Source organism: Malus sylvestris, chromosome 11 (assembly GCF_916048215.2).
Source record: "Malus sylvestris chromosome 11, drMalSylv7.2, whole genome shotgun sequence".
Classification (NCBI taxonomy): Eukaryota; Viridiplantae; Streptophyta; class Magnoliopsida; order Rosales; family Rosaceae; genus Malus; species Malus sylvestris.
In genome coordinates this window covers 20,299,192-20,371,280 of record NC_062270.1, presented here as the reverse complement: position 1 = coordinate 20,371,280, position 72,089 = coordinate 20,299,192, and the positions used below count along the sequence as shown (strand labels likewise).

Sequence of the window (72,089 nt, the reverse complement as noted above, 5' to 3'; positions counted from 1 at the left end):
CTGAATCTGATTCTTCCACCAACCTACTGGCTCTCGCCCCAAAAACCAAGTAGTGGTTTCGACCCATCTGTTAGCAGGAAGGTTCCCCTGACTTTGCAGCACCTGAAAAGTCTTCTCAATATGATCTAGCCATTTCTCTGCCCCTTCATGCCCCTCATTACCCATGAAGCAGTCTAACTTCAGATTGTACATGGTCTCCAGGGGTGTTCTTTGAGGAGGGGGAGGAGGACGAATTGCATTCTGAAAAGCATGGGCAATCGGTTCCCCTAATTGAGTTATATTAGGGAAGTTAGACTCAGAAATACGACGTGGTTCCCTACGAGGCGGCATAGTTCTGACAGAAGACACCAAAAGATCATCATTAACAATTATACAAGACTGCAACCTAAGCTCTGATACCAAACTGACACACCCCGATCCTAGAATCAAGGCATGCTGGTCTTCACGTGAGCGTGACGTAACCATAAGTGCGGTGCGGAAGCAAGGATAAGAGAGTTACGAAAGAATACAAACCAACTACTAGCAAGAATAACCAAATAGCATGCTAGAGTGAGTTAAAGTGTGAACACACACATAAACAGAGCTTAAGTACTAGGTGCAGTCAAGTAGGACCATAATGAAGTTACAACACCCACAGGTGAGTCCTACATTAGGGAAGTCTGTCAGAATGCCGTAGAAGCCCTCGTCAACCACCAATTGCTAACTAGAACCTGGAGGGGCGCAAAACAAAATTGAGTGGGTTAGTAAAACAAAGCTTTTCGAAAACCTTTCATTTAAAACATTTCTAACCCCTTGCTGTAAAACCTGTATACTTTCCCAGAAAATAGCATAATAGCATAATACTTTTCATAAATCGCAAATCATCAATTTTTCTCAAAAACCAGAAAGTATGCCATGTTATAATTTCAAAAACAGAATGAATGATGCATCAATGTAACAGGTGAAATAATGAATTAACCGGAGACCCTGCAGTTGGTCCTGTATGGTTAATTATATAGCTCAACATCCAATCCAACCGGAGTCACCTCGGTGACCTGTACGGCACTACACTGCATATAAGTCGGAACTACCTGAAGTAGCCCGTACGATATGAATGGTGTAATAATACGCTCTAGTGCTTCTCTCATCAATAATCTGTGCACATATCTAAGGTCACCTATCAGTCGGAACCCTTTCATGGTCTATACGACATGTCGGAACCCTCTCATGGTCTGTATGACATGCACCTACTTGGATCCAAGGTGAGTGTGCGGTGCGAGGTGAATAATATAAGCACTAACACCATGATTGCAGGTTATGAGCTATCAACATAATATACATCATCCATGATTCACATGAATAACATAAAACTCACCTGATACTTACCTGTGCGTCCACAACACCAATTCATATATATATATATATATATATATATATGCATCAATTATCAATTCATATAACTCATATCATTCATATCATTCAAATCATGCATGCATGGCATTTTGGAAACATACTTTCATTAAAACTCAATTTCTGGGAAAATTCATAGTATATAGGTATAAACAGAAAATACTGCCCACTCACTGATAAGTCGAAGGGTCGTAACCCCCGTGACGTCCCTGGATACGCTCGTCCTCGGGATAGGTATCACCTATATGCGAAATAACTATAAAAACGTTATTTTAAAGCATATAACCAACAATTCGAAATAACTTCTCATACGGTGCTCAATTTGGGTATATGAATATACCACAGTGACCTACTCGACGTCACGGACGTCGACAAAATTTTAGAATTAATTTTGGGGTTGTCACGCGCCCCCACGCGCCGTGGGTGGCACGGACCTACGCGCCCCCACGCGCGTCTTCTTCTTCCTCGCGTCGCCGGCACACTGTCGCCGGCGCCGGAAACCTGCAACTCGTCCGTTCTCACTCGTTTTTCATAATTTTTCATGAAATTTTCACCTACGAGCTCTAAATTAAGAGGGGAAGGAGTCTATAACTTTAAAAACTTCCAAAACCTTCAAAATCACGTCGGGAAATTTCACCCAAAACCGGCCCCTCAAACGCAATGATCCCGACGTCCAAAACTTCGAAACGAACGTCCTCGAGTTTCGTGAGAACCTTCTAAAGCTCACTATGAGCTTGGATTGTCCTAAAAATCAACCAACACAAAGTTCATGAACAGTGCCAAAATCGGTGCTTGTGATTTCGACGTGAAATCAAGAGATTTCTTACCTGAAATGGGTGTGGTTGAGTTCGTATGGTCCTCACGAGGACGATGGTACCTTCACAACCTTCGATCCGTGCTTGTAGGCTCGATGGTGAGTGTGTCTGTACGGTTAAGAGAGAGAGAGAGTGAGAGACTGAGAGAGTCGTGAGGGAGGAGAAAGAGAGAGCACGGAGAAGGAGAGAGTCTTGTACGTGTGTGTTGTGTGGTCCATCATAACTCATCACCATCCATTTTCTTTTAATCCCTAACCACACAAAATATACATACCAATTTTTAAAATCAACTTAAATATATTTTTTCCAAAAGTTTATGAAATGTGTGTATTTAATCCAAAATATATCACACACACACATACCTTAATACTCGTCAAGGTTATTTCCATCATTTCACGTCCCCGATATAGAAATCCCAGGACGGGCTGTGACAGACAAGCTTTACAACTTTCGTGAAGGGGTCAACTTCGAAATCCGACACTATAATCCATAAACCTTAAAATTTGTATTTAATCATCGATTGTCGTTTAGGCTTTATTCTTTATATTGAATTTCATTTTAAAATTTTCTTTTTTGAAAACATGATCTTCTGAGGGATGTAGGAAGATGAACGGTTCAGATCTTTGATATCACGTCCCGTTATTTACGGTTAATTGAAATATGAGTCGATGTTATATAGTTTGTAGAGACTTTATAAACACCAAGCAATATTTTCACTAACGGTAAAACTCTGAACATAATATCAACGATCCAAACCATTCATCTTCCTGTATCCTCTAATAGATCATGTTTTCAAAAAATAAAATCTGAAAAAAAACAAAATTTGGTGAGAAAAATTAAGCATAAATGTAAACAACAATCGACGGTTAAATTTTGATCTATGATTTATATGATTATAGTGGCACATTTCAAAGTTAAGCCCTTCACGAAAGTTGTAAAGCTTGTCATTACGAGCGTTTATATATTTTTTCTATATTTTTCACACTTCTACATTAATTAAAAAACTATTAAAGACTTTACTTAAACAATAGCCATATGATAAATGAGAAGAGAGTGCTAATGTAGAAAGCCTCACTGAAAATATCATCAATATAACTCTTGAAGACAATATATCAAGTCAAAGTTCCAACACCGTTTCCCATGGTGATTGATGAAAATTGAAGAGTTTGATTGTAAGAAAATGTGCAAGGTTCCAAACCTTGAAACATAACTCCCTTAATTTTGCAAATCTTTTGAACATTGGATATTTTGTAATGTTCTAATGTTTTTTTATATTTTATTATGCTCTTATTTTGGGTATGTAAATATGTAATACTTGAAAGACAAATGCGTTTTTATGTTTTGAATATGATAATATGGTATTATATACTTATTTAGTATTATGTTGTTCATTTGATTATTTATTGGTTTAAAATATATTTTCCTTAACGGGTAATGGGTCGGGACATATTACTTGTTAATATTATCGGGTCGATTTCGGGTCGGGTCATTTTACCCGTTTATTTTAACAGGTGTTACACAACACGACCCGTTAAGATATCGTGTATGACACGAAAATGACACGAACACGGGAAATGCGACACGAATGTCAGGTCTAAGGGCAAAGCCAAAGAACAAAAGGAAAGGCCACAACTAGGACTAACAAAGTTACAAACCAAAAAAGAGAACCAATAGTAAAGTGAAACAAGGCCAGCAAATGACACAAGCAACAACTTTAAGTCACCCTAACTCCCTCCATCAAAGACTCGACTTATGTGGGCAAGGTAAACCATCCTTGTTCAGAATATGTACAATCGAAGATGGGGGTCTGTCATTCCTTTCATCTGCATCCAAATCCAATTTAACAAGTCAGAAAAAGCTACGTTTGATAGATTGTTGATAGGGTTTTTACCTCCTGCAAAAGTAGGGGTAAAAACACTTAAAATTACTTGCAAGAGAATAAGGTAATTATAGTATAAACGGCTTAAGCATGATCGTTTCCATAGGGATTGAATGAATAATTTGTATTTACACTACTACAAAAGTACCCAGTGTCGGTTTAAAAACCAACAAGAAACGTATAATACTGTCGGAAATTAAGCAGAATCCGATACAAAATGGGTGCAGTGGCGGATATAATAAGCGACAAAATTACCTGCGTCAGGAAATGAATTTTCTGATAGAAAATACTCTAAAACCGACAGAAATTGTGTCGGATATAACCGATAGAGAATATATTAATAAAGAATAAATTAGAGCATTCTCTGTCGGATAAAACCGACAGAAAATACTAAAACCGACAGAACTTCTGTCGAATATAACCGACAGAACTTCTGTCGGATATAACCGACAGAGAAGTTATTAATAAGAATAAATAAAAGAATTATTGTCAGATAAAACTAACAGAAAATTTATTAATAAAAAAAAATTTAAACCACTTTCTGCATCACAAGAACCCCTTGAAGAACATTGGAGAGGGAGAGAAGATAGATTCGGAACAGCCCCTCTTCCAAAAGCCATGGATTTCTTCTGCAGTCTGGACAACCCTATTTCAAAAGCCATGTACTAGTAAGTGAAACTCCACGCTCGAACTTTTTTTTCCATATCAACACGGAGTTTTGTATTCAATTCATAGCTAGAGAGAGAAAGACAGAGCTGATAGTTCATGGCCAGAGCTCCGTCGTCAATCCTAATCTTCCTCCGCCACAACCACCGTGCCCGGCAAAACACAAATACCCAAATCAGATACCTCACAACCGAAACCAAAGATTCCGACTTTACAAAAATTGCTCAACAAATTTGTAAGATTATTAGAACAAAATCCAAAATTTGTAGGATTATTAGAACAAAACCCAGATGATTCATCTCAACAATTTGGAAGAAACATCAAAAAATTGCTCTCGTTCACTGCTACAGTTATGCTCTTGATTCATCTCGATGAGGAATTGACAAGGTCTCTACTTTGTTAAAATAAGTGTGTAACCTATTTATGTACTGAACAAGATTAACAATGCCTATGGTGAATCCATGAAAATCTAAAGTTTTCATGATGATAGTTAAACTCAAGGAAAAGTTAACCTTGTTCTGCAGCCTTACTCTACCAAGTCGAGGACCATCCCTGATTCCATAAATGTCAATGTTGATTTCATAAGGCTCCTCATCAACTAGTTTCATTGCTTCTGTGCAAGCATTAATCCCTGCACAAACAGACAGACAACGAATTATCAGTAATGTGAACATGTATATCAATATCTCATTTTGGCTTCTGTACTCCATTACAATTGTAAAGTCCAAGTACTTGAGGGAGAACATTTAAAACATAAACAGTAATACTCACACTCCACACTCAGAATCCACTTCCCCTCCAAGATACCCATCAAAACTTTGAGGGTTCTTCTGCATGCTCGATTTTCATCTGTCGATGCAATAATATGTGTAACACTAGAATCCCAATTCTTCAAAACCGTAAGTCCATATAATCTTTCAAATCCAGAGACAGACTCTTGTAGTTCAAACCAGCAAGGATTAGTGAAATAATTTAGAACATTTCGATTTTGAAAAGGGAAAAAAATGAAAAAAAAAAGAACAAAGAAAGCTCTCTAAGCAGCTCTTTTACCCTCTCTGCATTTGTGAGAGATGAACAACAAAGAATCAAATAAAGGTGAGACCTTGTCAAAATCGAAAATACAAAGGAAATGAGGAGAGGAGAAAATGGGGAAGGGAGAAGGCACCAACGCAAGGATGATAAGGAGGGGTTTTATTTTGGAATATTTTCATTACTGTCGATTAAAACCGACAGAAACATTTTCTTAATAAAAACCGACAGAAACATTTTTTTTAATAAAAACCAATAAACATTTTCATTACTGTCGGTTATAACCAACAAAAACAAAATGGCCGCAAAAATCCCCCCAAAATTCCCTCCCAAAATTTTAAATTCCCCCCCCCCCCCCCCAAATTTGATTACAATTTTCAAAAAATAAAATAATAATTGTTTGGTTTAATAAATAAATAAAATGTATTTAAATTAAATACGTTTTTAAAAATTAAATAAATAATTGTTTGGTTTAATAGATAATAACCCATGTAAAATATGCGATAAAGAAACAAAAAGATAATTGTACAATGAAAATGTCATCACACAAACTAAATATTGTCTAATCAATACTTGAAAAACATAAATAAAAATTTAGCACAAATTACTTTTCCCACTTCAAAATTTAGGCAAATTTAATGAAGATATGCATTCTACGAAACTAGTTTCTATGATCTAACCATCAAACGTTTTTGTAGATACTACAAGATCACATATGTAAAAAATCGAAAAAAAAAGCATTCAGAGATTAGGTAACGAAACAAAAAATTTCAACGGTTATAAACGAAAAATCATAATTTAACGATTATTTTAGCTCCAGTTTTGATATTTTTTTACAGCTACACTCCTCGACCCTATAAGAATGCAATGAATGAATTCGATCTTCAATTTAAAATATTTACACTACTGAATACCACAAAATCTTATTTTATACTTAATGGAAGTATAACATGAACTCTTAAGTGTTTATTTAATCTACCGTTTTGATGCAATACACATTCTACGAAAGTTTTTTCAATGATCTAACCGTCAAACTTGTTTGTACACACTCCGAGATCGCATACCTAAAAAATCATAAAAAACAAACATACATAGATTAGGTAACCGAACAAAAGTTTTCGACGGTTATAAACGAAAAATCACAATTTAACGGTTATTTTAGCTTTGATTTTGATGATTTTTTACAGCTACACTCCTCGACCCTATAAGAATGCAATGAATGAATTTGATCTTCAATTTAAAATATTTACACTAGTGGATACCACAAAATCTTATTTTATACTTAATGGAAGTATAATATTAACTCTAAGTGTTTGTTTATTCTACCATTTCGACGCGATATGCATTTTACGAAACTTTTTTCAACGATCCAACCTTCAAACTTATTCGTATACACATTCCGTGATTGTATACATAAAAAATGGTAAAAAACAAACATTCAGAGATTACGTAACGGAACAAAAGTTTTCGACGGTTATAAACGAAAAATCACAATTTAACGGTTATTTTTGCTCCGATTTTGATGATTTTTTTACAGCTACACTCCTCGACCCTATAAGAATGCAATGAATAAATTTGATCTTCAATTTAAAATATTTACACTAGTGGATACCACAAATCTTATTTTATACTTAATGGAAGTATAACATTATCTAACTGTCAAACTTGTTTGTACACACTCCGAGATTGTATACGTAAAAAATCACAAAAAAAACAAACATTCAGAGATTAGGTAACATAACAAAAGTTTTCGGCGGTTATAAACGAAAAATCACAATTTAACGGTTATTTTAGCTCCGATTTTGATGATTTTTTACAGCTACACTCCTCGACCCTATAAGAATGCATTGACTGAAATCGATCTTCAATTTAAAATATTTACACTAGTGGATACTACAAAATCTTATTTTATACTTCATGGAAGTATAATATTAACTCTAGGTGTTTGTTTAATCTACCGTTTTGACGCGATATGCATTCTACGAAACCTTTTTCAACAATCCAACCGTCAAACTTATTTGTACACACTCCGAGATTGCATACGTAAAAAATCATAAAAAAACAAACATTCAGAGATTACGTAACGGAACAAAAGTTTTCGACGATGTAAACACGGAAATTCCTGAAAACAAACGAGACAAGAACACGTGTACAAAATAATATTTTGTATTAATGATTTTGGGGTTACAATCTCTCTCAAATTTGATCCTCTGATTCGATCTCCGTAAGGTGTTGATCTGTGGATGGGCGATTGATCCCAGGGCCGTTGAGGCTTTGATATTGGATGAACGATTGAAAGTTTCTTCAAGGGCCGTTGAGGCTTGATCTTGACGGTTTATGAACGGATCTTCAAGGGGCTTTTGGGCTTGATCTTGAATGGGCCTGATCTTGATGGTTGATGAACAGTTGTGCGGATTTCTTCAATGGGCTTTTGGGCTTGATCTTGAAGAATAGTTGTGCGGATTTCTTCAAGGGCTTTTGGGCTTGATCTTGAAGGTTGATGGATGAATGGGTCTTCAAGGGCTTTTGGGCTTGATCTTGAAGAACAGTTGGATGTGTGGATTTTTTTATGTTGTTGATCCAAAGGGCCCTTGGGGCTTGATCTTAGGATGAATGGATGATGAACGATGAACACTTTCTTCAAGGTCCGTCGGGGCTTGATCTTGAATTGGTGAAAGTTCTTCAAGGGTCGTCGGGGCTTGATCTTGAAAAAGGATTTGATGAAGAACGAAGAGAGCTTTCTTGATCCTTCTGGATTTTCTTGGGAGCTTTAGAAGGTTGGATGCTTGAAAGCTTTAGAACTTTAAAGCTTCAAGGATTTAGGGAATTCTCTTCCAATTTGGGAGTAGAGAAATGTATATCTCAATTCCTCCTCTATTCCCCTATAATGAATGAAATGGCTTCTATTTATAGAATTTTCCAAGGCCTAATTTTGAATATAATATTTAGATAAAATAAATCGTTTCTGCCATGTGTTGACACGTGTCCTGTTTGATGACTTTTCCGATTTATTTTGATTTTTCGTTTAGTCACACGGTATGTGTAAAATTTATGTGACACGTGAGCGTTGAAATTGTAACTATTGGTCAACATTTATTTCACCAAAATTTCGATGTCTACAAATGCCCCCACTTCAAGGCGCGTCGTATACATGTGTTTGTCACGTGTAGGAGATGCGTTTTGAAGTCCCTTAATGTAGATGTCGATCCAAGGGCCATCGAGGCTTGATCTTGAATTGGGCTGGAGATTTCTTCAAGGGCCGTTGAGGCTTGTTCTTGAACTTTGTTTGAAATTTCTTCAAGGACCGTTCAAGGGCCAATGAGGCTTGATCTTAAATTGGGCTGGAGATTTCTTCAAGGGCCGTTGAGGCTTGATCTTGAATTGGGCTGGAAGTTTCTTCAAGGGCCGTTGAGGCTTGTTCTTGAACTTTGTTTGAAATTTCTTCAAGGACCGTCGAGGCTTGATCTTGAAGGTTGAAATTGGACCACAAGGAGCTTCACGTGGTAGATGATCTTTGGCTTTGGTAGTGGATGAATTGGCACGTATTTTGTTGCGCTTGTTGACTTTCCACAACTTTGATCTTGAACTGGGTTGGAGGATTTTCTGGATTCCTCCAATTGTTGACTTTCCACAGGCTTATTCTTGAACTGGGTTGGATGATTTTCTGGCTTCCTCCGATTGTTGACTTTCCACAACTTATTCTTGAACTAGGTTGGATGACTTTCTGGCTTCCTCCGATTGTTGACTTTTCATAGCTTATTCTTGAACTGGGTTGGAGGATTTTTTGGTTTCCTCCCATTGTTGATTTTCCACAGCTTATTCTTGAACTGGGTTGGAGAACTTTCTGGCTTCCTCCGATTGTTGACTTTCCACAGCTTATTCTTGAACTGGGTTGGAGGATTTTCTAGTTTCCTCTGAAGGTCTAAACTTACTCTTTTTTTATGTGGAGCTGGATTTTATTCAAGGGTGATGGACACTTGATTTTGAATCGTACTTGTGATTTCTTCAAAGGCCGTCAAGGCTTAATCTTGAATTGGGCTGGAAGCTTCTTCAAGGGCCGTTGAGGCTTGATCTTGAAGGTTGATTCGAACACATGGCAAGCAGGCATGAGGTGAAGGTGACGACCTGTTTCTTTGTTCAATCTTTATAATTCACACCTGAGCAGTTTGGTCAACTATATGATCTTCAAGAGTGGCGGGCGCTTTTTCCAGTTGGTGACTTGATCTTTAAGAATTTGATTCAAGGGTGGTGAATCCGCACGTACAGCTCATAACGCCTAGCGAGTCAACCCGAGAATTTGAGGGTCAAAATGAGTTCACCAAACCCAGAGTGATTGCAACCCTGATGATATGAGATACTTTTGATTTTGAAGAAGTAGCGGATGAATCGGCACGTGCTTTGTTGTGCTTGTCTCCACATGCTTCAATGTATCATTTTCCCTTGCCTTATTTGTTCTTCGGGCAGATGTGGTATCTTCTCTGGAAGCATAAGATGTTGAAACAATGGGTACTTCGAGAATAGTGCTAGGTAAGCAATCAGGGAAGGGTTCCAGGCAATCGGTTCCTGACTGGGAGTTTGACTTCAAGTTCTGACTGATGGCTCTCCTTCTTCTTGTCCTGCAGGTAAGAACAAGGACAAAGAAAAAGACAGGGAGAAAGCATGATATGAAATACTTTTGCTTTCGAAGAAGTGGTGGCGATTTGACAGCGTTGCACAATGAGGCTTTGCTCTTTGGCGATGGTGCCAGCTAAAGGCTATTGAAACTTCTCGAGCTCTTTGGTTAGGGCAACGATGCCGAGCTTGGCTTTGATTTAGACTTCTCCATCTGGGTTATGCGGTTCTGTAGGGAAGGGCGTCGTGCTATAGTGATCTATTCCGGCTCATCATTGATCCTTCTGCTTTAGTCTCTTGCAGTATTTGCCCCCGATGCAGAAGTGGAATGCAACCTTTGCATTTAAATGGTCTTTCAGAGCACTACTTCTCAACGGCGATGAGCACTCGAGAGCAATGCCAGGTAAGCAACCAGGCAAAGGTTCCAGGCAATCAGTTCCAGATCGGAAGTTTGATTTAAGTTTCCGACTGATTGCTTTCTTTCTCCTTGTCTTGCAGGTAAGAGCAAGGGTGAAGGAAAAGACAAGGAAAAAACATGATATGAGATACTCTTGCTTTCTACCCTGGTGATATGAGATACTTTTGCTTTGGTGTCATTTGTTTACAAGGGTATTCCCGGATAGGAAGAAAATTAAGTATCTCGAGAGGCTCTGCTGGGAGTGCACTCTCGGAAGTGAGGAAGGGTTGGGCATATTTTGCAGGTCTGCCTTGCTATGGAGGATGAAGGTCGACATATATAGGAACTTCCCAACAGCCAGTAGTGGCATTATTCCTTTACTCCTGTCGACAACCATTGGGTAATTGAAACAGTAAGATTCACGCGTTTTCGACTTTGTCAGAAATCTTTGACAAAGTTGCCCGTGCTTTCTGCAAAGTTGAGGTTGCGTGTGGAAGGTGCTGACAAATCCTGAAAAGTCGGTATTTTGAAATTCGGAGAGCGGTGCCTCTTCGATCTCTGAACCGGTGGCCTTGTTGCCTCTTCGATTTCTAAACAAACGACCCGACTTTTGAAATTCCAGGAAAGGTGCCTCTTTGGTTTCCGAACGGCCACGTTGCCTCTTCGATTTCTTAACAGGCCCTGTTGCCTCTTCTTTTTATAGAGGCATTAATCGTGTTCAAAAACACACTTAGAGAGTTGCTACCTGTTAGGAATTTCCCTCATTTTGTATTTCAAAGAATTCGACTTACACGACCTCTTCTTCTTTCATCATTCTTACAAATGGCTTGCCCATCTGATCGTCGTCTTGATTTGAATGTTGGGGAAAATGTTGATATGTCTTCTCCAGACAACATATGGCGCCCGTCCTTCTTATCTGCCACCGGTCCTCTTATAGTTAGGGACTCTGTGATGAAGAATGACATAACCGCTACGGTGGTAGCTAGAAATCTTCTCACCCCCAAGACAACAGGATCCTTTCCAAGCGATTTGATGAGCTGGTTGTTCAAGACTCTCTGGCTTTCAGTATTCAGTGTGCGGGCTCTGTATCGAATATGGGCCAACACCTTCTTGCTCTAACTTGCCAAGTCGAATCCTTGATGGCTGAGGTGGCGAGTCTTAAGCAAGAGATTAAAGGGCTTAGGCATGAAAATAAAGAGTTGCATATGCTCGCAAATAGTTACTCAACGAGCATGAAAAGAAACCTTGACCAGCTGCAGGAATTCGAAGGTCGAATTCAAAGTGACCATCGGACATTTGTGGCTTTACTCCAAAGGCATCTACTACCCTCGTCCTCCAGAGCTCTACCAAGTGTTGAGGCTACAAATAATCAACTTCTGGTGCCTCCCCCTTCTGGAGCTTCGCCGAGTACTGAGGCTCCACCTGATCAACCTTTGTGAAGGCTCCCTTCTGTTTTTTTTTTTTTTGTTTTTTTTTTTTGTTTTACACATGGTGTTGTCCCCTTGCTCTTCATGTGGTGCTTTCGGTGCTAAGATTCTCCCTCTGTGTTATCCGTCCGAGCTCGCTCAACGAATTGCAAAACAATATAAAAAAGTAGCCTTTACTTTCCAAAAGAAATAAGAGGCATTATCATGATGTCTCCCATTTTCTTTCTTTATGTTGTGCACCATTCCAAAGCTTTTCATTTTTTATTTTTTTTTATTTTTTTATTTTTATTTTTTCTTTCTTTTTCCCGCATGGTGTCGTCCACTTTGCTCCACTATCCCATTTTTTAGTATATTTTTTTTTGTATAAATTTTGATGATGGGCTGGGGAATTTACAGGGAAGGACGAAGACGGACGGAGAGCTGGAGTCAAGCTTGGTGGTAGTGCAACGTGTCGAGCTTCACGAACGGCTAGTCGTTTGACGACGGTCACTGAAGTTCTTCGCCGACTTTGATCATGGCGGCCAGAGTGACGAGCTTGTGGTAGTGCAAAGCGTCGAGCTTCGCGACCGGCTAGTCGTTTGACGGCGATTACTGAAGTTCTTCGCTGATTTTGTTCATGGTGGCCAGAGTGACGAGCTTGAGGTAGTGCAAAGCGTTGAGCTTCACGACCGGCTAGTCGTTTGACGGCGGTCACTGCAGTTCCCAACACCGCCATTGCTCACACAAATCCTGGAAGCTTCACGATGAGCGGCTGTACAAGGGTTGAAGTTAGTGTTTCTGCCTTTCCTTTTGGTTTACATCTGATCCACCAGAACTATGTAAACTTCCACTCTTGGTGCGCTCAGAAAGCAGTTGTTTCTTAAGCACAGAGACCTTTGTATAACAGAATTGCTCGCCCAAATAGGCCATTTTTGCATAAATTATCTAGACTAACAACAATTAGGGCCAAGTCACTTGTTCCTTGAGTTTTTTTTTATTTATTTATTTTTTTTTTTTAGCTTAGTTGCTACTAAGAGTACTCCTCCGCAGCCTCTACAATTGCCTCTGGAGCTCCACCATCACCACTATGCTCCACGACAGCACAGAGTTGCTTACAGTGCTTTTTCACTGAGACACTCCAAGCCTACCTTTCTAATTCCCAAAACGGAGAACTTGCTATGACTGCACCGCAACGCAGAAGAAGATCCCGTCGTGAGTTATCTTCCTCGAAGGTCAAACCCAGCGATGTCGTCCTCTTCTGTTTACTCAACTCAGCGAGGCAAAATTACCCTTCAAGACCTTTGGGGTTGGTGATGAGGATGTGTCACAGAAGGCTGCAAGAAAAAGATCACAGCAACCCACAGTTTCGTTTGAACTCGCTGTTTGGATTTTAAGCTGCTGCCCAATTTGAACTCGCGACAACACATCTTCACATCAACCAGAGGTAGCACGACAAGCAGGTCCACCTTCATTCTCCTTCAGCACCTCATAGCAGTGACCCACACTGACTCCAACCCCTCAAAGTTACTGAACCTTCACCAAAATCCAAATCCAGAAGAAAACAAGGTCTCTGTCTCTGTATGTGCGCCAATCCACCTTGCGCAGCAAAGGTTTTGAGGCTTGGAGACAACGCGAATGATGGGTTCGAGATCTGGCTTCTAGTTACTATCAAGCACATTTTCACATATTCAAAACACCAAGTGCGTCGGTTCAAGACGGAGAGCATGAAGCTTGACATGAGGTAGTTGTGGGTTGGGTTTAGTGGTGAGGTCTCATCCTCAGTATGAGTGGCAAAACCGATTGGGCACAATGTGAAGCACGTGATCGGGAAACAAGATTCGATCTTAGACTCCAAACGACAGTGACGACTCTTTATTGTGCTTGTTGTGGGCAGTGAATGACTCGAGTATCGAGTTGTTGGTGATGGAGGAGAAAATGAGCTTGATGGATCTGGTCCAAACTCGATCGCCGGAGTTGCAGTAGATGGACCAGGGTGATTTCTCCGGATTGGCCTAGTCAACAGAATTTCCATTGAAAACAGGATAAAACTTGCACAGAGCGAACTTCAGAGGCAGGCTGATTAGCAGGGTCTTCTGCAAATTGCAACAATCTCTTATGTGTTAGAACATATTCCGCCACGCGGTTGCTTTGCCCCAGCATCGAACTCGAATGGTGGCTTTGGAAATTTCGCCAGAGAAACCCGACCCAAATGGCAATTCGGATATGTTGTCGACCCGCCAGCATTTTATGATGCCTGTGACGACGGTTCTGGTGCAGGGGTTAACAGGCTCTCAGAGCGTCGCAGAAGGCAGGGTCGTGGGCAACCATCCGGTCCATCCTCTCCAAGAGATTCTCGACGCCATCCTCGGTCTTTGGGGGGAAGAACTCGAAGGAGAAAATCACCTTCTTCTCATCCACCAATGACTCATGGATCTTCTCTATCACCTTCATCATTGCTTCGCTTGCTGCTTGTGAGTCCGTGAGTAATGTGGGTGGTGGTAAATGGTGGTGGGTGAGTTTGACTTGGCTGAGTCAGGACTCGGGTGGGTCTGTAGCTCGTGGGAGGCTTGTTTTAGAGCTTCTGGGGCCTTGAGGACTAGTGGGCTTCTGAAACATGGCTGCTTGGGTTGGATTTGTAGCTGGGCTTACTGGTTTTGGAAAGGAAGCAGACTGTCACCATGTGAGCCAGAGAGTTGCAGCGAGGGGACAGAGACTCGGCCTTAGGCTTGGCGGGTTGGTCTCTCTGAATTCTTGAGGCCTTGAGCTTGTGGGTATTCCATTTGGATTTGGTGGGTGTTTTGTCACCGGCCTTGAGGTCTTCCTGCTGGGCCTGGGCCTAGATTAGAAGAGAATGAAAGAGCGGGGTGCGAAGAAGAGCTTCCATCTTCTGATTTATTTATTTATTTTATTTTAATTTTTTTAAGTTTTTTTTTGGTACAAAATTTGTTGCCTTCTGTAATAAAATTGACTCTTCAATAGTCAAACATTTAATAAAATCTTATTTTTTTTATTTTGATATGACTAAACTCGAAGTTGAATGTTCGAGCTGCCTACGTACCCCTCCAAAGAAGAGATCAAGTCAAAACGTAGTTCAAATACATTTTTTTTGTGCCATACGTAGTTTATGCTCTTGTGGGCCAGGAGATTTTTGGTGTTGTTTGCAGTTTCAACTCATGCAGGCAAGGAGCATTTTGGTGCCGTTTGCAATTTCAACTCGTGCAGGCAATGAGCTTTAGTTGTCGCCTTTTAGGCTCGTGCGAACGAGGAGCTTTTGAATTTGTTAAACGATCTTGGAGAGGCATTCCTTGCAATCCTCGTAGCAAGGAGTCTTGACCGAGTGATTGAAGAAGTCTTTGAGGAAGAAATCGCGCATTGTGATGGGGATGGATGATCTTCGTGTCAAAGTTTCATCATTCTCAACATTTTCACATCACTTCGGAGGTTGATGATAATTGTTTTGCCCCTTTTCCGATTGGTGAACTTGTGGAGGAGACGTATGCTTCTTGTGTAGTTTCTTCGAAGTGACCTGAATCCATCCCTCAACTTTACTTTGCTTGACTGGCATGGTTTTTTAGCATGCCCCCAGCGATTAAGGTGAAGAGTTTAAGTCGACAAAGCCAGAAGTGATGGTGGTATAATTTGACTTCACCACATTGTTAAGATCTAGCTCAATGATTCCTTTCTGAGCCAGCTTTATGATGAGATCTTTCAACATGAAGCATTTTTTCGTCGGATGACTGATGAAGCAGTGGAATTTACTGTACCTTGGACTGTCAGTACGATTCATTTCTTCTAGTCGTCTGCACTCAGGTAGGTCGATCACCTTTTTGTCAAGCAAGTCTTTCAACATGGCAACCACATCAGAGTCGGGGAATGGATAAGTCTTCTCCTCAAGCTCCTTCAAAGTGCGTCTACGCATCTCTTGATCACGAAAAGCTTCGGTTTGAATCGCCTTGCCTCGTGTAGAGATTTTGACGGGAACTGTGTTGATCGTCATTGCTTCCTTGGTAAGTTTCCACGCAGCCTTCTCCACCTTCGGCCCAAAAACTTTGTCGTTTTTGTAGTCGACGATCGGTTCTTTCTTCCCATGATGGGCGATGCTCAACTCCATGTCATGGGCGCGGGTGGCTAATTCCTCGAAGGTCCGTGGTTTGATGCCTTGAAGGATATAGTGTAACCCCCATTGCATGCCTTGGACGCACATCTTAATTAAGTAGATCTCCGAAAGCCTATCATTGCAGTCGAGGTTTAGAGTACGCCATCGGTTGATATAGTCCACGACTGGCTCATCTTTCCATTGCTTCATACTTGTCAGCTCCAGCATGCTTACAGTGCGGCGGGTGCTGTAGAAGCGGTTGAGGAACTCCCTCTCTAGCTGATCCCAACTGTTGACAGATTCGGGCTCAAGGTCGGTGTACCAGTCAAAGGCGTTACCTTTCAGCGAGCGCACAAACTACTTGACGAGGTAGCATTGCTGCAGGTTTCAATGAAATGGGCCACATGTTGCTTTGGGTTTCCTTTTCCATCGAACTGCATGAATTTTGGTGGCTGATAACCCCTCGGCATCTTCAAAGCGTCAATCTTCTTGTAGTAAGGCTTTGAGTATAGTTCGGAGTCATGTGAGCTTCCTTTGTACTGCGCCTTGATGGTGCTGGCGATCATCTCCTGCAGTTGCTGGATAGAGAGATATCCCATAAGCGCCACTGCTTGGTCTGGCTCCAGCTTTTCTTCGGCTTCCATCGCCAGAGGCTCCTCTTCTTCGCCAGCTCCTCTCTTTAGTGAATCAATCTTTGGGTCAGGGTTCTCACCGTCCTGTGGCTCCAGTCGGCTGACGAGTGCAGCGATTTGCAAGTCTTTTTCTTCCACAGTCCATGTTAGCCTTGCGATCTCTTCGTTCATTTGAGCCAGTTGTTCTTCAATTAAGGTAACGCCGATGGTCATGACTTATGCAACCAATAGACGTGACTTTCCTTTAGACATCCAGGATGTTGACAAAGAACGTCGTTGGCTGCTTTGGGATGTCATCTTGTGTGCCTTATCAGCATGCTTTGGTGCCCCCAACGAGGTCAGGTTGATGACGGACTCGTGCCTTTGATGCTCCCCTTGCTCCTTTAGCAGCACCAACTTTGAAGTGGCATGTTGAGGAGTGGTTTTGGCGCTAATGGATTGTCCGTTCGCGGCAAAAGTGCTCAGGATCCTTCCCTTGGTGGTTGCGAAAACGGCTTGTCCCTTGCTTGATGCCATTGACTTTGAGGTGTGTTTGGATTCCTTGAATGAAGAAAGAGATGAGAGGTAGAGATGGTCCCACTGGGCGTGCCAAATTTGTAAACACGGAAATTCCTGAAAACAAACGAGACAAGAACACGTGTACAAAATAATATTTTGTATTAATGATTTTGGGGTTACAATCACTCTCAAATTTGATCCTCTGATTCGATCTCCGTAAGGTGTTGATCTGTGGATGTGCGATTGATCTAAGGGCCGTTGAGGCTTTGATATTGGATGAACGATTGAAAGTTTCTTCAAGGGCCGTTGGGGCTTGATCTTGACGGTTGATTAACGGATCTTCAAGGGGCTTTTGGGCTTAATCTTGAAGAACAGTTGTGCTGATTTCTTCAATGGGCTTTTGGGCTTGATCTTGAAGAACAGTTGGATGTGTGGATTTTTTGATGTTGTTGATCCAAAGGGCCGTTGGGGCTTGATCTTAGGATGAATGGATGATGAACAATGAACACTTTCTTCAAGGGCCGTCGGGGCTTGATCTTAAATTGGTGAAAGTTCTTCAAGGGCCGTCAGGGCTTGATCTTGAAGAAGGATTTGACGAAGAACGAAGAGAGCTTTCTTGATCCTTCGGGATTTTCTTGGGGGCTTTAGAAGGTTGGATGCTTGAAAGCTTTAGAACTTCAAAGCTTCAAGGATTTAGGGAATTCTCTTCCAATTTGGGAGTAGAGAAATGTATATCTCAATTCCTCCTCTATTCCCCTATAATGAATGAAATGACTTCTATTTATAGAATTTTCCAATGCCTAATTTTGAATATAATATTCAGATAAAATAAATCGTTTCTGCCATGTGTTGACACGTGTCTTGTTTGATGACTTTTCCGATTTATTTTGATTTTTCGTTTAGTCACACGGTATGTGTATAATTTATGTGACACGTGAGCGTTAAAATTGTAACTATTGGTCAACATTTATTTCACCGAAATTTCAATGTCTACAGACGGTTAGAAACGAAAAATCACAATTTAATGGTTTATTTTAGCTCCAATTTTAATGATTTTTTACATCTACACTCATCGACCCTCTAAGAATGCAATGAATAAATTTGATCTTCAATTTAAAATATTTACACTAGTGGATACCACAAAATCTTATTTTATACTTAATGGAAGTATAACATTAACTCCTAAGTGTTTATTTAATCTACCATTTTGACGGGATACACATTTTACAAAACTTTTTTCAATGATCTAACCGTCAAACTTGTTTGTACACACTCCGAGATTGCATACCTAAAAAATCACAAAAAACAAACATTCAGAAATTAGGTAACAAAACAAATGTTTTCGACGGTTATAAACGAAAAATCACAGTTTAACGGTTATTTTAGCTCTGATTTTGATGATTTTTTACAGCTACACTCCTCGACCCTATAAGAATGCATTGAACAAATTCGATCTTCAATTTAAAATATTTACACTAGTGGATAATTTTTTATACTTAATGGAAGTATAACATTAACTCTTAAGTGTTTGTTAAATCTATCAATTTGATAGGACATTCTACGAAACTAGTTTCAACGATCCAACCATCAAATATGTTTGTATATACTCCGAGATAGCATGTGTAAAAAATCACAAAAAAAATAACATTAGGAGATTAGGTAACCGGACCGTGAGTGAAAGAAAAAAATATTTAAACCATTTGTTTATTTATTTATTTTTAATCAATATAACATTTTAAAATATGAAGCAAAAGAATTGAAAAACTTACAAATTGAGGGGAAGAGAAGAGAAAGATTGAAGATGAAGAGAAAATGAGTAAAATAAAGATGAGGAAGAAAATGAAATCTGAAAGAACAACAAATTGAAAAGCGGTTGGCGTAAAGTGAATTTCTGTCATTTATAACCGACACAATACTAAAATAATAACCGCCATAATACTAAAATAATAAAATAATCACTTTTTGTCGGTTATAACCGCCACCATTAACTTAAAAACCGCCAGAATCTGTCAAAAATATTTTTTTTTAAAATTCAAAAATACTGTCAATTATAACCGATAGGAGTTTTATAATATCCGTGTCACAGCCCGTCCCGGAGGTACTGTTGACGGGAATGTGAAATAACGGAAATGCCCTTGACGTTACTAAGGTGCGTACATATGTGGCATGGTCTTGGTTTAAATATTAATCAAGTTTGAGTGATATATATGTAAGTAAGTTAGTTTATTAAAATTAATTTGGTTAAATTGGTTAGGGATGTAATGGATGGTGGAGATCATTTTGAGACATCACAAACCCTCATTCCTTTCTCCCTAACCCGTGCACCCTCTCTCTCCTCTACCCCGACCCTCTCTCACTCTCTCTCACCCAAAAACTATACGGACGAACCCAAAACCACCCCAAACTTGGTGGATCGACGTGGAAGTTAGTACCATCGTGTTCGTGAGTGTCCTACGAACTCAAAGACACCATTTTCAGGTAAGAACTCCTTCGTTTTCACAGTTAAAACCCGAGGTCCGAAAATGGCACTATTCATGAACTTTATGTTGGATGATTTTTAGGACAATCCAAGCTCACAACGAGCTTTAGGAGGTCCTAAGGAAGCTCGGGGACGTTCGTTGGAGAGTTTTGGACGTCGGGATCGTGGGTTTCAAAGTTGGCCGAATTCTTGAAATTTTCCCGGTGAGATTTCTTGATTTTTAGACCCTAAAACTAGTCCAACGTGATTCTACATGTTTGGGGCTTCAATTTGATATAAAATACGAAGAAAATGGGTGAAAAACGAAGGAGAACAATAAGTTTTAAAGTTGGCCGGAATCCGGCCGCCGGAAAAACCAGTCCGGCGAGCCGAGGTAGGGGATGATGCGCGTGGGGGGCGCGTGGACCCGTGCCACGCGCGGCGCGTGGGGGCGCGTGAGACCTCCTAAAATTTTTCTAAAAATTTCCCGACGCTCGTGACGTCGAGTAGGTCGATGTGGTATATTCATATACCCAAATTGAGTATCGTATGAGAAGTTATTTCGAAAAATTGGTGATGTGTTTAAAATTAACGTTTTTATAGTTGTTTCGCATATAGGTGAGACGTATTCCGAGGACGACCGCATCCAAGGACGCCAGGGGGTTACGACCCGTCGACTTATTAGTGAGTGGGCAGTTTTGATTTCGTATTTACCTATATACATTTATTTTTCCCAGAAAATACGTGTTTATATGAAAATATGAATTAATTGCTATGCATGAAATTATTGAGATAATCTAGCTTGAGTATTGATGCATATATATGTGAAATGACGTGGTGGACGATCAGGTGAGTTTATTAATTTTTCAGTTGAGTTATTTATATTGAATTGCATTGAAAGCTCATAACCTGCACCTAAGTGATAGTGCTTATATTGTTATTCACCACACCGCACGCTCGTCTTGAATCCAAGTAGGTGGATGTCGTACAGACCATGTGAGGGTTCCGACATGCTAGTTGTACAGATCACTAGATGTGATTCCAACTAGTGGGTGACCTTAGTTATGCGCGCCGATGACTAATGAGAGAAGCACTAGAGCGTAATTATACACCTGTCATTGTACAGACTACTATGTGTAGTTCCGAGTGACGTGCAGAGTTGAACCGTACAGGTCACAGAGGTGACTCCGGTTGGGTTGGATGTTGAGCTTTAGAATCAGCCGTACAGGACCATTGTAGGGTCTCCGGTTGATTTACATTTCACCTGACTATTATTGATGCATTCTGATTATATTTTGGGCATGGCATATCATTTCTGAGATATTATGATGTTGGATATGTGCTGAGTGATGATGTTGCGTATATATATATGTATATATACTATTTTCTGGGAAAGTATACAGGTTTTTACGGCGAGGGGATAGAATTGTTTTTAATGAACTTTTTTGGAAAACTATTTGATTTTTATTGACCCACTCATTTTGTTTTGCGCCCCTCCAGGTTCTAGTTAACGGTTGGTGGCTCTCGAGGTCTTTTTCCGGCTTTCTGACAGACTCTCGACATGTAGGACTCACCTGAGGGTGATGTATTTTTATTTTAGTCCTAATTGATTGCAGTTAACCTATGCTCTGAACTTATGTGTTTACTTTATAACTCGTCCGGTTATGTTCGTAGGTGGTTATGCTTGAGTTGGGTTTGAATTTCTGCTGATCTATGTTGTTGTTTTGCTTCCGTGTCGCGCTTATGGTTACGTCACGCTCACGTGACGGCCAGCACACCTGGATCCTCCGGATCGGGGTGTGTCAATCCGTCAGTAATTATCCGCCAGTAATTTATGTCGGTTATAACCGACATGAGTTTTATAATATTCGTCAATAATTATCAGCCAGTAATTATCCGCTAGGAATTTATGTCGGATATAACCGACATTATTTTTATAATATCCGCCACTAATTAAATAATGTGTCGGATATAATTTATCCAACATTATTTTTCTAAATCCGCCACCTTAGCTAATATTGTAGTAGTGTTAAAACCAACTCTTAATTAATTATTTGAAAAGAAAAAAAAAGTTTAGAAAAGGTTGATTTTATGACCTAAAATATTAAAAATATTGTTTGTGAGGGTGTGTGTTATATCTAGGGAGAGAGGGGCCAGCACAAAAAGAGATATGTGTTTGTGAGGGTGTGTGTTATATCTAGGGAAGGTTAAATTATTACCCAAATAATTTTACAACTCTAACAGGATAATATCTAACCCTAGGGAATATTCCAAGATATCCCTAGATACACTAGGATTTACACAATCATATTCCTAATCTAATAGGACTGCAACAAAAAACGAATTTAACTAAAAACAATTAAATAAATTGGCAAAGCAAATAAAAGAAAAAGGAATGGGATCCTCTTCGGATCCCTTCCTCCTAATCCTAGGGATCCACCAATCCGGACTATTGAAATTTGATCCAATGACTACAAACAGGGGCCCACTTTAAAAGTTATAATAACTTTAGCCGTTGGATTAAATTTCAATGGCCCGGATTGGTGGATCCCTAGGATTAGGAGGAAGGTATCCGGAGAGGATCCCTTTCTAAAGAAAATAGTTTTGAAAATCAATTTCAACACTAGATTCCGCCGTCACCTTTACAATTCTACGTAATTCTCTCAATTACTTATGAATTATCCATGCATATTTTAAAGGTTAGGTTTTCCTAATATATATCATACTTGGAACCTCCAACATAGAATGTATATCTGACATGCAACCTGTCCGGACGTTCGAATCAAACATGAACATGAAAGATGTGACAACCCGTCCCTAATTTTACGATTTTATGAATTTTAAAAGCATGAATTGACGAAAATGCCCTAGAGACGAAGGTGTTGACTTTTGTTGACCATCTTATTGGGAGACGTATGAAACATCCTTTTAACGTTTTCTCGAAGTACTCAACGTTACAAACGTGCGGGCGTATAGAGAATCGAAATCGGAGCTACGGTTAAAATTTTACGAAACATCAAATACCGAGAGAAACAGATAATTATGTGTTAGAGGTATTGTAATATGTTGCTTTGTGATACATCTGGGGCCCACGCCCCATACCTCCACCACTCCCCCGTGCCTTTTCTTCCCATTTTTCGGATCTTGTCAACTCTCCCTTCTTCTTGGGTCACTTCCCATTTGTCAATCATGCACCCAATCAGATTTCTTCACCCACACTTACACTCAAGCAATCAAAACTCTTCATTTCCTCTCTCTCTCTCTCTTCTTCCTTCTCTCTATAAACCGAGACCACTCTCTCCTTCTCTGCAAACATACTCATACACATGCTTGATCATCATCAAACTCACCATCTCAACGAATACCAGCCTTCAAACCTGAGACATAATGGAAGCAAAACTTCAGCACTTGTACACTAGGCCAGGAAGAAGACCAACCATTACCTCCATTTGCCATTTTCATGGCAACCTTCCACCGTACACAACCAAGGTAACTTTGGAACCCTTGGATCTCAAATCTCGATGTTGTTCTAGTCGTAATTAGGGGGTTTATGGGTGGTTTAAATTGTAGATCGAATCTCGGGAAGAGTGTTCCCCAGATTTTGGAAAAAGAAACCGTGGTCGTCGAGCCACTTTCAGATCTATTTTCCGTTCGTGTTCGGCCTCTGTTGAGCCTTGATTTTGGTATGATCTTGTTCTCCTCATTACAAGCTTTAACTACATAGGTAGAACATTAGAAATGGTTAAGTTTCGAACTAGAAATCAACCTTCAAAGTTAGGATGAAAAATCTTGGTTTTTGGAAATTTTTTACCGTGGCCATTTGGCCACTTTTAGGCCAAATTCCTGGACAACACGAACCACATTTGAACTTTCTGTGAATATGGATCGATTCATTACATTCATAGCTTTAATTTTGTCTTTATAGAATTGTTTTTGGTTGAGAATCGAGCTCGTTAGGAGCTCTGGAAGTTGGACCGTCAACCTGCAAAACGCAAGAACTCGTGAGGAAGGCGAATACAGCTGTACTCGTAGGTGCGTGGGCGCACGTGATCTCACGTGGGTCTTTGGCGCGTGCGGCGGGTGGCGGCGCGTCCGGCCTCTGGCCAGCGTGTGGTCGACATGTGTGGGTCCGTGACGTCGAGTAGATCAATTTCGTATATTCAAACCCTATGTTCGAGCAATCGACAGAGGTTTTATTTAAGTTTCCGTATATGTGTTATTAAACTAATTGAATTAGTAAATTCACGTTTAGGGGAAACGTATCCTGAGGACATACGGGATCAAGCAAGGCTCGGGGACTTTGTTTTTACTGCGTATCTGTGAGTGGGCAGTTTGTTTTTATACCTATACATAGTTATAGTTTCCATAAATGTTTTAAATGAATTATGCATGTTATGCCATGATTTTTATATTTCAAAATCCTATATTATGTTTTGGGTTTTTACTCAATATCATGGCATACCCATATGCATTTTACATGCACATGATTGTTGTGAACGGTTTGAAATGCTAAGGTGAGCGTGGGACGTGCAGGTAAGTTCAGGTAAGGTTATGTGATTGATTTAATGATTGAGACTTATTGGCACGCATATCTATAGTCTGCTCATCATTTCTACACCCTAGGTGAGTGCTCAGCCCGAGGCCAGGCTAGCCTTCACGTGTATGTTCACCCCCCGGCACCGCACACTCGCCTTGGATCCAAGTAGGTGTTAGCTTGTCGTACATACCACAATAAGGGATTCCGACTCGATGGTGACTACGCCTAGTGCAAGCTTCACGTGATCGTAGCACTAGAGTGTTATTATCACACCTAGCTTGTCGTACAGACTGCACTAGGCAGTCCTGACTCGATGTGTTATCATAAACAGATGAGCGATGGGTGCAGTCGTACAAGTCACATTAGGTGACTCTGACTGACATGTTAGTATAGATTACAGCACATAATTATATCTATATTGTTGTTGAGAATATCTGTTGTGGCATACTTTTAGACTTACATTTGGCATGCACTTGATTTTCATACTTATATAGTATGTTTTACGAAAACTATACTTGTTTTACAGCGAGGGGTTACTATGTTCGAAGATAAAGGTTTTTCTTACAAACGTTGTTTTGCTGACCCGCTCAACTTTGTTTTTCGCCCCTCTAGGTTTAGTAGCTGTGTTTACGTGTAAACGAGGATTTTGGCAAATCTTAGAAGATGGTTATCTTCAGTGGTATAACCCTCATCCTATTTACTATATTGTCTTATGCTCTGACATCATGTGTGAAATGGATTCAATCCCGCTCACCCGCGCACTCTTTTGATTAGGTACTTTTAGGTTTAAATTTATTCACATCTTTTTTCCACTACACTACACTTTATGGCTTCGTCATCATTCAGGTGTCGCCCAGCACAACTCGATTCGGAGTCCAAGTGGACATTTCGGGTCGGGATGTGTCAAAAGACTTATTAAGTTTTGTGAAAACTCTTTGAAAAACCATGCAACCTTTAAGACGTGGTGTTCATCCTAAGTGAAATTATAATTATTAACCACAAGAAGCCAATGCCAATTTCAAGGAACCTTCCGACCAAAATTGCATCAAATCACTTTTCAAAATATCCTAATAGTCGCGAATCACTAAGACACTTAGATAGTTTAATTATGGTGATTAATAATTCAAAACATATGCATGCATAATATCATAAGTAAATTGAAAAGAAACTACATATTCTTGCTAAGACTTGTGGCCTGACCCGAGCAAAAGAGGCTAGTTACGAACAATCATAAAACAAAATATTATTAAGAATAGAGATAGAAAACACCTAGAAAATAAACTTCAACCATCAAAGTTATCTAAGCTGGATTCTCCATTGTAGTGCGTTCCCAACCCTAATGGCTAAATAACCTTATTTATAATACTACAAAATAAAACCTTACCTAGAAAATGTCTTAAAATAAAACTAGAAAACAAAACAAATTAAGATAAACTAGGAAACAATCTTCTAGTCAAACATAGAGAAATCTGCCATCTAACAAATGGGCCATGATAGCTTGTTTTAAAGATTAGAATAATCTGAACACATATCCATAAGGGGCCAATCCAAAATAGACCAGGGCTCCAAAACTTGCAATCGAGCCCAAAATGTCACTTTTCCAGTACCGTGCATTGCTCCTTAATTCTATCGCCAGAAAATAACCGCTTGGTGGAAAATATGATATTTTGACACAAACAAGCTAAGCGACTCGCGAACGTCCTCTACTTGGAATTACTTCAAAATTCATCCATTTAATCACACTTTTCCTAGAGGAAGTCGAAAGACCTATGTTGAAAATACAATTCAAAGTATCAAAATTCTTCTAAAATAAACTAGGATTAGAGTAAAATATGTAATATAATATGGACTCATCAATTGTAATCACATATCAAGTCAGAAACAAACTTGATACAGAAAAATGAGTTTGAAGATTTCTATAAGATTAGTTTACTCTAGATAAGTCATTTGAAATATAATTTAGTAATCCTCAATCAGCGTTCAAAACCAGAATAAAATTACTTGTGGAGCTAGCTAGTTTGTAATCCATTCACACCACCCCTGTAACTATTATATAATCGTACCTGTAATTCTTTGATTCTATCAGCTTTCCCTACTGGATCTGTCTCAGCATACACCTTATCAATGGCAACCTCCTTCCCAATGGCTGCCGCTGTAGCCCAATTATCGCCAGTAACAGCTTGTAATGTTCGTCGAGTGAAGAACTCCTCCATTAAGTAATTGGAGAAGAGCACAGCATTGCCTACTACGGGTTTCCCAACTGCCCGAGTCCTGTTTTATCAAAAACAACCGTTTTCACCTGCAGGGATCAAACACGTCCGTAAAAGTCCTGACACCAACAAAGTGTCGAATGCTAAGAAACGCATCAACCTTCATGACTTAGTACCGTTTGTTCAGCTTCTAATTTTGGAAAGAACAAAAACCCCAAAAAGAACGAAACAATTATTAGCCTTGTTATACAAAAGGAGTTAGGGTAAAGAGAACTCTCCTTCAGTGAGAGCTGTCATCTACAAGAAATGGTGACATGGACAAGCTGCATACCGCCATCAATTGTCCAGAACCAAGGGGTCATATGAGACAGATTCCAACTATGAAATAAATCAAATAATAGTTGCATGTTCAATCCCAATATGTAGAAAGAACATCCTCCATACCCAATGACATAGATTGCGTTTAGGTTTATGTCAAGAGCCTAAACATTGATCGAACCGAGGCAGAGCGTATTACTGGTCAGGAATGAAGTGCATAACTGGTTATAATACCGAACACCAACATAATCTATGCTAGCATAGGTGATAATATGAAATGAGCGTAGGTGATAATATGAAATGACCAGACCAGTACGAGGAGAGCAACTGCATAACGAAGGAAAGACAAGAAAAACAGCTACACTTGCACCCTCAAGACATATATAGATGGTATCTAATCAATCAGTAAATGTTTTTTCCCAATCCCAAAACAAACAGGTTTTCAACGTCCTCGGAAGGAAAAGTAAGTGGGAACAAGTATAATGAAGCAACTAAACACACCAGCAAAAAGAACATGAAAATAAAACGCATGAAAACCAGATTTTATATTAAAAAGAGAAGGAGTGAGAGTAATAAGAGTTACCGAGAAGATGAGGAATGAGACTCGCATCAGAAGAACCGTTGCAGGAATACAAGGAGAGAGAGCTGTGAACGAGCGGGTAAAACAGCGTGTTGTCTCAGCAATCGACAGAGGAATCCCCAAGAATGTAGAATGCAGGGGGCGCATTTGGGTGGTCATTCTGCACTGTCGAAACCTCTGGCAATCTCTTGTGAGCTATAACGACAAAACCCATCACCGAAAGGGCAAGAAGATGAACCAGAATTGACTCTTTTGGCAAATTTGCGCTAACCAACCCTGTCATCTTTGCTTTGTTTCTTGTGCTCAATGTCTTGCTGATCTTCTGCGCTGCTTAAATTCTTGAATTGAATTGAATTGTTGCCTCTGTAAAAATCTATAAGTTGAGTTGAGAAAACGAGTGTTGATGGTGTGTAGGTGGAAAGGGATAAGCAAATGAGGGATTGGTTTGGCGATAGGCATGAAAAAAAATGCCCAGTGAAAGGGAGGTCGGCTGCTACCCAAGTTTTTCAGCTGCAGGCACTGGGTTTGGATTTTTTGTCAAAATTTTTCTTTCGATTTATTATTATTTTTTTATTTTTGTCCAATGTACATCGTTCTTAGTTGTTTTAAAAAAAATATGTAATGATGTTTGACAAATGATATTATCTACACTGAAAAGATGGAGGAATGGGTTAAGTCTCACAATAGGTTTGGAGTAATGTGGTTTAAATCCGTTCTTGACGAGAATCGAATCTAAGATCTCTCACTTACAAGTGAAGAGAAATACAATAGTATTTTTTTTAGTACATCGATATTTTTTACACTAAGGGGAGGGGGTTCGACTAAGCCACACAATGAGTAACCTAATTTGGTATCGAATTCGCCATCCACGAGATTCGAACCTAAGATCTCTCACTTCTAAGTAAAAATGAATACCACAAGACCGTAGTATTAAGTGGCTGAAAAAAATATGCTGGATATACTTGGTTGTTAGAAAAAATCCATTGAGGGTTTGTGTGTCATCCAGAAAGTATTGGGTCCCAATTTGTCACACCCTAGCTTTCTATAGCATTTTTTCGGGAAGAGATCCTCTCTGGATCTCTCCCACCAAATCCACCAAATTCATTAATCCAGGCCCTTGAAATTTGATCCAACGACTGCAAACATGGGCCTTTTTAAAAGTTATAATAATTTTAGCCATTTGATTAAATTTCAAGGGCCCAATTTAATAGATTGGGTGACTTTGGTAGGAGATATCTTGAGAGGATCTCTTCCCCATTTTTTCACTAGAGAATTTCGTCGAAATTAGGGGTGTAGTCAATTTGGATTTCAGAAGATTTTAATAGACTTTTTGTAGGTGACAGATTTTAAATGGATTTTAATAGACTTTACCATTCCATATGGATTTTGACCGATTTTATATGGATTCCTATTACAGATTTGTATGGATTCTTTCTTGGATTTCTTATGATTTTGTAAAAGTTGAGAATCACACTAAAAGCATTTTTAATGAAATCCAACGGTTGGAATTAACATCTCCAATTCTATACAATTGAAACCCTAATTTTTTTTTTCTTTTCCGTCATTGCTCCTCCTCTCAGAGTTGAGATGCATTGTCAACATCTTGATTAAGCACCATTGCAAGAATGGGGATCTTGATTTTACTTTTGGGGTTTTGAAGGAAATGAAAAGGTCCAAAATTGCTTACCCTAATTTGATTAGGTACTCAACTCTCTTGGCTGGTTCCATGAAAGTGGAAGACTCACAGAAGCAATGGAGTTGTTAAAATGTGTAACCTCAAAGGACCAAATTTTGCCCGATGTCCTAGCTTACAACATTTTGGTTAATGGGTTTTGCCATGGTGACAAAGTCGACAGAGCTGATACCGTGACTTCCAATGTGATACTTGGAGGGTTGTGCAGAGAAGGGAGAGTTGAGGATGCTCTTGAGATGCTGGAGAACGCAACTGATAGAGGATTTTGAATTTAGGGATTTGAGATTTTTTTTTTCTTTAAGGGAAAAACTCAGAAAACCTACAATTTGTACTATTTGTTTACGAATTTGAACTTGTTAAAAAAATATCCACGATGGATGAGTACGAAGAAGATGAAGTATGAGATGAGAAAGGGTATTCTTCTATGTGAAAAGAAATAAGAGGGGGAGGATTAGGATTCTTATGATATTTATACCACTCACTCTCAAATATATCAAAATCCACAATTTATTGAAATCCTAGCAAATCTTTAGGATTCTCACTACAACTAGACTTGGGTGGACTTTGTAAATAATTTAATTGACTACTGATGAATTTGGATGTATTCTTTAAAATCCTCTCAAATCTTAATATGACTACACCATAATTTTAAACTCTTTTAAAATCCTCTTTCAAATTCTTAGTTGAATACACCCTGATTTTAAAATATATTAAAATCCCACCAAATCCTAATTTTGACTACAACCCTTTAATCCATCAAATTGGATCCGTGGAAAATCTTGGTTGCTTGATTGGATTCAAACGGAGGTGGCGGTGACTTAGTTGGCTGATCCAATGCAATCCTTTATTTGCATTTAATTTTATGATCTCATGAAATGTTAATACTGTTAGGAGAGTCCAGGGCAGTCCGGCGACCATTGCCCCAATGGGACGTAGCACGGTAAACCTGTTCAGGCGGTAAGTTCGTGCATGCCCAGATGGCATCGTTCATCCGGCGACTCTTGAGAAAAGGAGCGCGATTCAGATGAACCCGCTCAGCCCCAACATCTTCCGGTTCAAGACCGAGACTCGCCGATCAATGCACTCGCTTTCCCCTTTCGGGTTCCATGATGTGGTCATCAGAGTTCACCATAGCCTGGTCAAGGCTCCTCAGAAGGTTCGCGATCAGTCGCCTTATAAGGTGACTTTCATCACTTTTCTAGTCTTTTGGCGATTTGGGTTTGATTGGATTTTGAATATTGTGAATTGGGTTTTTTTTTATCTACGGAAATTTTGTTTCTTGTTCAGGTTTTGGATACAACTGCTTTGCAGGACGATTTATACTCGAATTTTGTTGATTGGTCTTCGCACAATGTGCTTGTTGTTGGGTTGGGAAATTTTGTTTATTTATGGAATGCTTGTAGTAGCAAGGTAATCTCTAGTTGTAGTAGCAAGGTAATCTCTAGCTTTACTTTGCTTCTCTTTCTAATTTTAACATTGTTGTTGTAATTCGATGTCACAAGTCGCAACCTTTTAATGACTATAACTGTTGTTCGATCATGTGTTTGTGTTTTTTCTTGGTGTATGTATGAAATTGATCACCTTGAGTCTTTGCCGATGTAATATTTTTTGACTTTATGATTGAATGTTATTTGCAGTTAACTAAGTTATGTGACTTGGGGATTGATGATAGTGTATGTTCCGTTTTCTGGGGTTAACGTGGAACTCATCTTGCAGTTGGAACTAGCAATGGGAAAGTCCAAGTAAGAGAAACTTGTACCCATTCATATCTGATAGACATGCTGCATTCTTAGAGATTTGAAATTGAGATCTTATTTTTATATTTATAATATTGCAAAGTGGAATTACAAGTGTAGTTGCAACAACACAGTGTAGGTGTTTGAGCAACAAGTTTGTGACTTTAATATGGGGAATACGATCCTCAAACAACATAATGTTTGAAATACTTATATGTACTGCGTAACTTGTGGAGCATGTCATCTAAAAGAGATTGTTTTAACTAGGGAACCCGAAGCCACCTATGCACAGGAGCCTACATGAGCATGCTTGTATTCAGAAGTTAAGGGTTGCGTATATGTAAAGTGGGATTCAGACGTAGTTGAGTTTACATTCTTTTTATGTCTGCTACTTTTGGAGGGACTGATGATTTCATTCTTCCTCCGGCGATGCTGTATGGCACAGAATGTTGGGCGGTGAAACATCAACACGTACACAAAATGGGTGTAGCGGAGATGAGGATGCTTCGTTGGATGTGTGGGCACACGAGAAAGGATAAGATTAGGAATGAGGATATCCGGGGTAAAGTAGGAGTAGCCGAAATTGAAGGAAAGATGAGAGAAAATCGGTTACGGTGGTTTGGACATGTGCAAAGAAGGCCTACTGACGCTCCGATTAGAAGATGCGACTATGGGACAGAGGTTCAGGGCCGAAGGGGTAGAGGAAGACCTAGGAAAACTTTGGAAGAGACTCTAAGAAAAGACTTAGAGTACTTGGATCTAATGAAGGACATGACACAGGATCGAGCACAATGGCGTTCTAAGATTCATATAGCTGATCCCACTCAGTGACTTGGATTTTCCAAGTCTCCAACCGATAAGTTTTCCTCACTCGGGAAATTAAGGGAACACTACCCCAACCTACATGCTCCACTCAGAAAGCTTCAACATACAAGCTTCAACAAAAGAAAATTCAAAGAACTTAGCGAAGAAGGCTTTGGTGTATTTAACACAATACGTTGAAATGAAGGAAAACTTATTTATTGATATCCCCGATCAGCTACAAATATGTACATATACATGAGTCAAAATAAACACACAAGACGGAGCCTTCACAAAGGTTGCTTAGGAGAAGTCTCAGCAGTCGGTAGAGCCCCAGAAAGAGAAGGCACCGGAGGGAGATCATTTGGAGCCTCAGTACTGGACAGAACCCTAGAAGGAGGAGGCATCAGAGGTTGATCATTCGGAGCTTCATTACGCGGTACAGCCCCAGAAGACGAAGGCAATAAATGCCTTTGGAACAAACCCACAAATCTCTGATGATCAAGTAAAACCTGACCATCAGTTTCCTTCATCTGGTCAAGCTTCCTCTTCATGTTTGTAGCATAGTCATGTGCGAGCCGGTGCAACTGTTTATTCTCATGCTTGAGCCCTCTAATCTCCTGTTTGAGACTCATCACTTCAGCCGCCAAGGATTCAACTTGGCGGGTTCGAGCAAATAGGCGTTGGGCCATATTAGACACAGAACCTGCACACTGAACACTGAGAGCCAGCGAATCCTTAACAGCTAACTCATCAGACCGTTTGGAAAGTAGTCTGTTATCTTTGGGAGTGAGAAGGTTCCTGGCCACCACCGCAGCGGTCATATCATTCTTCATCACGGAATCCCCAACGGTAAGAGGACCAGTAGGGGAGACGAAAGATGGGCGCCATATGTTGTCTGGAGAAGGCGGGGCTGCCTCTTCAACAAGGTTCAAGTCAAAACGACGGTCGGAGGGGCCAGACATTTTCAAAGGTGTTGAAGAGAGAAGAGGTCGGACAAATCAAGATCTTAGAAGTGCAAGAATGAAGCTTCTACTGGTGGAGATTCAAGTGTGCTTTGGAACTTAATGTCAGCCTCTATAAAAATCTGCACTCGACGGAGCTTCAGAAATCGAAGAGGCGCCTGCTCAGAAATCGAAGAGGCGTTTGCTTTCTCAAAAGCTAGGCTGCTTAGAGATCACGAGGGTTGATCTCAGAAATCGAAGAGGCGTTTGCTTTCTCAAAAGTTGGGCTGCTCAAAGACCACGAAGGCCGATCTCAGAAATCGAAGAGGCGCTCGCTTTCTCAAAAGCTGGGCTCCCCAGAGACCACGAGGGCCGATCTCAGAAATTGAAGAGGCACCTACTTTTCCAGCCTTGTCAGCACCCGTCACACGCACACTCAGCTTTGCAGAAATTATGGGCATTCTGTCGAAGACTTCTGGGGAAGTAGAAAACACATGAATCTTACTGTTCAATCACTCACTTCCCACACGCAACAATAGCTCATGGGTACCACAGATAACTTTGCCAAAGTTCTCTGCCAAAGTTGAGCACGTGAAGCTTGCAGCTCCCACTACATCGCTCTGACCAAGAAGGGTAAAAGAATAGCAAAGAAACAACACTAACAAAGTTTAGACCCATAAATTTTGAAGGTCTAGCTACCATATTATTACCCACAAGGGTAAAGGAACAGTACCACTGCTGGATAATTGGAAAGTCCCTGTGTGTCAACCTCTGTGCTTCGTGGCAAGGTAGACTAGCAAACATGCCCAACCTTTACTCACATTCGAGAAAACACTCCCAATAAGATTGCTTGCTCCAAAATCGAAGAGGCACCGTCCTTCGAATCTCGAGAGCCAGACTCCCAACATGACTACTTTCCTAAAAATCGAAGAGAGGGTAAAGGAACAGTACCATTGCTGGATAATTGGAAAGTCCCTGTGTGTCAACCTCTGTGCTTCGTGGCAAGGTAGACTAGCAAACATGCCCAACCTTTACTCACATTCGAGAAAACACTCCCAACAAGATTGCTTGCTCCAAAATCGAAGAGGCACCGCCCTCCGAATCTCGAGAGCCAGACTCCCAACGTGATTACTTTCTCAAAAATCGAAGAGACACTGCTCCCCGAATCTTCGAGAGCCAGACCCCCAGCATGATTGCTTTATCAAAAATCGATGAGGCATCGTTCTCCGAATCAATCGAAGAGGCGCTCGCTTTCTCAAAAGCTGGGCTGCTTAGAGACCACGAGGGCCGATCTCAGAAATCGAAGAGGCACCTACTTTTCTAGCCTTGTCAGCACCTGTCACACGCACACTCAGCTTTGCAGAAATTATGGGCATTCTGTCGAAGACTTCTGGTGAAGTAGAAAGCACATGAATCTTACTGTTCAATCACCCACTTCCCACACGCAACAATAGCTCATGGGTACCACAGATAACTTTGCCAAAGTTCTCTGCCAAAGTTGAGCACGTGAAGCTTGCAGCTCCCACTACATCGCTCTGACCAAGAAAGGTAAAAGAATAGCAAAGAAACAGCACTAACAAAGTTTAGACACATAAATTTTGAAGGTCTAGCTACCATATTATTACCCACAAGGGTAAAGGAACAGTACCACTGCTGGATAATTGGAAAGTCCCTGTGTGTCAACCTCTGTGCTTCGTGGCAAGGTAGACTAGCAAACATGCCCAACCTTTACTCACTTTCGAGAAAACACTCCCAACAAGATTGCTTGCTCCAAAATCGAAGAGGCACCGTCCTCCGAATCTCGAGAGCCAGACTCCCAACATGACTACTTTCTCAAAAGCGAAGAGAGGGTAAAGGAACAGTACCATTGCTGGATAATTGGAAAGTCCCTGTGTGTCAACCTTTGTGCTTCGTGGCAAGGTAGACTAGCAAACATGCCCAACCTTTACTCACATTCGAGACAACACTCCCAACAGGATTGCTTGCTCCAAAATCGAAGAGGCACCGCCCTCCGAATCTCGAGAGCCAGACTCCCAACATGATTACTTCCTCAAAAATCGAAGAGACACTGCTCTACGAATCTCGAGAGCCAGACCCCCAGCATGATTGCTTTCTCAAAAATCGAAGAGGCATCGTTCTCCGAATCTCGAGAGCCAGATACCACAGACCACTTTTTCAAAGTGCTCTGACAGAGTTAAAACATGTGAAACTGGCAGCTCCCACTACCGTGCTATGACCAAGCAGGGTAAAGGAATAGCATTACTACTTGTTGTTAGGGAGACTCCTATATATGTCGACCTCCATCCCCAACGGACAGGCAGACCTGCAAAAATGCTCAACCCTTCATCATATCTGAGAGGGCACTCCCAACGAAGCCTTTCGAAATATTCAGCTTTCTTTCCCCCCGATAATACCTCTGCAAACAAGCTATACTAGAGCAAGAATATCTCATATCATCAGGGTTAAAAGCAAGAGTATCCCATATCATGCTTTTTCCCTGCCTTTTCCTTTGGCCTTGTTTTTACCTGCAAGACAAGGAGAAAGAGAGCAATCAGTCAGCACTTGGAATCAAGCTTCCAGCCAGGAACTGACTGCCTGGAACCCCTTACCTGATTACTTACCTGGCATTGCTCTCGAGTACTCATCTTCAACATCTTATGTTTCCAGGGAAGATTCCGCATCTGCTTGAGGAACAGATAGGGCAAGTGCGAAGGATACAAGGAAGCATGTGGAGACAAGCGTAACAGCACACGTGCCGATACATCCATTACTCTGTCAAAAGCAAAAGTATCCCATATCAGCAGGGTGGAACGTACTCTAGATTTGATGGACTTGTTTTGACCCTCAAATTCTTCAGTCGGCCTTATACTCTGGAGGAAACCAGAAAACCCTCCAGCTCAGTTCAAGAATAAGCCTGTGGAAAGTTACTTCTTCAAAAGCAAAAGTATCTCATATCATCTCTTCTCATTTTTCTTCTCTTTATCCTTCATGCTGCTGCAAGATGGGGAGAAGGTGAACAATCAGTCGGAGCTCTGATTGCTTACCTTGTCTGTCACCTCTTTCAGCAGACCCCCTAGCTCGGCGACTTGGGGGACTCCTACTACATGGTTTGTATCGCGCTTGACCAAGCCTGAGACTACAAGTAAGCTTCAAGTGAAATTGATACATTACCTTGTGCATCTCCACCAGTTAAAGATACCACCCCTGGATGGAGGAAGAGTACTTCCAGAGAAGATGCCACATCTACCTATGAGACAGATAAGGCAAGTCAAGACGACACCACACTCCGATACTTAGAAGTTTCGTGATTACGAGATCATTCTCCCACAATATTTCCTAATGTCATTTGTACTAAATCATTCACTTGTACTCACTAAAGGAGAGCTTGAACCTATGTACTTGTGTAAACCCTTCACAATTAATGAGAACTCTTCTATTCCGTGGACGTAGCCAATCTGGGTGAACCACGTACATCTTGTGTTTGCTTTCCTATCTCTATCCATTTATATACTTATCCACACTAATGACCGGAGCAATCTAGCGAAGATCACAAAAAGCGACCATTTTCGCTACCTAGGATCTATCTTGCAAGAGAACGGAGAATTAGATGGAGATCTCAACCATAGAATACGAGCTGGATGGATGAAGTGTAAGAGTGCATCCGGCGTGTTGTGTGACCGTCGTAGGCCACTGAAGCTCAAGGGAAAATTTTATAGGACGGCAATAAGGCCAGCGATGTTGTATGGCACAAAATGTTGGGCGATGAAGCATCAACACGTACACAAAATGGGTGTAGCGGAGATGAGGATGCTTCGTGGGATGTGTGGGCACACGAGAAAGGATAAGATTGGGAATGAGGATATCCGAGGTAAAGTAGGAGTAGCCGAAATTGTAGGAAAGATGAGAGAAAATCGGCTCCGATGATTTGGACATGTGCAAAGAAGGCCGACTGACGCTCCGGTTCGAAGATGTGACTACGGGACAGAGGTTCAGGGCCAAAGGGGTAGAGGAAGACCTAGGAAAACTTTGGAAGAGACTCTAAGAAAAGATTTAGAGTACTTGGATCTAACGGAGGACATGACACAAAACCGAGCGCAATGGCGTTCTAGGATTCATATAGCCGACCCCACTTAGTGGGAAAAGGCTTTGTTGTTGTTGTTGTTGTTGTATAAGATTTCTTGTGCATGTAATTCATGTTTTATTACTTCTATCTGAATCTAATTGAAACATGTTGTGTTGTCACATAGGATGGCGCCTTTGGAGATTGCCAGTTCAAAAAGGTTCTATTTTCTCTTCTTTAACGCTTTCCCATCTCGTTATTTGTTTCCTTTGTTTTGAATGTAACATAAAACAATTGTTTACAGCTCTATATTGAAAAAGATCAAATCTGTAAAACTTGTGCTATTATAATAAATATAGCTCAAGTTATTATAAATTGGGAATTTTATTTTTAGAAAGAATGCCTATGTAAATGATTCTTTTGTAATTACTAAATATGCTTAAGTTTATCCATCCACTTCTCATGGTACAAAACCATATTACTTTACTCTGCAAAAGATAGTTGAATTGAATGTTAATGTACTCGATGCTTTGATTGTATTATCTCTATTTTTCCATTGAATGAATTAACTGCTCAGTACCTTTAGCTGAATGCGTTGGACTATGACAACCATAAATTATCAACAACGACTAGAATGTTAAGCAATGTAATATAGTTGTGCATTGTATTTGCTAATTATTATAGGATAATAAACATGAGGACTATGGATACTTGTTATCTTGAGTGCCTACCATGTCCTAAACTACCTTAATGCGAATAGTACCAAATATGTAAATACACACTATATACACTGTATGCGCACGACATGCACATGATATGTACACCATGTGTACTATATGCTTAGTTTCCTGTCAAAACATACCTTTTCAGTGATTTTTTTTGTTTTGGTTTTGCAATGTATAACTGACCTTTCAACTTTCATATACATGTTAGATCTTGGATTTGTAACTTCAATTACATTCATATTTCTCATTTTGTGCATTTGTCCTGGGCCTTAGAGAAATGATATTTTGTAACTTGATTATGTAATGTCCAAAGTTGACTATTAAATATGGTTACACTGGTAAAATGAGAACGTGCATTTGACAAGACGACGTTGGGTGCATTTGTAGGGCAAGTATTTTTGCTAATTCGAGTGGTGCATTTGTCATTCTTGTTTCTCTAGTGAATCTAACAAATTTTATTTGATTGCTATAGGCAAACTAAGGTCCACAATATTGGGGCAAGGCTTGTATGTGTTGATAGTGTTGGCAATAAATATTATGAGAAGCTTGACACTCAATATGCTTAGTGTTTTCTACATTTCCGCCTTCAAATTCAGTACAATTTCAACGATGTCGTTCTTCTTCAAATTCTGTTGCAACTTTTGAGGCTAAAAAACCAAAAGAGGTACGGCATTGAACACAAAGAAAATTTCACCGGGGGAAGGTGATGAATTTATTTACCATTCCAAAGGGCACAACCTCAATCTAAGGCAGAGAGACTGGACCACGTACTAACCTTGGGAACCAGCCAAGAAGGAGCGAGTAGTTTCTAAGGCAGAGAGACTGTATTGTGCTGTGTATTCCATTCGGTTAATAAATGGAATGTGATAGCTGTGAATCTTTTGGCATGCTTGTTGTATGTAAATAACTCCTAAACTTGATAGTTTAATGAAATGCTGGTATTTTGATTTGTCAATGGTAAATTATCTTAGTTCATGTCAAAAGGCTTGTGTTTCACATTTCACAATATTTATACTTAGCGGATCAGTGTTAGTCTTGCAATATGCATGTTTTCAGTATGCAGTGTGCATATCATATGCATGTGTTGAGCATGCAATGTGCATGACATCACATGAGCATGCAATGTGCATGACATGTGCATCCTTTGAGCATGCAATGTGCATGACATCACATGAGCATGCAATGTGCATGACATGTGCATCCTTTGAGCATGAGCATGTTTCCAGTATGTAGTGTGCATATCATGTGCATGTCTGAGCATGCAATATGCATGAGCAGTTATATATCATTTTCGAATGATTATGAAATACGACTCATTAAACATTGTGCATTTACCGGGTCGTGATCGCAGTTACGGTGGCTTGAAAAGTTACAGAAAGTTATTAAAGCAATTATCTGGGAAATATTTTTCAGCAAACCAACATGGGAGGGGGTAATAACCCATTTATATGGGGGGCAATTAGGTCATTGGATTATGTTTTTCAAAATAAAGGCTCTAACAAACCAACTTTAGGAGAAATTTTATGAGAAAACTTACATTTGGATTATAAGGGATTAACAAACAAATGCATGCTTCATTACACCAACAACTAGCAATTGAATTCCAAATGCAAAGAATAGGGGAAAAAAAGTTTTCAAAGAAGAAGACAATTAGGGTTGGTTTGGTATTGCTGTGCTTTGAAAAAAAGCTGCTTCTACTGTGCTGTGAGAATAAGCAGCTGTGAAATAAAGCAGCAGAGTGTTTGGTAAACTTTTTTGTAAAAGTGCTTTTGAAAGAAAAAAAACAGTATTATAGTGTTTGGTAAACTTTTATGTAAAACAGATGTGAAAAAAAGCCGGTTTTTCAAAGTTGGGTTTTGCAGCTTTGTGTTTTTGGTTTTTTTTCACCCAAAACTGTGAAAAAAAGCTGAAGCTGAATGTTTTCCAAACACAAAAAAATTTCCAGCTTTTTTTAATACCTACTTTTTTCATAATCACCTCAGTACCAAACCAGGCATTAGTACCCTCAACTATGAGATACTAAGTAATCATTTTAATTTAAACTTCCTCCGAAATATAAAAAAACATAAAGCATAACCCGCTTAGCAATGTAACTCGGAAATTGGATCCTCTCCTGAGCTTAGGATGAGGATCCTCCTGAGCAGCCTATCCGGGCAGTTGAAATTTGATCCAACGGCTCCAAACAGGAGGCATTCCTAAAAGTTATAATAATTGCAACCGTTGGATCCAGTTTTAACAGTCCGGATGGGCTGCTCATGAGGATCCCCATCCTGAGCTTAGGAGATGATCCAGTTCCATGTAACTCCTTCAACCCGAAAGAGAAAAAAAAAATATTAATTCTACCTTTCGGCTTTAAGAATTGCCATAGAGAATTCATCTGGCCCAAGGTTAAGAGTTGGCTTTAGCATGGTGCATATGTTTCAATAATGGCGTGTTTACGTACCCGTAATCGAAATCAAAATAAGGAGTTGAATTCCGATTACGGAGTATTGAAGCGTTTACCAAACCTGAGGGAATCAAAAGAATCGTGGGACCCACACGAAATTAGGAATCCAACTCCCCAAATTGGAGGAATTAGACTCCTTAGATGGGTGAGGTTTTTGGATTCCAGGTGAGTGAGGGAATCAAGAATGTATTTTTTTATACCTGTTATGACTCTCTCATTATTTCTAAAATTTCAAGTCTACCACTCAACCCAAAAGCCCACCACTCCCTGCGCACCCTGCCTTCATGCATCTGCGCCTCACTTTCCAGTTGCCACCTCCCCGTGCGATCGTGCTTCACTTCCCATCCCACCAGCTTAAGAACCCCAACCACGTATCTCGCAAATCGGATTCAAAATCAACCACCCAAACCAAAAAAAATAAACAATTCAAATCCAAACCCACAAATATGTGGAAGCAATCACTCAACAAACCCAGAAATCATGAAATACTTCGCAGGTGGAAGAGGTGGTGGCTATGGGGTAGGGTGCATGGGGAAGGTGGAGTTTAGGGTCAAGAGAGGAATGGTACGCAGACTTGCAGAGAGAGAAGTGTTCTATACTTCTATTCAGCTGGGTTTGAATAAGAGCATTATTAAATTGTTTAATATTGATAATTCAATAAATTTGTATACAATTTTAATTTTTTTGGAATAAAGGCTTGAAATAAAACAAATTAAAATGTTATTAAAAATAAATATACCGATGAAATAAAACAAAATAGAACAAGGGTATTTTAGTAATCATACTGATTTTTATTCCGATTCAAGTGAATTATATGGACTCAACATCATTGCTACTCCGATTCCAGACAGTTTTAGTAAACAACTTCAACAGGAATCTGATTCTGATTCCACCTCATTTCAATTCCTCCTCAATCCAATTCCTCTCAATCTGATTACGGATTAGTAAACGCACCCTAATAGATCACCAGGAAGATAACAGTGATCAGAAACACATACCGAAATGGTATTTCATTGGTCGGGATGCCTGATTATTCTCTGCAAAATCACTGTCATTGCCTTCCTTATATTCCGGCTACACTTATCAGCATATTGGCTCACATTATCAATGGTTTCCACAAACACATCAAGCTTTTTCTTGATCTGATCTATCACTAGCTTCACAGGTTCGCTTTCTTCTCTAAAAGCAAAATCAGCATTGTGCAACAGCGATTCAATCCCAATTTCAAATTTGTCAACAAGAACGCGGATGTTGTCCAGGTCCTTCATTGTGACGAACGTTCCAATCTGCTTTGAGCTGATTATCTCCCTATGCCCTTTCAGCCTCCTTTCGTAGTTATTCCGCAGCATATTACACCATTTTCCAACGAAACCTATTGGAACAGCCAATGCTCCTGCCAAGGCCGTTACAAGTAGTGGTGCAGCAATGGCAGCTGCCACTACAGAGAAACCAATACAAAGACGAATGTGGCAACAAAAATAACATTTGACCTCCTCCTCCAAGCTTTCACTGATTTCAACTTCTTATCAATTTTTCTCTTACGAAGTTGCAGTTTCTCAAACATCAATGTCTGGTTCTTATACAAAGCCTGAAACGGTACAAAGAACTCATCCGTGAAAAGATCCCCAGCTGCCTTAAATGCCCTCAATTCTTTTTAGGTTCTCGCACACCCGTTCCCATCTGCCCCTGCCCCCTACTTCTTCCTCAAACTGCCTAATTGCAGCTTGAATTATCAGCTGGTTATTGAGCACACGCTTAAGACATTGCTCGAGGGAAGTACAAAAGTTCAAAGTTCGAAGACTTCTCAAAGTATTCCTCCACAAGGGAGAACATTTCTTTACTGTTCCATATATCCTTCTTGCATTCTGGAATCACATTGACCACTTCCTGGTTTCCTTGAGCGAGTCAAGGGATAGGGACCAAACTTCCAGCCCACCTGAAAGCGAGTGAATGACACGACTTGTGCGCTGTTGGAGATTAACATCAAACGATTGCAAGCCCAGATCGAGCTTAAAGGCTACCACAACAAGATTTAAATTTAGCTAATTTAACATAATTTAAATACACAATCAAAATTGAATCAATCTGTTATCGAAAATCGAAGACACCAAAGCTACTGAGGGCACAATAGAACAGAAATATCAAACATTGCACAATTCCAAACTGTTAATTCAAGAAAATCAAACGAAAAAAACTCACAAACTTCAAGATCGCTACTAAAGAACTCATCGCAAGGAGGCTGGAATCCCACTGAGTGGGACATCCAATCCCGAAATTTATTGTATTTTATTCTCAATAGTAGCGAAATTATCAAAATATCCTTGTGATGTCATGTAGGCCTTTTACGTGGACCTCAAATTTTCCCTTCATTTTCCCACTCTTATTTTACTATTCCTGAATAGTACTCATTTTTACAAACATGTAGCCGCAAACGGAACTCAATTCGAAATTTTAACAGATAAATTATACTTGAAACTATCAAAATTTTAACTGTTGGCTGATATGACTAGTGAGGCCTTGTGCAGTGCACTGTGCACGCCACTGCCTTGGTTTTGTTTCAAATTAAAGTAATTTCATGCATATTTGTTAGGCCTGGCAATTCCTGACACGACCCGATAACCCGACACGACACGTCACGAAATTAACAGGTGTTCGGGTCGACACGATAACGAAACGGGTCGTTATCGGGTAACCCGATAAGCACCTGTTAAGATAACGGGTTTGTTCGGGTATACACGTGGGTAACACGATACACGATAAGCAGAATATTAATTTAATAATTTATAACCCTAAAAAAATTCTATAATAATTATATATATATATATATTAATTTAACAATTTTATACCCCTAAAAACTATAATAATAATTATATATATATATATATATTAAATTAACTATAATAATTATAATAATTATATATACTATAATAATTATACCCAAAATATTAACTATAATAATTATATATATATATATATATATATATATATATATATTAAATTTTATACCCCTAAAAACTATAATAATTATACATACAAAATAAATAGATTTAAATCTACTTAATAAATAAATATATATATATACACACACACACCATTGAACTTCATGGGATACGAATTATACGAAACTAATTTCAACGATCCAACCGTCAAACATGTTTGTATATACTTCGAGATCGCATACGCCAAAAATTGCAAAAAACAAACATTCAGAGAGCAAGTAACGGGACAAAACTTTTCGACGGTTATAAACGAAAAATCACGATTTAACGGTTACTTTAACTCCGATTTTGATGATTTTTTACAACCACACTCCTTGATCCTATATGAATACAATGATTGAATTCGATCTTCAATTTAAAATATTTACACTAGTGGATACCACAAAATCTTATGTTATACTTAATAAAAGTATGAATAAACTCTTAAGTATTAGTGAATCTATTGTTTTGATGGGATACTCATTCTACAAAACTAGTTTCAATGATCCAACCGTCAAACATGTTTTTATATATTTCGAGATCGCATACGCCAAAAATTGCAAAAAAAAAAACATTCAGAGAGCAAGTAACGGGACAAAACTTTTCGACGGTTATAAACGAAAAATCACGATTTAACGGTTAATTTAACTCCGATTTTGATGATTTTTTACAACTACACTCCTTGACCTTATATGAATACAATGATTGAATTCGATCTTCAATTTAAAATATTTACACTAGTGGATACCACAAAATCTTATGTTATACTTAATAAAAGTATGAATAAACTCTTAAGTATTAGTGAATCTATTGTTTTAATGGGATACTCATTCTACGAAACTAGTTTCAATGATCCAACCGTCAAACATGTTTGTATATATTTCGAGATCTCATACGCCAAAAATTGCAAAAAAAAAAACATTCAGAGAGCAAGTAACGGGACAAAACTTTTCGACGGTTATAAACGAAAAATCATGATTTAACGGTTAATTTAACTCCGATTTTGATGATTTTTTACAACTACACTCCTTGACCTTATATTAATACAATGATTGAATTCGATCTTCAATTTAAAATATTTACACTAGTGGATACCACAAAATCTTATGTTATACTTAATAAAAGTATGAATAAACTATTAAGTATTAGTGAATCTATTGTTTTGATGGGATACTCATTCTACGAAACTAGTTTCAATGATTCAACCGTCAAACATGTTTGTATATACTTCGAGATCGCATACATCAAAAATTACAAAAAACAAACATTAAGAGATCAATTAACGGGACAAAACTTTTCGACGGTTATAAAAAGAAAAATCACGATTTAACGGTCATTTTAACTCTGATTTTGATGATTTTTTGCAGCTACACTCCTTGACCTTATATGAATACAATGATTGAATTTGATCTTCAATTTAAAATATTTACACTAGTGGAAACCACAAAATCTTATATTGTACTTAATAAAAGTATGAATAAACTATTACGTATTAGTGAATCTATTGTTTTGATGGGATACTCATTCTACGAAACTAGTTTCAAAGATCCAACCGTCAAACATGTTTGTATATACTTCAAGATCGCATACGTCAAAAATTACAAAAAAAAAACATTCAGAGATCAAGTAACGGGACCAAACTTTTCGACGGTTATAAACGAAAAATCACGATTTAACGGTCATTTTAACTCCGATTTTGATGATTTTTTACAACCACACTTCTTGACCCTATATGAATACAATGATTGAATTCGATCTTCAATTTAAAATATTTACACTAGTGGATACCACAAAATCTTATATTATACTTAATAAAAGTATGAATAAACTATTAAGTATTAGTGAATCTATTGTTTTGATGGGATACTCATTCTACGAAACTAGTTTCAATGATCCAACCGTCAAACATGTTTATATATACTTTGAGATTGCATACGCCAAAAATTGCAAAAAAAAAAACATTCAGAGATCAAGTAACGGGACAAAACATTTCGACGGTTCTAAACGAAAAGTCATGATTTAACGGTCATTTTAACTCCGATTTTGATGATTTTTTACAACTACACTCCTTGACCCTATATGAATACAATGATTGAATTCGATCTTCAATTTAAAATATTTACACTAGTGGAAACCACAAAATCTTATGTTATACTTAATAAAAGTATGAATAAACTCTTAAGTATTAGTGAATCTATTGTTTTGATGGGATACTCATTCTACGAAACTAGTTTCAATGATCCAACCGTCAAACATGTTTGTATATATTTCGAGATCGCATACGCCAAAAATTGCAAAAAACAAACATTCAGAGAGCACGTAACGGGACAAAACGTTTCGACGGTTATAAACAAAAAATCACGATTTAACGGTTAATTTAACTCCGATTTTGATGATTTTTTACAACTACACTCCTTGACCTTATATGAATACAATGATTGAATTCGATCTTCAATTTAAAATATTTACACTAGTGGATACCACAAAATCTTATGTTTATACTTAATAAAAGTATGGTATAGTACTATTGTTATATTTTTTTTCATAATTATTTTGGTAAACTTCTCATAATTTGAATGATTTTTAATGTTTGGTTTTTCTATGCTTAGTTTATGCAGAAGATAGTTATGACGTGGAAAACCTTACTGAAAACATCATCAACATAACTCTTGAAGGCAATAGATCAAGCCAAAGTTCCAATGCAATTTTATGATGATCGATGTAAATCGAGGATTTTGTAAATTGAGGTTTAAACTTTTGAGAAAGATTTCACAACCTTGAAAACAAAAACTGTTTCATTTTGCATATCCTTGCACATTTAAAATTTGTAATAGATTAGTAGTGTATGTATTATTTTTTATTAGGCTCTTATTTTCGAGTGTAGATGTAGTACTTAAATGACAAATGTGTTTTAATGTTTTGAAGTAATATTTATGTGGCAATGTGTGGTATGTGCAAATTTAAGAAAAAAAATATATTTTTCTTAACGGGTCATAACGGGTCATAACGGGTCGGGTCACTTTACCCGTTGGGTAAAGTCACACGACCTGTTAAGGACCCGTTAAGATAACGGGTGTGACACGACACGACCCGTTAAGATAACAGGTGTTACACGAAAACGACACGAACACGACTGACACGACCCGTTTGCCAGGCCTAATATTTGCAATGCATGGGAACATGTAGGAAGGTGTGTTATGCAAGTGGTCCATTAAAATAATATTTATTTTAGGTTTTGAAACCCACACTTGTTCCATCACACACGTCGCCATAATTTTCTTCCTTTTTGGCATGTTCCCTCACGTTTCTCTAGCTTTCTCACACCTCACTCCCTTTCTTTTCTTTTTCTCTCATTTCAACCGACTCTCTCCCTCTCTACCCACTCAACCTTCTCTCATCTCTCAACTCTCTCACGTAGATCCCTCCCACAGTCAAACTCTCTCTTCCTCTCAATGACATGTCAAGCCCCCACTAATAGGAGCATATTTATGCGACTTAGTTAGCTTGTTTTCTTGCATTTTCATTGTTTGTTTGTGTTTATTATAGTGTTTTAAGCTATTTTCGTGTGTTTGTAGGTCCATATGACAAAGTTGGCAAGAAAGTGCAATTTGGAGCATTTTGGAGCAGTTTTGGGCACCAAATGGATAGCTTATGAATGGAGCAAGATGGATGGACGAATTTGAAGTTCAAGAGGCTAGGAATGTGCTGAAAAGAGTGAAGAAATAAATTCAAGACAAAGAAGATAAGGAATCAGCTCAAAAGAAGGAACATTATCCAAAACCTTATCCAACCTTATCTTATCCTATCCTAATCTTATCCTAACTTAATTCCAGCTGCATGGGGGATTTATTTTCAGATTAGGACACATTAAAATAGGTTTCTAGAAGCCTTTATCCGCTCCTACAAAGGTGCCGCACATTATCCCTTGTTTTTCTAGAAATCAGCCACAAAACAACCTTTCTAGAAGACCTTATCCCTTGTCCTACAAAAGTGGCGCCCCAAACCTTTCTAGAAGCTCTAGAACCTGCAATCCTTTTCCCTTAGGATTGTGCAATCCTTTTCCCTTCAGATTGTGGTGAACCTTAGTCCTTTTCCTTCATGAATTGTGCCAAATACACATTCCTTCCCTTCAGAAATTCATGGGTTTCCCTAGCCCTATAAATACAAACCTTTGTGCAGCAATTAAAGCACCACCCTCTACCATAAACCACCCTCTACCACAATTCACTACATCATTCACCAAAAATCCCTCTTGTGCCATGAGCATTGCAAGGAAGGAAGGAGAAAGAGCTACTTGGAGCCGTGCTTGCCATTCAAGATGTTGGATTGTTAGAGCGTTTCTAGGTGTTTTCTATCTTTGATTTCAATGTTTAATTTAAGTTATCTTTGTTTAATTGCGAACATGAGGAACTAAACCCCTATTAGTTAGGGGGAATTTCGAAACCATGGCTATACTTGCAATATGATTTGATTACATCCAGTTGTGATTTCATGAATTGTGAATTCAATTTACTCATCTGTTTGAATTAAAACTTGTTTATGTATGTGGGTTGAGAGTGCACACTTAATTTGCATGCATAAATATGATGCTAGGATATAAAGGAGTTTCACCTAATCGTTATGAACTTATATTCATAAGTAGTAAAGGTTGTTAGTCACAATCATGTTAAGTAAATTTTTGGCATAAGTATCATGCACTTTCATAGTTACGAATGCCTTGTCAACACTTATGATTTTCATAGCACTTAATGATCTTTGATTGTGTCTCTATTATGCGCTTTCATGTAGGGAACTTTTAAGGAATAATTTGATTGCGATGCGTTATTTCCATTCAATTCAATGACTTAAGGAAAATCTGAGGGTTAATTTAAGCGTACCTAATTAACTTGGGGTGTTGAGGTTCATGGTTCATTAAAAAAGCAACTGGAGATTGTTTTGTATGCAAGTGTGTCATGTGTGGAGAAAGACCCTCTAGCTAGTGATGCGAGAATTACTTGACACACAAATTAAACCCTCTTTTTGACAATTGTAGCAAAGTATGTAAGTAGGGATCGTTCTAAACCGGGGATTAGGAGGGCTTGCTAAAACCTCTAAACTGACTCAAAAACAAAAAAAGAAACAAAGTTAAAAATGTAAACAAAAGATTTTTAAAACAAGAAAGTAAAAGGGGGATTTGAGTTTGGTGAAGTTGAAAGTAAAAACGAATAAACTAAAAACTTAAATAGATTTTAAACAAATTTGGGTTGAATGGATAATGGAAGGCTAGCTAAGGGGTTCTTCTCCACACATGTCTTGCTTGCATACAAAATGATTTCCAATTGCTCTTCGATAAGTTATGAATACTCAACGCCCCAAATTAACCGTAAATTGCACTAATTAACTCTCAGTTTTTCAACAAGTTATTAGATTGGATGATTTCATACGACAACCCAAAACATTCCCTACAAGTTCCCTACATGAATTGCATAATAGAGATACAAGCAAGAATCATTAAGTTCTATGAAAAACATAAGCATTGACGAGGCACTCGTTACTATGATTTGCATGAAACTTATGCCAAGAATTTACTTAACGTGATTGTGACTAGCAACCTTCACTACTTGTGAATATAAGTTCATAACGATTAGGTGAAACTCCCTTATATTCTAGCATCAAATTCATGCATGAAAATTAAGCGTGCACTCTCAACCAACATACTCAAATTAGTTTTTATACGAAGGGATAAGTAAATTGAATTCACAATTCAAGAAACGCAATTGGAAGTAATCAAATCATATAGCAAGCATAAACATGGTTTTGAATCCCCCCCCAGCCAAGGGGGGTTTAGTTCCTCATTATTACAAAACAAAGATAAACAAATTTAACCATTGAAAAACAAAGGGAAGAAAGCACCTAAACGTTCCAACGATCCATGTTGGATAGCAAGCGCGTCCAAGGACTTTTCTCCTTCTCCTTGCCGCCACAACAAGGTTGGAATGATGTTGAAGGGTTGGTTATTTGGAGGAATGGATGGGAAGGGGTTTAGATATGTAGGAGAGGCAAGGAAAGGCTTGGAGAATGGTTAATTTCTAGATGAATTCAATGAGGTTGCTGCATGGTATTTATAGGGAGATGATGGACTTGTTTAAGCACAAATTTCTGGTGGAATGGGTAGGTAAGTCACGGCATTGAGTGGGAATTGTTGTTGGGGTAGGTTTTGAGTCATCCACTCACATGTCATGGTTAGCTAAGCATTGCATCATCCACTCACATGTCATGGTGATTTAAGCATTGCATAATTACTCAAATTTCTGGTGAAGGTGGAAGTAAAAGTCACGGCATTGATGTGTTTTGAGTGAAGTTTTGGCCAATCCTTTTAGAAATTTATCCCTTCTTGCAACTTGTATTTGTTTCACCAGATTTTTAGCATGTTCTTAGCCTTTTTTGTCTTCAAATTCGTCCATCCATCTTGCTCATATCATATGTAATCCATTACAAGCTCAAAACTGCTCCAAAATGCACCAAAATGCACTTTCTTGCTACCTTAGCCCTTTGGACCTACAAACACACGAAAATGGCTTAAAGTACTAAAATAACTAAGAACTAATAACGTAAATGCAAGAAAACTAGTTAACTAAGTCGCATAAATATGCGTCTATCAAATTCCCCCACACTTAGCTATTGCTAGTCCTCGAGCAAAATAAAACAAATAAAACATAACCTAACCTTCCAACATTTGCCTTAGGGATTTCCAATGCACATGACATGTTAAAGATTATCATTCCCACAGAATTGAGTCAATTTAACACTTAAGCACATACTTGATCATAGTCACTACTTATTAATTCACAATTAACCAATTAAAACAATGTTTTGAATGTAGTAACATGCCTTAGAGAATTCCTCAATCCTTACAAGATACGCACTCTATTTTCACTCAGATTTTCTAACTACACACCCTATACTAGTTATATGTGAGAGAATTGATGTAGATATAAAAACGAATGCTCACATATATGTATAACAAAGAACACAATTTCTAGAGTTAATAAGCATGTTGAGATATGATCTCATGAATGGAATGCTACTACTTAGATGCGAGAACCAGTGACCATATGCTCATACCAAGTTCAATCTCCACAAATTGAAACACATAACACTCAAGATAGAAGTCAAGGGTTGTAACGGGGCTTGGGGTATTGGCTAACAAAGAAAGGATAAGGAAAACAAACGTTCTTAAAGTGATAGTAAGCAAAGTAATGAAATTGAGACTTAGAATTTACTTAGATTGCAGAAATTAGCTTTAAAACACAAGGGGAAGATTTAAACAACTCCTTAGGGTCGAATTCATTGTTTTGGACCCCTTCTTCATCAAACAACACTTTAGAACTCTTTTTCACTTCTTTTCAACTCTTTTCGCATTCTTTTCACATTTTTCTTTTCTTTTTTTTTCTTTCTTTTTACCCGTGCCTATGGCACATAATTCCTTATGAAAAACACTTCCCCCACACTTGTTTTCTGCCACAAAGGAATTCAATTTGAATCATGCTTTACTACGCTTTAAGAACAAGGTTAATGGATGGTCCTAATCTAAGCTAGGTGAGGGTAATGTGGGTTACAAAGAAAAGGCTCACAAAGCTCAACGAGATTAAAACGTACAAAACATAATGACATAGGGGATTCACGGCTTTTTGGTTATGGTGGTGGTCACTACACAACTTTATCTTGAATATGTGTTATGCAAATCAATGACATGCTTTGACTGAAATGGGTATGAGTTCTAGCATTTGGAACTAAATGATGAAACGCCTTCTAAGTAGTAACCAAGCAAAGAATAATGAGATCATGCAACGACTTAGAAAACAATAAATCACAGATTATTAACTCTCCAAATAAACGTTTAGGCTCAAGTCTCACAAGGTTGTAGCGTTAGTTTGAGTTCTTTCCTTCAAGCATGTTACAAAAACTGATTTTTCCTTTAAGATTGCATGTAAATTCATAAGTTATAACCACAACCAAGCATAAACAAAGAGTAAATCAAACTTTCATCCATGTTAATCACTCTCTTTAACAGCCATGAAATTACAAACCAAATCCTCATCATTGTGTTGGAAGGTACCCTAAGACACAAACAAACACACAAAAACAACTCTTTTTGGGTTTTGCAAAGCAATTTTTCAAATTTTTATGTGATTTTCGGAGTTATAAGTCAGCACACACTAAAACTCACCAAAACAGCCTAAAAACACCTAAAAACAGCAAGAAACAACATTGGGAAGTATGAGTGAGAAAACCCTACGAATTTGCATCAAAACACTTTGGTTACCCCCCCCACACTTAAACCAAACATTGTCCTCAATGTTTCAAAGCATAACTAACACAAAAACACATAAACAAACAAACAAACACTAACAAACTAAATATGGCAGAAACTAATTAAACAACAAAGAGAAGGGTTTAGGAACGCAAATCTGGAATTGGAGTGCTCTCTAGGCCTTCCTTTGTCGAATGTATGGGTTGCCTCCCACGAAGCGCTTTCTTTAACGTCTTCCAGCCGGACGGTACCTCCGTTTAAGCTTGACTAGGTGCCACGGCATGGAGGGGTACATCCTCCATGACATGCTTTGTATGCTCCAATCCAATACCCTCTTCGATGATGCATCTAGGGACATCCTTCTTGATTGGTGAGCATGAATGTTCCTTCCCCACATGTTTAATCACATCTATTGCAAAACAAGAACGAACATCATGAGGATTCTTAACATATTCAGGAACTTTGAATTTAATCAATTCATCACCAAACTCCATCGTTAACTCTCCCTTAGCCACATCAATCTTGGTTTGGGCTGTCTTCATGAAGGGCCGCCCTAATAGTATCGGCAATGGGGTAGAATAGGGTGAATCCTCCATGTTAAGCACGTAAAAGTCCGCTGGAAAAATCAAATTGCTCACCTGCACCAACACATCTTCCAAAACACCCTTTGGATATGCATTAGAACGATTGGCTAATTGAATAATCACACCATCGTTTTTAAGCTCACCTAAGTTCATAGATGCATAAATAGAGTATGGCATAACATTAATCGAAGCCCCTAAGTCTAACATGCATTGTTCAAACTTAGTCTTGCCAATAACGCACGGAATTGTAAAACTACTCGGATCTTTGCATTTAGGGGGTAATTTCCTTTGTAACATGGCAGAAACATTCTCACTTACTTGGACCACCTCTTTGTTCGAAATCCTTCTCCTTGATGTACAAAGTTCTTTTAAAAACTGAGCATACCTCGGGACTTGCTTAATTGCATCAAGGAGCGGAATATTGACTTGAACTTTCCGAAAGGTCTCTAGAATGTCCTCGGCTTCTTCCTTCTTTGATTGCCTAAACCTGCCAGGAAAGGGCACATTTAGTGGAATGGAACTAGAAAAAGTCGAATTTGGACTTACCTTGGTGGTTTGGGACGGCTTAGGAGGGATAGATGGTGGTGGCAAGGATTGTTCATCCTTGGCCGTGAGTTTTGGTCCCTGTGCTTCCTCTTGTAGCAACTTTTCATCCTCATCGTGACTTGATTTGGATGATTTTGGTTTGGCTCCAACCTGTGTACCACTTCTCAACATGATTGCATTGACGGTTTCAAAGCCTCCTTTTGGATTTGCAATGGTTGAGCTAGGCAACTTGCCTTGCTCTCGAAACTGCCCCATGAACTCGGCAATTTGCCCTACTTGTTTCTCCAACTCGTCCACCTTTTTGTCCCTATTTTGCATTCCCTGCGCCATAGAAGTTAGTAAATTAAAAATTTGATCATTATTAATAGACGAACTTGATTTTTGGGCAGGTTGTGCTTGGGGTTGAGTTGGTGCAAACGGCTTTTGATAGAAACCCGGGGGTTGTTGCCTAAATCCGCTTTGTTGTTGGCCTTGTTGGGGTTCTCGCCATTTGAAATTTGGATGATCACGCCAACCGGGATTGTAAGTATTGGAAAATGGGTCATTCCTTGGTTGGTATTGGTTGTCAAATCCCACGGCATTGAGGGTCTCCCACCCTCCATTTTCTATCAACTGTGGGCACTTGTCCGTAAGGTGGCCTTGCATGGAACACACGCCACAAGCTGCCACGTTTTGCACTTTTGGACCTTCCACTACCTGAGAAAGCAAAGTAGTAAGGTTAGCCATTTGATTTTGAAGTTCGGTTATGGCACTTACCTCATTGACTTGATGTGGTCGTGGGTTACTCCTTTGTCCAACGCCTTCGTATTGTTGAGCATTCAACGCACGGTTGGAAATTAAAGTCTTTGCTGCCGTGGGGGTCTTGTCCACCAAGGCTCCTCCCGCCGAGGCATCTAGCATTTGACGTTCGATAGGTAGTAGCCCCTCGTAGAAGTATTGCAAAAGAAGTTCCTCCTTCATCTGATGCTGTGGACAAGAAGCAACAAGATATTTAAAACGTTCATAATAAGTAGGAAAAGATTCACCTTCCTCTTGTTGAATTCCACTTATCCTTTTCCGTAGGAGGATGACTCGAGAAGTTGGGAAAAACTTCTCCAAGAAGGCCCGTTTCATGCTTTCCCATGATGTGACGGTTCCGGGCGCCAATTCGTACAACCAATCCTTCGCCTTTTCCAAGAGAGAAAAAGGGAAGGCTTTCATCTTCAAAATACTCCCATCGACATTGACGGGGGTCATGCTCGAACACACTACCTCGAATTCTTTCAAGTGTTTGTTAGGATCTTCCATGGACAACCCATGGTACTTCGGAATGTGGTGTAACAAGCTTGACTTCAATTCAAATTCTTCTGTCTTTCCTCGGGCTGCTGCGGGGTATTGGATACATAGAGGCGCGACATTGTCCAATCCCGAGGCTGAAAGTTCTTTGATTGTTCGATTGTCCACCTCCATGTCTTTTTCTGCCTCCTCCTTTTCTTCAAATTCGGATTCAGAACTAGAACTAGGTGGATTAGGTTCTGGTTCTTTCCTTTTCCTTCTCAAAGTTCGTTCAAAATTGTCGTCAAACTCCGATATGTGTGCACGAACTGGTTGAGAACTACGAGTCATAAACTAGTACCTGAAATAAACAAAATCAAATAAAATTAAAACTAAAATTAAAACACACAAAAAAGAAATAAAAAGAAACAATGGGGATTTAGCAAAGTTGCTAATCCCCGGCAACGGCGCCAAAATTTGATGCGAGAATTACTTGACACACAAATTAAACCCTCTTTTTGACAATTGTAGCAAAGTATGTAAGTAGGGATCGTTCTAAACCGGGGATTAGGAGGGCTTGCTAAAACCTCTAAACTGACTCAAAAACAAAAAAAGAAACAAAGTTAAAAATGTAAACAAAAGATTTTTAAAACAAGAAAGTAAAAGGGGGATTTGAGTTTGGTGAAGTTGAAAGTAAAAACGAATAAACTAAAAACTTAAATAGATTTTAAACAAATTTGGGTTGAATGGATAATGGAAGGCTAGCTAAGGGGTTCTTCTCCACACATGTCTTGCTTGCATACAAAATGATTTCCAATTGCTCTTCGATAAGTTATGAATACTCAATGCCCCAAATTAACCGTAAATTGCACTAATTAACTCTCAGTTTTTCAACAAGTTATTAGATTGGATGATTTCATACGACAACCCAAAACATTCCCTACAAGTTCCCTACATGAATTGCATAATAGAGATACAAGCAAGAATCATTAAGTTCTATGAAAAACATAAGCATTGACGAGGCACTCGTTACTATGATTTGCATGAAACTTATGCCAAGAATTTACTTAACGTGATTGTGACTAGCAACCTTCACTACTTGTGAATATAAGTTCATAACGATTAGGTGAAACTCCCTTATATTCTAGCATCAAATTCATGCATGAAAATTAAGCGTGCACTCTCAACCAACATACTCAAATTAGTTTTTATACGAAGGGATAAGTAAATTGAATTCACAATTCAAGAAACGCAATTGGAAGTAATCAAATCATATAGCAAGCATAAACATGGTTTTGAATCCCCCCCTAGCCAAGGGGGGTTTAGTTCCTCATTATTACAAAACAAAGATAAACAAATTTAACCATTGAAAAACAAAGGGAAGAAAGCACCTAAACGTTCCAACGATCCATGTTGGATAGCAAGCGCGTCCAAGGACTTTTCTCCTTCTCCTTGCCGCCACAACAAGGTTGGAATGATGTTGAAGGGTTGGTTATTTGGAGGAATGGATGGGAAGGGGTTTAGATATGTAGGAGAGGCAAGGAAAGGCTTGGAGAATGGTTAATTTCTGGGTGAATTCAATGAGGTTGCTGCATGGTATTTATAGGGAGATGATGGACTTGTTTAAGCACAAATTTCTGGTGGAATGGGTAGGTAAGTCACGGCATTGAGTGGGAATTGTTGTTGGGGTAGGTTTTGAGTCATCCACTCACATGTCATGGTTAGCTAAGCATTGCATCATCCACTCACATGTCATGGTGATTTAAGCATTGCATAATTACTCAAATTTCTGGTGGAGGTGGAAGTAAAAGTCACGGCATTGATGTGTTTTGAGTGAAGTTTTGGCCAATCCTTTTAGAAATTTATCCCTTCTTGCAACTTGTATTTGTTTCACCAGATTTTTAGCATGTTCTTAGCCTCTTTTGTCTTCAAATTCGTCCATCCATCTTGCTCATATCATATGTAATCCATTACAAGCTCAAAACTGCTCCAAAATGCACCAAAATGCACTTTCTTGCTACCTTAGCCCTTTGGACCTACAAACACACGAAAATGGCTTAAAGTACTAAAATAACTAAGAACTAATAACGTAAATGCAAGAAAACTAGTTAACTAAGTCGCATAAATATGCGTCTATCAGCTAGTCCATCATCCATCTAATTCACCCAATTTCGTCCAAAATCTGCCTAGTTTTAGTTCTTTTTTTGTTTTACTTATTTTCATCCAAAACCCAATCCCCCTTTACTTTAGAGTGTCTAACTAGTTAGAATCTGTTTTAGATTGTGTTTTTAAGTGTTTTGAGTCAAGTTAAAACCTAAATTCGTCCAAAGTTGTGTTTAGAGTCAGAAACTGCCTAGTTGGTGTTTTTAGGCTGTTTTGAGTGTTTTTAAGTTGTTTTGAGTCTTGTGAACCTGTTTTGAGTCCTTTGAGTCTATTCAAATGTTTTTAACTTTGTTTTTATGTTTTTGAGTCAGTTTAGAGGTTTTAGCAAGCCCTCCTAATCCCCGGTTTAGAACGATCCCTACTTACATATATACTACAATTGTCAAAAGAGGGTTTAATTTGTGTGTTGGATTATTTCACATCACCCACCACGCCACCTTTAAGGCCTCCATAAACTCCTCCCAAACTCTCCCCAAAATTACTAAGGGACTCTCTACAACTCTTTGGTCATGCCGCACTCGGAGGAAAACGAAAGTTTTCGCTTCGTATCTTGACAGAACCCGACAAAGAAAACCATCTATGGCTCAGTAAGCTACAATTTCTTCACTTTTTGAGTTCTCCTCAAGTTGTTCAAACGATTCCTTGACATGCATGTGGCTTTTGGACGTATCATCTAGCTTTTTCCTTATGCACCATGTTTTCCGGCGAGTTGTAGGATTTTCCATGCCAAACCTGGCCCAACCTTGTTGATTTGGTCGATTTGAAGGTGTAGGACGACTACTCATAACCCCTAGGCCACGGGTTTGACCTTGCATGCTCGAATCCACTTCGAAATCTACGAAAATAAAGAACTTCAACTCAGATTGTGACTTTGCCACCAATTTTTGGTGACCTTTGGACATTTTTTGTCCCCCAAAATGGTATAATCTTATTCCTCTCGTCCTAAGCTTCGTTTTGATAAATTATGGGTTAAATTTGGTTGTGTAATGACTCTGAACGGGGCATTTGAATTTCTTCCCAAATTTTCGACGAAAATTCTGTGCTTGAGCAAACTAAAGGAAATTAGGTTTATTACATTATTTATTATTAGTTTAGTGATTAGTGTAGTAATTTCCCGTATAGTAGAAGACCATCCAAAGATGTACCACGAGCATAATAATTGGACGGTTATGACCTGCATGTATCTATGAGCGGGTTTTTTTGGTTTTAATGAATATAATATGTATGGTTTTTCTCAATAACTGTTTATGCCTAGTTGATGTGACATGTCATGTTTAACTTTACAAATAGACTTTTCGTACACTTTATATTTGTAATATTATTTGTGAACATAAACCTGTGGCATGAATCTGCTCATTATTACATGTTTGCACGGTGTCTCTTAGTTATTTGTACTATCATGGGCCAAGGACCAGCTTCACGTGTAGTTCACATGCACCGTTTACATTCACTTTGGATCTAGAGTTAGGTGTCAGCCTGTCCTTTTGTGTGATGTTTTGGACTCGTTTGTGATGTAACTAGCGCAGCTCACGTGATGTGGTTCCAGAATGTAAAACCTACACCCAGCCTGTTCCATTGTTTGAATATCTTTGCAGTGGACTTGTGTGCCTATATAAATGAATGAGTATTGATTTCTTGTAATAACAATTTGAGATTTAATGTTGAGATACCTTGTTGGTGTACCCTAACATCTTTTCATTCACTTCTGCTGCAAGGTACTGTATTACATACTAGTTATAATATTTTCAGGAAATTATATTCTTATTTTGCAGCAAGGGGTTACACATTTTTGAAAACGATTTATAAAGCTTTATTTTTCAGGCCCACTCACCCTTATTTTTCATCTCTCCAAGATTTTAGTGGCAGAGGTTTCGTGAAGACGAGGAGTGTTGGTAAAAGCTATTATGTAGGAAACTTCTCCTTTCGGTATAAATGTCCTTACTCTTCATTTACTGCACTTTACCTATGCTCTGACATCACTTGTGCGATATGGGTTCAATCCCACTCACATGTGCACTCTAAATTAGTCACTTTTAGGTTTTTAATTTATTCACATTTTCTACATCACTACACTTTATAGCTTTGTCACCTTCTGGGTGTCAGCCAGCACATTGCGATTTGGGTGTCTATGTGGACATTCCGGGTCAGGGTGTGTCAGTTTGGTATTAGAGTATAGGTTAGGTAGCATCGCAATCATCACACACATGATGTAAGCATTCTTGGTTCTTGAATTCTAACGTCATAATTATACCACCTCGTCGAACACGAAATATGCCAGTTTTTCATTACTTTTGGGCAAATTGGAGCGACTATCGTTGACACTTTTCTATGACTTACCGACCTTCTAGAAGAACACTTTGGCGACCGCCACTAGACTTTAAGTGATGAACCTCGCTAAAAGAAATACCTAAAATGAAGAAGTTTTGTTGACCTTGAAGCAGGGTAGACGTATCGATAATTGTGTACCATCGAAAATTTACCGATCAATACCAACTACAATCCAACCATTGTTACCAACCCTTCTTTGTTAGGAAACTAAAAACGCTTTCATCCTTGACAATCTTTATTTAATGTGCCACCTCCTAGAATTTCCTTGAGGTTTTGCTTCACCTCGAAGTTTCGAAAATGTCTTGAGTGACTGTTAGTGTTAGAAGTGGTTTCATTTAATAGAAAAACATTCACATTTGGTCCCCGACAACGTTAATCTTTCAAACATAGCAGTATGATCCGGATCTTCAGGAGGAAGATTGAATTTCAATAACTCCCATTTTGGGGTAAAGTTAACCACAATTCCCATTCTCGAGTTTAAGGTAGTTTCACCAACACTAGTTTCCATAATTACTTCCCATGTCGTACTTGTCACTACAGTGAGTATATGCACCAAAGTACAATTTGTTATACTTACGGTTAGCATACTTACCAAAAGCAGTATTCCCAAAAGCAATAAAATCACCTTACAGGAGCATACTTCTTAGAAATCTTAATTAGTTACTCTTTCGACCATGCCCTTGGTAATAGCCAACGTAGAGACCGTTCTGTATCCAGGAGTTGTGAACTAGTGTCCAGGCGACCTGGTTTCTTTATATTGAAAATACAATGCGCTATATGGTTATCATACCTCATTGCCAAGACACTGGTCTATAGTTCCATAGAGACATACATTAATGGAATACCATATAAATGTTGGGTAGCAACACCACCGACATACACACTTATCAAGACAATTAGAGCCAACGGAACCATAATCATAGAAACTTATGAGCAGGCCATGCAGGATAATAGCAAACCTATAGTCATGTCAGCGACTTTAACCACCAGTAAATCAAATCACCCTTGTTTGTTCAAATACATCAATCACATGGTACCTTAGGTACGTCTCAAGAATTACAAAGCCACAAGGCAAGTCTATTATGCCAGTGCGAGTGTAGTGGTTGCACCGTTTCCATTACCAATCCGGTAATGCCAATTAATCTTATTTTGTTGGATATCGTAGAATTCCACGTAATCCAAGAGATGGATCGACTACATTATTAATATTCCTTTGGTGGATCATCGACCGAAAGTAGTCATTTTTCGACGACCTGTCATCCCTACGATCAGCTCCACTAGCAAACATAAAAAACTAAAGCACGAATTAATTCTCGTTGTAAGGGTGAAACTGTTATTAAGAAAATATTGTGAAGGCTTATTAGCACATGTTGTAGTGGAGAAAGACTATTTAGTACAGTTGGAAATTGTGAATCTAGTCAAACTAAACTCCCGACATCATTCGTAAATATCTACATGTGATACCACTAGATTGAGATATGTCTGGCTCCATTGATCTACGTTCAAGTATAACACCTATTTCACTTGAACCTTCACCGTAGAGACCTCTACTTCCATTCATGAAAAGCAAAGACCGAACCTTAAGATTGTACATTGTTTACTAGCAATTCAATTGGGTGACGATTAAAAATCGTTAAATCCTGTCTCAGATCGATGATCTCTCCAACTAACACAATAGAACCCGAGTTTTCTTTGAAATTGATCTGAAGTTTGGTTGCGACCAGCTGTAGATCAGAAATGATGATATTCCTAAGACTGCTTTTCGGACTCAACATGATCATTATGAGTTCCTTGTGATATCATGTGGGTTGACGAATGCTCCAATATCTTTCATGAGCCTGACAGACTGTTCATTCTACCCATATCCCGAGAGACTCATGATTATCTTATTGAGAACGTCCTTGTTTACTTCAATAATGAAGTCAACCTTTCTAAACACCGATGATTTGATCTGAGCAATTTCAAAGTGAATCAGCTTTACACTAAATCCCCCAAATGCCAGTTTTGTTTTGATCACGTGTTTTTTTTTTTGGGAGACTTGATCTCAGCAGATGGCATTCTTGTCAATCCCCAAAAATGTTGCAATTGAAAAAAAATTGGAAACCCCTAAAAGATTTTGCGAAATACGAGGTATCCTTGGTCTTGCCAATTACCATTGACGGTTTGTGCTAACTTTCTCCACCATAGCCTTATTCTTTACAAGTTGACTAGGAAAAAAGTTAGTTTTATTTGAGATATGAATGTGATTAAGTTTCTGACAACTGAGGTGTTGTCTCTTTTCGACTATTGTTCTTACATTTCTCGATGACACCAATAATTTCAAAATCTACAGTGATACTTCATTGAATGATCTAGATGCGTGCTAATGCAGCATGGTAAGGTAACTGTTTATGCCTTCCAACAGCTGGAACCACATAGAGTGAACTATCTTATCTACGATTTAGAGTTTAGACTAAAAACTTGATGGATTCTCTTTGGAGAAACGTGCCAAAATCATCATCGACTCCCTTAAACCTCTCAAGTACATTTTCACTTGGAAGAAGCTTAATTGCTGACAGCGACGATGAAAAAAATCAATCAACATCTACAATTGCACTATTGTATACTACCTCGGTTGTGCAAGCGTAGTTGCTGATGACCTCAACAGAAAAACACATGGATAACTCAACCATCATATCCTATTTCAGTTACAACCCACGAGTATTGATGTGACGTTACTTACAGATCATCATGAAACTTTGTTAGCTAATTTCCAAGCTTCAACCCTTTTACTTTTGACTTGGGATGAAAAATGAGAGTGCTTAGTTATTAAGCAAATACCCGATTTGTCAGCAAGTCAAAGCAGAAAAAAAAATCATTCGAGTTGTTACAGTCACTCCTTATATCCAGATAAATATGAGAGAATATCATCATGCACTTCATGTACGAGTCACCTTGTACACATGGAGAATATGATGATGTTTTGGTGATTGTCAATCGACTTACTAGGGTGCCCATCTTCTGTCGGTCCATGAAGAAACCCTTTAGCCAAATTGGCAGAATCCCGTCCCACATTTATTTTTATTTCATTTCCCTAAATGCTCATGGCCGACTAAGTGGAAATCCTATGTGGGTTTCATGCATGCACATCTAAGTCCTTATCACTCTCTATTCATTTTCACGTATTTCTAGGTAGTACGTGCTCTTACGAACACATGAGTGCGAACGATGTGTAAATCAGACGATTTATGCACTTTTCCCATTGAGGGGCAAAATAATAATTTTGCACCCTCGGGATTCCATTACTTGTTTATTGAGACAATAGTCGGTTGTCGGTATTGCAGGCTGCAGACTGTGATATTGATGGCCTATTCGTTTGGTTCGTTAAGCAAGTGGGCAAGTAGGCCCGTCTTCGATAGTATTTTATTAATTAGGCCTCGTGCCTAATTAATTATTGTTTGGGCTTGACCCAAGGACACACACACACACATACTCTCGTAGTGCTCGTCACTACGATCGCATGGACGCAAGCAATAAGGAATTCAGAGAAACCACTTTGTTGAAGAGGCTACATGGGAAACGAAGAAACGTGTGAGAGACTTGTATCTGTACTTCTTCTTTGATTAAATTTTGTTCTTTTCAATATTAGGATGAAATTTTCTTAAGCGGGGTAGATTGTGACATCCTGTCTCGAGACTTATTGTATTTTATTCTCAATAGTAGTGAAATTATCAAAATGTCCTTGTGATGCCATGTAGGCCTTCTACATGGACCTCAAATTTTCCCTTCATTTTCCACTCTTATTTTACTATTCTTGAATAATACTCATTCTTACAAACATGTAGCAAACGAAACTCAATTCGGAGTTTTAACGGATAAGTTATACTTAAAACTGTCAAAAATTTAACTGTTGGCTGATATGACTAGTAAGGCCTTGTGCAGTGGACTATGCACACCACTGCCTTGGTTTTGTTTCAAATTAAAGTAATTTGTGCATTGTTGCAGTGCATGGGAACATGTAGGAAGGTGTGACATGCAAGTGGCCCATTAAAATAATATTTATTTTAGGTTTTGAAACCCACACTTATTCCATCACACATATCATCATAATTTTCTTCCTTTTTGGCCGGTTCCCTCACGTTTCTCTAGCTTTCTCACACCTCACTCCCTCTCTTTTCTTTTTGGGGTGTGCTATCCACACACCCCTTTTTACTTCTTACACACCTCATGTTAATTTCTGTCATTTGATATTCTTCAATTCATCCGATCTGACGGCAAAAAATTAGAATGGTGTGTGAGAAGTAAAAAGGGGTGTCAACCGACTATCTCTCTACCCACTCAACCTTATCTCATCTCTGAACTCTCTCACGCAACTCTCTCCCATTGTCAACTCTCTCTTCCTCTCGGTGACATGTCAAGCCCCCACCACGCCACCTTTAAGGCTCCATAAACACCTCCCAAACTCTCCCAAAATTACTAAGGGACTCTCTGCAACTCCTTGGTATGCCACACTCGGAGGAAAACGGAAGTTTTCGTTTCGTATCTTGACGGAACCCGACGAAGAAAACCATCTCTGGCTTGGTAAGCTTCGATTTCTTCAATTTCCTCAAGTTGTTCAAACGATTCCTTGACATGCATGTGCCTTTTGGACGTATCATTTGGCTTTTTCCTTATGCACCATGTTTTCTGGCGAGTTGTAGGATTTTCCTTGCCAAACCTGGCCAAACCATGTTGATTTGGTCAAGTTTGAAGGTGTAGGACGATTAATCATAACCCCTAGGCCACGGGTTTGACCTTGCATGCTCGAATCCACTTCGAAATCGACGAAAAATAAGAACTTCAACTCGGACCGTGACTTTGCCACAAATTTCAGGTGACATTCGGACAATTTTTGGCCCCCAAACTGGTATAATCTTATTCCTCTCGTCCTAAGTTTTGCTTTGATAAATTATGGGTTAAATTTGGTTGTGTAACGATTTCGAACGAGGCATTTGAATTTATTCCCAAATTTCGTACGAAAATTCTGTGCTTGAGCAAACTAAAGGAAATTAAGTTTATTACATCAATTATTATTAGTTTAGTGATTAGTGTACTAATTTCCCGTATAGGAGAAGACCATCCAAAGATGTACCACGAGCAGAATAGTTGGATAGTTACAACCTGCATGTACCTAACCTGTGAGTGGGTCTTTTGGTTTTGATGAATATTATATATATGTTGTGAATAATATGTGGATGGCCCACATGAATAGTTTGTTACTATTTATGCACAATATTTTCACTATTCATTTGTGGAAAATTTGTAAAGTGAATAGTGCTTTCTTTTGTTTATATAAAGGAAGAAGAGGAGATGCAGTGAGAGAGGTTCACGGGAGAGAAAGGAAGGAAAAGAAAGAAAGAAAAGAGAGGAAGGAAGAGGAAGAGAGAAAAGAGAGGAAGAGGAGAGGAGATAATAGAGAGAGTTATATTTGTACTCTTATTATTTCATATTATAATGAAAGCACCACTGCTGCCCCGATGACGTACTCCAGTCACACTGACTGTAGAGGAACCTCGTAAATTTTTTGTCTCGTATTATGTATTCCATTGCACCCACCGTCGATTTTACAACACTTTATCAGCACGAGAAGCTCTCATGTCAGTGGAAAGCACAACGCCACAAATCCTGTTCACCTCCTTCAACTGGAATCTCACAGATAAGAAATTTTTTTCATTTCATCTTCAAATCTCAGTACAATTGATTTTCTTGAAGCAACTATATATATTGTTGTATGACTGTATATCATCCTTTGCAGAAGTAAAGGAGTACATACTCAAAATTCGTAGAGAATTTGAAAGCCATGTAAACAGCCTCGGAACTCCAACTTGTGGACCTCGGATTGAAATACTTTCTTCTTGAAAGTTGTTCGTCTGCTCAATATCTACAACATATCAAAATTTCAGAAAACTTTAACAGTGCGATCGTCGCAGATGTCTGAAATACCAAACCAGTTTCCAATTTCCGCAGAAAACTGGACAGCCACCTTATGAGTACCAAAACTCCATTTCGGTATCTCAGATCGAAATTGTTTCTTCACGAAAGTTGTTCGGTATCCTCTTATCCATATTATACTATAATTTGAACTAAATCTAACGATTTGATTTTCTCATAAGTTGCAGACACTCTTGACTCCAAAACTTATGGGAATCGTTTCGACTTTTTCGAAACTCACCGAAGGAGGAACACCAATGGAAACTTAGTGTTACTATTATTTCCTGGATAACTAAAATGACTTCGAACTGTGAAATAAAAATAAAAATAAAAGGAATCAAACAAAAGAAGTGGCAGACCAAGAAAAAGAAAGAGCAAAAGATGAGGACTTAATCATTGTATTTTCTGTTTTGGCATATTTATGTGCATGGTGTTGGTTTAAAGCCCATGTCACAAGTTCTATTTATTTAAAGCAATTTATTTACAGTGGGTTGAATTATTACCCTTTGCTTTAAAGCTTTGATATTTATGTGAATGGTGTTGAATCAAAGCCCTTGTCACAAGCTTTATTTACTTTAAAGCAATTTATTTACCATGGACGGTTTTACTGCCTATTGCTTTAAGTTTTGATGGTGCTGAATTAAAGCCCTTGTCACAAGCTTTATTTACTTAAATGCAATTTATTCATTATGGCTGGAATTACCGCCTATTGCTTTAATTTATTTATTGTACTTATCTTTTGTTACAATGAGTATATATAGGACCTGAAGTTCCTTGATCAGATCAGAACCTGCAGTTTCTTGATCCTCATCATATAAAAATGATTGGACCTGAAGTTCCATCATGCAAAAGGATCAGGCATGAAGTCCCTTGATCTTGAAGATAAGGACATGAAATTCCTTGATGAGTATCGTAAGTTTGAAGTGCCACAATGCCTCAACTTAATTGTAATAAAGGACATAAGAGTCTCAGTTCACAGACTATTAAATAAGGACCAGAAGTTCCTCATGTCCATACTTAAAATGGTTTAGCAGAAGCATTTATTAAGTGGGTGAAATTGATTACCAACGCACTGCTCATGAAAACGAAATTGCCAGTTTTCTACATGGGGACATGTCAACTTTACATGATGCATTATTAAATCGGTTGAGACATGTTACCAACCATCAATACTTCTCAGTACAACTCGTGTTTGGGAACCAGCCAAGCATTATACTTTTACGAGTTTTTGGTTGTGTTATCTATGTGCCTATTGCATTGCCATAACGTCCTGAAATGAGGCATCATCGCGGAAGGCCTTGATGTTGAACACCATCTATCATTCAACATTTGGAACCCTTGACTGAGGATATATTATGATTTGCAGATTGTCATTTTGATAAGACAATTTTCCCACCATTAGGGGGAGAAAATAACATCGTTCCAGAAGAACGATGAGAAAATATCATTCCAGAAGAATGATAAGAAAAGGCCGTGTTCCAGAAGAACGAAGATAATTTGTCTTATTTTGATTCCCGAAGCAATCAATGAGAAAATGAAATTGGAATAATTGAATGATGCAACGAAAGTGATGAAATCACATATACTTGCTGCAAATGTGCCTACAAGAATTGATGTCCCTGTTGGACAAAATGATGATGCAGTAAATGATTTATCTGTTGAACGCCTGAAGCGTGGCAAACCCTTAGACTCAAAAGGTTCATTCAATCGAAAAAAAGAAGAATATGGCACTACTGACCTATTGCATTCCCGAAGCACAACTGTTGCATGCCAGAAGCATGACAGTCACCGCATGGATACACGTCCCATAAAGGACAATCCATGAACATGGGAATATTGATGTCTCATGCATGAAGCATGATTGACGTATAGGTTCTAAATGACTCAACTCCTGGAAGTGGAGATTAAAATCCAAGCTCTATAACGCTCAAGAAAAGGTTATGATCCACATTCTTTAAAATATGACTATCCTGGAAGAGATAGTGTAATGCCCTTGAAGAGGCAATGGATATCCAAAAGAAATGAAAAAATTTTATGCATGCGCATGCACATGAGAATATGGGATCACGGATTGATGATAACCAATGGTAATTTTGGTTTTTATAAGTAGCTACTAAATTCATTAATGAGCTGTGTTGATATTGAGTCCCGTTCTTTTTCGTCAACAAAATTTATTGGCCAAAATGGAGAAAGGCAATTCCATTACAATTTTGTAAGAACGTGGAAAAATGGACCTATATACTTGAATATAATACAAATAGCCAAAAGATGTTGAACCAAGGAGGTTACATTGGGCATTTGTAATACAGTGAAATACACTCACATGATATGACACAAGGTATTGAAACCTGAAATTATACTCTTGTAAACAAGTTCATATGAATGGAGAATTATATATGAAGGGTTATGAGTCGCCCACATCATATCTCCACAAGTAAATCCCTCAAATATACATGGGAGCAAATTGCTCTGTATAAATTCCAAAGGAAAATATATCATGAAGTGTAGAAAATCCTTGAAGGATTCAAATTGCTTGAAGTAAACCCCGGAAGGGTAAAGCATAAAATATGTACTCAATACCAATGGATGGTATAAATTGCCTTAGTGAGTACTATCATTATGATATTGTTGCAACATACTAAAATCTCTTGCAAGAGTCAATGACATTAAATTAGAACTCCTGAAGAGTTGATGATATTAAATTGAGACTCCTGAAGAGTCAAGAAAGATTATAAAGTGTTGAGAGAAATATTGTCTCGAGTTGCATATCGAACAATCTACCAACACGAATCTTATCCATGATGTGTATTATATTAAAGAATCATATGGATTGAAGATTATGAGTTAAATACTCAAATAATGTCGACACTAAGAATGATCATTTATCTTCGTGAGGGAAAAGTTGAATTGATATTTGGTCCAGAAGTACCACATCTTAGTGCAGTATATGCTTTATTGTATTTGACACAATACATTGAATGAAATAAAGCTTATCTATTGATATCTCTGAGAAATTACAGACATGTACATACACATGAAAACATGAGGGAGCCTTCACAATGGTTGCTCATGTGAAACCTCAGTACTCAGAAGTACCCCAGAAGGGGGAGGCACCAGAGGTTGATTATTTGGAGTCTCAATACTTGGTAAAACTCCAGATGACGAAGGCAATAGATGCCTTTGGAATAAAGCATCGAACCTCTGATTGTCACTTTGAGTCCGACTTTCAGATTCCAATAGCTGGTCGAGCTTTCTTTTCATACTCGTCGAGTAATTATTTGCAAGCACGTGTAACGCTCTATTCTCGTGCTTGAGCCCTCTAATCTCTTGTTTAAGACTTGCCACCTCAGCCATCAATGATTCAACTTGGCGAGTTCGAGCAAGTAGGCGTTGGCCTATATTGGATACAGAGCCCGCACATTGAACACTGAGAGCCAAGGAGTCTTGAATGGCCAACTCATCAGATCGTTTTGAAAGGATTATGTTATCCTTTGAAGTGAGAAGATTCCTAGCTACCACAGTAGCGGTTGTGTTATTCTTCATCACAGAATCCCCAACCGTAAGAGGACCATTAGAAGATAAAAAAGACGGGCGCCATATGTTATCCTGACGCTGCTCGTCTGTATCATTCCTAAGACTCAAATCTAAGCAAATGTTAGATGGGCAAGTCATTTTCAGAAATGATGAAGGAAAAATGAGGTCAAGTAAAATTTCAGAAGTGCAAGTAGGGGGAAATTTCTACAGGTAGCAACTTTCTGAGCATACTCTTGAACACAATTGATGTCTCTATAAAAGAAGAGGCAACAGAGCCACTCATTCAGAGATCGAAGAGGCACCACTCTTAGCTTTTTGCAAGGTTCTAAAAAACGCTAGGCGCTAGTCGGGCGGCGGACTGGGGCCTAGCGCCTAGCGGCTAGGCGGGATCTAGGCGGGCGCCTAGGCGGCCTAGGCGGATTTGGGTAAATTTCTTGTACATCTTGTAAATAAGTGCTTATTAACACATAAAAAATTATACTTGTATGAAATCCTTGAATAGGATAATAAAAGAATGATAAAATACAAAAAGAGTATCTAACAAATCTAAAATTTAAAAACACATTAAGCATATATGACATATAACTTAAGACATTTTAAATGATTATATCTAATTTTTAAAAAGTAAAAGTAAAAATCCCACGTAGTGGGTTGGGTGGTTCATAATAAAATTACTAGTAGGTTGGGTTGGGTTGGGTGGTTCCTTTATTTTAATTAAATTTATCATAAAACATATGAATAATTACAATCTTATACTTAAAATAGCAAATATATTAAAAACTTATTGTAAGTCTTCTTACTCTAATAAAAAAATTAGAAATGAAAAAGCCCATTATCATTTGTATTACTACTAGATTCGTACTGGACGTTTTTTATTGGGTCAAAATGTCCATTAATTTTCAAGTCCATTTAACTTTGGAGAATGGGAATATGCTGGCATCCACTTGAATTAAATATAATATAACGATAAGGAAACGACATCGTAAGCCTACTTTATTTTTAACTATTCATCATCTTTTCATTCGCTACTGACCTTCTATCTTCTCCAGTTCTTCTTGGTGGTCACTGAACTTCATGCTCTTCATTGTAGCTACTATTATTTTTCCACAAAAAATCAACCGCTCCCAGCCGCCCAGCCCTGCCTACTCCGCCTAGCCCGCCTAAATTCTTGCCTAGGCGCTGTTGAATAGGTTTTCCGACTCATACAACAATTTGGGCTTAATCGGATCGGCAACCCGCCGCCCACCGCCTAGGCGCCGCCTAGACGGCCACCTAGGCCGACTTTTAGAACACTGGCTTTTTGGATATCGCGTGCAACTTTGTCAAAGATCTCTGACAAAGTTGAAAACGCGTAAATCTTACTGTTCTAATTACACCACAGTTGCTGACAAGAGTAAAGGCACATCACCACTACTTGCTATTGTGAAATCTCTATATATGTCAACCTCCGTTCTTCATAACAAGGCAGACCTGCCAAAATATCTAACTCTTCTTCATCTCCGAGAATGCATCTTCAACAAAGCATCTCGATGAAGGAATTATTTTGTGAAAACATGTTCATTTGAGCAACATCATATAGCATGCAATTAACAATTAAAGGCGGAATCATGCTTGTATGCACTCAAAAACAAAACATTACCATGAAATTCAAAGCCTAGTAGATTGGTGAACCAATTAATCAACTCAAAACAAAGTGAGTTGAAATTAATACCTTTGTAGATTCCTCTTTGCATAAGCAAAGGCTAATCACCCAAAGAGATAGGGCCTTCATTCCTTGCTTCTTAGATCCATGGATTTGGATGGAAGAATAGGTTCTCTAAGTTCCCAAAATTGAGAACCTCTAAGTCTCTTCACCAAGGTTAGATTGTAGAAGAAATGAGTGACCTTGGAGTAGTAGGATTGCTAGATGTACCCTCCAAGGTGTTGGCCTCTTTAGAGAGAAAATGGAGAGACAATTCTCACCAATTTTCCCCAAAAATAAACCCTTTTAATCCTTAATGAATATTTGGCTATAAAGTCATTTATATAGTCACTTCTTTAAGTGACCTAAACAACCAAAACCCTAATTCATCCTTCATGGCCGGCCACCTTGGGTTTTTAGAGCTTTTGGGCTTTAATGAATCTTTATTCATTAAATTGTCATACAACTTAAGTTAATGGGCTTGACGTTCGAAGCCCATTGGGCCTTAAGGTCCAAAACTATCCCGAAGTCTTTAACGAACTTATTCGTTTGATTAATTAACATATTAATTAATCTTTGCCATAAATAAATGATTAAACCATTTAATCATTCTTACTCATTTCCGTTTAATCTTCAATCTCCACCTCTTATGGTGTGCGATCCATTAGGTTCCTTTTAGCGAGGTAGTGGGCGATTAAAACCATTTTACATCGATTGTGAATTGAAACTATTTTCAATTCTCCCTTTAGTGATTATACACGTTTAGGGCTTCCACAAACCATGAGTGACACCTAGCAGCATATCATGGTTACCCAAGCTAATCAGAAGAGGTTAGAGAACCTATTCAGTTCGGGATTACAAATGCAATACGGTCTTTCTCTAATCTAATACTCTTGACCACATTGTTTGGTTTGATAGTTTATTTTCTCATGTCTACTATCCAATGTGTGTCTTGTGCTTATATGATTACCTTGAATGTGATTCGGAACGCATTCCCTAATCTCATTCATACTCTGGCCAGAGATTCAAATCATATCATAGAGTATTCTCCCTCAAACGGTTTGAAGGTTAGAGATCCCTTGTTGCGCATTCACTTGTCTCCATAGCTAAGTGGCTTGACCCCAACGATGCCGTGGACACCCTCCTGATGGAGTGACTTTGACATAATCAAAGATCAAGGACTTAACCACAAGACAACTATGATGCCTCAGGTCAAAGGACTACTTTGCATTATCCCAACCATGAGTTCTCATGTGACATGGAATATGAGAACTCTTCGTTAATCGCGTTCAGTGAACTCATTCTCTATTGAGCACCTACCGTACTTGTCTTGATGTCACACACACCAATGACTCGAGACTAATCACTCTCCCTGAGAGAAGACATAGTACGTACTGATCTTAACGGACTGTCAACGCCCAATTGGCAATCCTATGATCAGGAACGTTTAGGATGTGTCTATGAAAGAATGGTCTCTTGAATCTAACTTCATTAGATTACATTCTCCCAATCACATATTCCTTGGACTTTATCGTTTAAGCATATAACATTTATATGAGACGGCTCAAACAATAATCTTTGCCCTTTATATGTAAAACTAGATTAGTTTAACATGTGAAATGTCCGTAAAGTATCATCACATGATTGGCTTTAGGGCACATTTCCAACACTCGAAATACTCAGTTTTCTTCCTCTCCGAGAATACCTCTTCAAACAAGTCACACCAGAGCAAGATTATCTCATATCTTCTGGGACGAGAGCAAAAGTATCTCATATCATGCAATCTCTCTGTCTTTTCCTTTGTCCTTGTTCTTACCTGCAAAGACAAAGATAAAGAAAGCAATATGTCGGAACCTCCACTCAAACTCCCGGTAAGGAACCGACTGCCTGGAACCTTTCATGATTGCTTACCTAGCTCTCGAGTAGTCATCTTCAACTGTTGTTGGAGCTGGGTCTCCAGTCACCAAGAAGTGATGAACCATCCAAATGCAAGGGTTGCATTCCACTCTTGCATCAGAGGGCAAATACTGCAGGAGAATATGCCACACATGCATGGGGGAAAACCAGGGAAAATACTACTTAAGCAAGGGGAGAAAGTAAGGCAAGTGAAAATGATACATTGAAGCATGTGGAGACAAGCATTACAAACATGTGCTGATTCATCACAGACAAAGCCGAAGATCACTTGCCACGTGAAGCTCTTCATGGTCCAATTTCATTCAAGATCAAGCCTTGAAGTCCTTGAAGAAATCACAAGTCTGATTCAAGATCAAGTGTCCACCACCCTTGAATCAAATTTCGCTCCAGATAAAAGGAGTAAATTCAGACTTTTGAAGCAAGTCTAGCAGAAAGCCCTCCAGCCCAGTTCAAGAACAAGCCTGTGGAAAGTTAACAACAAGTAAAGCACCTCTTTCGGCAACTCTTCTTACTAAGAGACTGAAGCAGAATGATCAACGATCAGCCTAAATGATTTGAAATCAGGGGGAGATACTCATCAGGGGGAGCATTCAAAACAGATCAAGATTTTAAAGATTTAATCAAAGACTTGTGGCTATCCAAGGGGGAGTGTTGTGAATAATATGTGGATGGCCCACATGAATAGTTTGTTACTATTTATGCACAGTATATTCATTTGTGGAAAATTTGTAAAGTGAATAGTGCTTTCTTTTGTTTATATAAAGGAAGAAGAGGAGATGAAGTGATAGAGGTTCACGGGAGAGAAAGGAAGGAAAAGAAAGAAAGAAAAGAGAGGAAGGAAGAGGAAGAGAGAAAAGAGAGGAAGATGAGAGGAGATAATAAAGAGAGTATCTTTGTACTCTTATTATTTCAGATTATAATGAAAGCACCACTGCT

The 72,089-nt window shown here is 38.8% G+C and overlaps 1 protein-coding gene, 4 long non-coding RNA genes and 1 pseudogene across 6 annotated transcripts; 4 read left to right on the top strand and 2 right to left on the bottom strand.

Moving 5' to 3' along the window:
• Positions 1-19,713: 19,713 nt before the first annotated feature.
• LOC126588216 (uncharacterized) lies at positions 19,714-20,943 on the top strand. 2 transcript variants are annotated; one of them, XR_007611371.1, is made up of 3 exons: positions 19,714-19,896; positions 19,980-20,100; positions 20,495-20,943. It is a non-coding gene; the product is annotated as an uncharacterized LOC126588216 (long non-coding RNA). The 2 variants fall into 2 exon arrangements; XR_007611372.1 differs by having other exon boundaries at positions 20,480-20,943.
• Positions 20,944-25,636: 4,693 nt separating this feature from the next.
• LOC126588215 (uncharacterized) lies at positions 25,637-28,036 on the bottom strand. The gene is made up of 2 exons (XR_007611370.1): positions 27,525-28,036; positions 25,637-26,712 (listed from the first exon to the last, which is right to left on the bottom strand). It is a non-coding gene; the product is annotated as an uncharacterized LOC126588215 (long non-coding RNA).
• Positions 28,037-29,938: 1,902 nt separating this feature from the next.
• On the top strand, positions 29,939-37,228 carry LOC126588212 (protein FIZZY-RELATED 2-like). The gene is made up of 4 exons (XM_050253285.1): positions 29,939-30,394; positions 30,502-30,648; positions 30,852-30,956; positions 36,943-37,228. Exons 1-3 carry the CDS (start codon positions 30,239-30,241, stop codon positions 30,909-30,911), a joined length of 363 nt encoding a protein of 120 aa, XP_050109242.1. The 5' UTR covers positions 29,939-30,238; the 3' UTR covers positions 30,912-30,956; positions 36,943-37,228.
• A 3,468-nt stretch (positions 37,229-40,696) lies between these two features.
• LOC126590305 (UPF0496 protein 1-like) lies at positions 40,697-42,189 on the bottom strand (annotated as a pseudogene).
• Positions 42,190-62,545: 20,356 nt separating this feature from the next.
• Positions 62,546-63,243, top strand: LOC126588218 (uncharacterized). The gene is made up of 3 exons (XR_007611375.1): positions 62,546-62,632; positions 62,752-62,957; positions 63,160-63,243. It is a non-coding gene; the product is annotated as an uncharacterized LOC126588218 (long non-coding RNA).
• Positions 63,244-63,410: 167 nt separating this feature from the next.
• LOC126588219 (uncharacterized) lies at positions 63,411-64,720 on the top strand. Its single transcript, XR_007611376.1, has 2 exons — positions 63,411-64,099; positions 64,204-64,720. It is a non-coding gene; the product is annotated as an uncharacterized LOC126588219 (long non-coding RNA).
• The last annotated feature ends 7,369 nt before the right edge of the window (positions 64,721-72,089 follow it).

Bases quoted from the DNA above. Each gene is read 5' to 3' on its own strand.
- LOC126588212 (XM_050253285.1), top strand. From the start codon at position 30,239: ATGAACCCGCTCAGCCCCAACATCTTCCGGTTCAAGACCGAGACTCGC. The intron at 30,395-30,501 runs GTGACTTTCATC...TTTCTTGTTCAG, and splicing joins GCGATCAGTCGCCTTATAAG to GTTTTGGATACAACTGCTTT. The intron at 30,649-30,851 runs GTAATCTCTAGC...TGTTATTTGCAG, and splicing joins TCTCTAGTTGTAGTAGCAAG to TTAACTAAGTTATGTGACTT.